The sequence below is a fragment of the Physcomitrium patens genome, chromosome 16 (genome assembly GCF_059467195.1).
Source record: "Physcomitrium patens ecotype Gransden chromosome 16, ASM5946719v1, whole genome shotgun sequence".
NCBI classification, from domain to species: domain Eukaryota; kingdom Viridiplantae; phylum Streptophyta; class Bryopsida; order Funariales; family Funariaceae; genus Physcomitrium; species Physcomitrium patens.
The window spans coordinates 8,137,857-8,209,315 of record NC_143425.1 but is presented as its reverse complement, the minus strand read 5'-3'; the positions used below and the strand labels follow the sequence as shown (position 1 = coordinate 8,209,315).

Sequence of the window (71,459 nt, the reverse complement as noted above, 5' to 3'; positions counted from 1 at the left end):
TGTTGTTCACGAGGCAAGTGATTCAATGGTCCTTGAAGCCAACGGTAGTGGCCCACGCCTTCAACTTCTGACCAAGCATGAACCTCCGTGTCTTCATTGTGAAATTGTCCTGCAAACATTCCTTCTGGCTGACCATTGTAGGCAGGCTCGACCTCAAATACAATCACCAACGATCTGTTGCTCGGAATCCTTCGACGTCGTCGTGGTGCAAGCGGTTCTTCATCTCGCGGTCGTCTTTGTGAGCTAGTTGCTTGAGATGACATGACAAGTGTAGTATCTTGGCTATCCATATTCAAAGGCTAAAACAATAAGAATAAACTTGGGCTACTAACAAAGTTCTACGCTATTTTGGAGGGAATGACAACATCAACTATGGATTTTGGTGGTGCTCTCTCCTCTTTTCTGTTTTCTAGATGAGCAAGCTTCAGTAAGAAGCTATCGTCGAATCGGCTTGGGTTTCTCAGGATATCGTCGATGAAACTCCTATACCTTTTGCGGCGCATTCGCGAGATTTTCGGCCGGCTCCCATGTTCGTTCATTAATATCGTAACTGCTCTAATGCACAAAGTATTCTAATTTACCTCGTCTTTGCCGTGAATCCAGGACCTTTTCCACCTCGTATTCTTTGTGGTTCTCTATTTCTATGCTAGGTGGTGGACATTGTACTCTTCTAGGAAAAGACGATTCTCGATAAGGCTCCAACAAAGAAACATGAAAGACAGGATGTACCTTCATAGTAGCTGGTAACTCTAGACGATACGCTACAGGATTGATCTGCTTCTGGATAACAAATGGTCCCAATCTCCGATAGTCCAATTTTTCACATGGCCGCTTGGTCTTAATATTTCGTCGAAGCAGCCAAACTTTGTCTCCAATCGTGAATTTAGGTGCCTGATTCTGAAATTTGTCCGCGGACGCCTTGTAAGATTCTTGGGCAGTTTGCAATTGAAGCTTCAATGTAGTTTGAAGCTGCGAAAGCTCCTTCACCAATCCTTCAGCTGCCGGATTGTTAATTGTTGATGAACTCCATAAGTCAAGCTTCGGATGGTATCCATAATTGGAAAAGAATGGCGTTTGTTGAGTTGACGCATGAAGGGTGTTGTTATATGCGAACTCGGCTAGCGGTAGATATGCGGCCCAATCATCTTGTTGATAGTTGATGGTGCAACGTAAATATTGCTCTAAAACTTGATTCACCCGTTCTGTTTGGCCGTCTGTTTGAGGATGAAATACCGAAGAAAGCTTGATATCCACCTTCAATATTTCAAAAAGAGATTTCCAAAACTTTGACACAAACTGGGTTCCTCGATCCGATACGATATCATCTGGTAGACCATGATATCGATACACATTATCAAGAAAGAGTCTTGCTGTGTCTTCGCTTGACGATGTCTTCTTGCAAGGAATAAAATGCGACATCTTTGTAAGCCGGTCTACGACAACAAAAATGCTATCAAATGAATTCGATGGTGGTAGATCCGTAATAAAGTCCATGGAAACCGAAGACCATGGTCGGCGCGGAATAGGCAATGGCTGTAGAAGTCCATAAGGCCGGTGTCGAGGGTTTTTGGATCTTGAACAAATGTCACAAGATACAACAAAATCTTTCACATCCTTCCACATTTGAGGCCACCAGAAATTGCGGGAAATAAGTTCCAAGGTCTTATTGAATCCAAAATGTCCCGCAGCTGGAAAGTCATGACGAGATTGAAGAACTCGGAGTCGTGTTGGCCCTTTTGGGATATACAACCGCTCTTCGAAATATACTAGATCTCCTTCCATCTTGAATTTATCATCACTAGCATGTTGCTTGATATCAAGGACTAGAGAATCTTCAATGGTTGCGGCCCGTACCTGGTCGAGGAAGTCAGCATCAATTGGTACAATAGCTGCGTTGAGCCGAAATTTCTCTGGCCTCAACAATGTCGTGCACTGTTGATCAAATGCTGCATCTCCAGCCTTTGGCGCGAGATATGATCTCCTTGATAATGCATTGGACAACCCTTGTTGCTTCCCAAGCCGATAAGTAATAACAAAGTTGAACCTGAATAGCGACATACTCCACCGAGCTTGACGCCGATTCAAAACCCGAGCCGACATAAAATACTCCAAATTCTTGTGATCCGTATATACGGTCACTGGATGTGCAGTTCCTTCGAGAAAGTGGCGCCACTCTTGGAAAGAATCTACTATAGCAAGGAGTTCCTTATCGTGGATCTCATAGTTGATCTCAGCAGCAGAGAATTTTCGAGAATAGAACGCAACTGGATGGAGCTTCTTATCTACGCCCATCTGTGAAAGTACAGCTCCCAAAGCAAAATCCGAAGCATCTGTCTCCAAATAAAAGGCCTTTGTAAGTCCGGATGTACCAAGATTGGAGCTGTAGTAAATACCATCTTCAAATCTTGAAATGCTTTTTCTGCGATAGGTCCCCATTCGAACTTGTCCTTACACGTTAATCGAGTGAGGGGGGCAGCAACTTGAGAATAATTCTTGATGAAGATCCGATAGTAGTTAGCAAATCCAAGAAAACATTGTACGTCCCTAACTGTCTTCGGAACTTCCCAAGACATGATTTCTTCCACTTTCTTTGGATCCATCTTCAAGCCTTCCGTAGTCGCGATGAATCCCAAAAACTCCATCTCAGTTTGGTGAAATAAGCACTTCTCCAATTTGGCATAGAGTCCTCGCTCCCGTAGTTTTTTGAGTACCAGACGAACGTGCTTCTCATGTTCTTCCTCGTTCTTAGAAAATATCAAAATATCATCTAGATAGATGACAACAAAATCGTCTAGATGCTCTCGAAAGATGTCGTTCATCATGTGTTGAAAGACCGCTGGAGCATTAGTAAGACCAAATGGCATGACATTGTATTCAAAATGGCCATACCTTGTTCGGAACGCTGTCTTCCATTCATCTCCTTCCTTGATTTGCACAAGGTTGTAAGCTCCCCTTAGGTCAATCTTTGTAAAGATCCTTGCACACCCAAGTTGTTCTAGAAGACCAAAGATCAAAGGCAGTGGGTAGCGATTCTTTTTTGTCACCTTGTTGAGACCTCGATAGTCCACGCACATCCGTAGTGAGCCATCTTTCTTCTTCACAAATAAGATTGGTGCCCCAGCTGGCGACTTCGAATGACGGATGAAGTTCTTGGCTAGATTCTCATCAATGTACTTCCGCAACTCAGTCAACTCCGTCTGCGACAAATTGTAGATTGGTCCAAAAGGTGGCTGTGCTCCTTCTTGCAATTCAATGGCACAGTCATAGGATCGATGCTCTGGCAGCATATCAGCATTCTTCTTTTTAAAAACATCTTTGAATTCTTGATACTGCTTTGGAATAACCAAAGTCGGAGTTGCATCTTCTCGAGTCGGAGTTGCAAAGATGACAAGAGGTGTATTTTGCTTGGCTTCCTTCATGAAAGCCCTTGCACCTATAAACAAGGATTTGTTTCTAGACATTGTCTTGGCAGATTCCACCTTCAAGGAGTTTGTTGGAAATGTCACTTTCCGCAACTTCCAATCTATCAATGGATTATATCTATCAAGCCAAGATAGTTCCAAAATGATAGGACATGAAGGGGTCTTGATAACATTAAACACAATATTGCTCTCATGGTTTTCAAGACGTACCTTCAATGGTTTAGTTTCATGGATAACATTGCCCGAAGACAATGGTCGTCCGTCTATGACTTCTATATGGACAGGCTTAAGTTTCTTTACAAGAGAAATATTGTGAAGCTTGGCAAACTCTTCATCTATAAAGCAAGCGGATGCACCCGAGTCTAATAAAGCATCGACTTGTAGTTCTTGAATACCCAGATGTAAAGGTACCATAAAACAATCTGAAGGTTGAGCTGAGAGAAAGGGACCTTGATTAATTTTGGATGTTGAGATGTCCAGCCGCACGGTCCCTATTGTGGCTGGGCGTCCTTGTTTTCTTGCATGTTTGTACTCCTGAGTCTTGTTGTTTGAGGCTTCTATTTCTTCCGACAATCTACAGCTTTATGGCCCACTTCTCCGCAATATAATTACAAGTTTTGTTCAAACCGTCGCTTCTTTTCCTCAGCTGTGAGGGGTTTGAAACGTACCGCATCAATTTGCATGGGTTCAGGATCTGTGGAGTGATTCTCTGGACCTTTTGAAAATGTAGCAAATGCTCCATCATTTCTCCAGCCTGATCGTCTTTCTTGTCGTAATTCAAAGAGGCGGTTGTCACAAATAATTGCCTGAGATATAAGTTCTTCTAAAGTATCCGCCTTAGGCATGGTGATCAATAAGTTCTTGACATCATCTCTCAGTCCATATCGAAATCGTGTCATGAACGCCTTATCATTCCAATCAAGATCACATGCAAGCTGTTGAAATTCTGCAGCATAGATTGCAGCAGAACGTGATCCTTGTCGCAGATTTTGTATCTTTCTTTCAGCCACTCTTTCTCGATCGCTATCTCCAAACGCAGCAGTAAGTCTCTCTATGAAAGCCTCTAGGTCGTACAATATTGGAGAATCCTTCTCCAATAGTGGAGCAAGCCAAGAGCGAGCATTTCCTGATAGAAGAGTACCTATGAAAGCAACCTGGGTAAATCCATTCGGATAACGAGAAGGGTATAGGCGTAGATAAAGCCGTACTTGTTGCACAAAACCTCGGAAGTTGGCTCTTGTTCCATCAAACTTGTCTGGCATACTCGCTTTTGGTTCTTTCGTACTAATCCTTGAAGTATTCATAGGGGTCGTATGTGACACATGTCTTGCTTCTCTCAGTCGAATAATCTCTTATTATAGGCTATGAATTTCGCGTTTAGCTTCTTCGGTCACTAGATCAATTTGAGGTTCTTTACTTGGATTGCGAAGAAATGCAATCTCCTTTCGTACACTATTCATAAGAGCTTGAAGATCTGCAAGAGTTGCCACTCTATTGTCTACTTGTGGAGATGCACTGTCTATGACCTGGTCTACTTCCATATTTAGAGAATAGATGGATTAAAATTTTGAGAGAAGAAGAAATTGCTAAGTCTCTTGGAGAAAATTGTAGCACTACCTGTCACTAAAACCTACTCGGAGAAAAGGAAAAAAAAACACTAAACGATTTCAGTTTTAGAGGAGGATAATCCGCAACCTCTAAAAATGCCTCAATGCTTTCGAGAAGAGGGGTAATCCGCACTCTATCAAGAAGGCAAAGCTCTGAAATCGATGTTAACAGTCTTTTCTACTAGCTATGCTAAACAAAAAGAAGGAATTAATATCAGTCCAAGAGAGGGTAATCGGCAACCCTTAGAACGCTCAAGTATCTCCAAGAAAAGGGGTAGTCCACTCTCTGCCTCAAAGAACTAAGCTCTGATATTATGATTGAGAAAATATCAGTTTAGAGGAAGGTAATCCGCAACCCCTAAAGCACTAGAATACCTTCAAGAAGAGGGGTAATCCGCTCTCAAACAAGAAGGATTCAGCTCTGATATTAAGATAAAGGTAGTCTCGACAAACTGTCACGGACACAAAATACAGACTTGAAATCTAACAAGAAGTTCAAGAAGAAGTGGCAGAACTAGATTAAACAGATGAGTACAAGAACAACACCAGAAAGGTGAGCTAGAACTCCAAGAGATGTGTTGTCGAGACTGAAGAACTCTTCAGCCTCGACTCCTATATATACTACTGGCCTATGGTTCTAAGGAAGCGCATCAAGAAGCTTCCCAAGAACTATGAAGCTTCTCGAGCAACTACCCAAGAGCTAGGAAGCTTCTCAAGTAACTTCCTAGAATCTACTAGAATATTCTAAGAATCTTCTAGAGCCTTCTAAGGGAATCTTTAGAGAATCTTCAAAGAATCTTTAGGGAATCTTTGAAGAATATTCTAAGAGAATATTCAAGGAATCTTCTGGAAGTTTCTAGAGACTTCTTTCTAGAAGGTTCTAGAAACTTGTCTCTAGAAAGGTCTAAGGACTATGTCCCTAACAAGGAGTCAGCTGCCTTTGCATTTTGGATTAATCGAGTTTGGGAAGGCATTTCTCAATGCCTTATGATTTAATTCAATTAATATTTTGGAAGTATTAAGCTTTTTAAGCTAAGCTTTGAAAGACATAAGTTTTACTAGATTTGAAAATAATTTGGATTTTTAGCAAATTTTTAAGTAAAGGGGGTTGGTCGCCAAGGTAGTTTGGATCACTCAACTTCAAAGGAGCAATTTTCACGATTGAATTATTAAATTGTAACAAAATTTATTGAAACAAGAGCGTCTTTAAGTTAAACTTGCAAAAAACTAAGAACCATTCAATTTAGAACTAGTTAAAAATTTTGGCAAATTTTGGAGTAGAAGGAATTCATTACTTTTAATCCTTCGACGTTGTGAAGGTACCTTTGCTTTTATCTTTTTTATTTTATTTTTACTTTTATCTTCATAGTGACTTATAATCTCTACATTTTGACTTTTGAATAATAAATTTTAAGTTTTAACTTTTTAACCTTTAATATTCTCACTTTAACTTTTAACTTAAACTTTTCATTTTTAATATATATATGCTTTATCATTTTTATATAGTAAATTTTATTTAATATTTTAATTTAATATTGATAACCATAGTTTGGAAGAGGTTAATTTTAATTGAATTACAAACACATGTATTTTAATTAACTTAATAATATTGCAATTGAGAGTTCCTTCATTCTACCTCTGAAACTCATTGTGTTATACTAACTCCATAGAGTGGTGAATTTTAGGCTCACACTTATTTAATTTTAACTTAGCAAATGTCAACTCTCTTCTCCTTAAGACTTCTATTTGCCCTTGCAAACTAGCTATTTGGTCTAAGAGGTGTTATATTTGAGCTTCCATCTGGGATTGCTCCACTATATCTTCTATATTATAATTTCTCCACTGAACTCCACTATTATAATATCTTTTCACCTCCCAATTAACTTTTTAAGCATAGCTTATAGTAGCCTCATCACAATACCTAATGCGACCATAATAACTGACCTTAGACTATATGATGACTATTGACACACTATCAAAAGTAAATAATCTAATACTTAATCTAATATTAATAAAATAGGACCAAACTATCTCAAAAATCTAAGTTCCTTCCAATCCACAACAACATAAGGCTTCATCATAAAATAAGAAAAAATAGACTAGAAAAAATCTAAATGGAACTAAATAGAATAGAACATGAAAGATAAAACTGAGCAAATAGAAATAAAATAGAACAAATATGAACAGAAAGATGCAGAACCAAACTTTACAAAGAGAAAGGGTCCAAAGTCATACTTGATCAAATGTCTCAAAAGGCCTTCGCTAGTCCTATTTATACCTTATCCTACCACCATAGACTTTCTAAAATGTTCCTAAGTGATAGGCCATATTAAGATAACTACCTTAAATTCTTTTTTTAGAAGATTATTTAGTGAGTCCTACGGTGGATCCTATCTAATCCTTTAACCTAACCTCAATTCTAGAAACTTCCATCATTCTAATTATCTATATAATTATCTTATCTATAGCCTATTATACTTAGGATTTGTTTAAGGTTTATTTAAGGCTTAGAATTTAAGATTTATTTAGTATTTGATTTAAGATTTAAGATTTGTTTAAGACTTAGGATTTATCTAAGATTTGGTTTAGGATTTAAGATTTATTTAGGATTTAGAATTTGTCTAAGGTTTATTTTAGGATTTAAGATTTAGATTTTAATTAGGATTTGATCTAAGATTTAGTTAAGATTCATTAGGATTTTAATTAGAATTAAAACAAGATATGGTTAGAATTTATTTAAGATTTTTTAAAGATTTTTTTATATTTCTTTTGTAATTTCTTTAATATTTCTTTTAGATTTGATTAAAATTTGATTAGCATTATTAAGATTTAATTGGAGTTAATTTAGAATTCTATTAAAGTTGTTAAGATCTTGTTGTTGGAATTTTTTTTCTACCTTTTACAACCAGGTGCTTGATGCATTCTCAAGCAAGACTTCTCATTATGCAATAGTGGTCTTCAGTTATTTAGTAGAATAGAATGCATTCAATTGTATTATATTCATAGAAGTAGCAGTAACAACATTGAGTGGTAAATCTGCTAAATATAAGATTATAATCTTATTCATTGTTGTTATCCATATTAATTTTAGATTTTTAGATGGACTTAAGTAAAGTATTTATATTATTTATAAGTATTTTAATATGAGAGTCTAAGAATTTGGATCTACATAGTTCACTATCATCTACCATTAAGATTTCAAAGATGTATAAGAGAATTGTCTAAAAGAATTCTAAGATATACAATGTGTGGGTCATTAAATTGACTCACTAGTTGTTTTAGAATAAAAAGAGGCATTTAGAGTACTTAGAACCACAATATATGATAAATAGTAAAGAAATCTGTAGACAAATAAAGAATTAGAATGTTAGTTGTAGAATTGGAGTCTTAATAAGACTTGGAGGTAATTATCTAAGTTGATTTAGTATTTTATTTATTTATTATTGAGTATTGAGAGATATTTACTAAAGTCAATATTTATATTGGCCTTCTATCTATACATATTATTTATAAGAAAAAAAAATAAATATTAGTTAGTAGTTAGAAGAACCATAAAAAAGAACCTCATATCTTTTTAGTTAGTTATACAAAAAGTAGGATTTATAGTAGATTTAAATTAATTTTATTATTATAAAAATTATCAAGGTAGGAAATTATAGCCTTTAAGTATTATTAATATTATAAAATTATTATAAGAATTTTTAAAATTTATTTAGAATTTATTTAGGAGTTTTAGAGCAATTATTAAGACTTTGGTAAAACTAAGTTTTACCATTTCGGGAGCCACTATGAAGAAATAGAAAAAGATTTGAAGGCCACATATGGTTCCATGGCTAATTGAGTGTTTTTGAACACCATGGTGAAGTCAAAATTATAAAAATGTTGGATCGATCAGTAGAAAATAGGAGGACTAGCAACTAATGTAGTCTTTGTAAGAAGGGAGGTGCACAAGTCCAATATGGGTTGTAGCACCTTGAAGGTAGTTAGGAGGATAAGACTAAGTCTTCGTGGCATTTTTTAAATACCTTTATATACTACATGTGAGCCTTGGTGAGGTTCGAATCTTTCAACTATAATCAAATTATCCTTGATGTAAAATATTTTTATTTAATTTTTTATTTATTTACTTCTTATTTTTAAACCTTCATAACTTATTTATAATAACTCGGATTTACATGTTTTATACACCATTAAAAAGATAAAAAAAATTATATTTTTAAAAATATATTTTTTTACTTTTATTTTTTACTTTTTATTAGATAAAAACTTAATGAACAAACTATGACTAGTTTTGTAGTGTACAATTGCTTGATTGCACTTGTTTCACTTATTTTTTATATTTTTCTCTTTTTTTCCTTCTTACTACTTCTACTTTACACCACTAATTACAAGCAACTCTTAATTGAGGCCATCTTGTAATTTAGATTGAGAAGTGAATTTTATATTTACACAATACACGAGGTATTCAAAGTATTTGAATCTAGAGTACCATTTTTTAGTGATTGTATATAGTTAAAAGATCTAATTTGTAGTATGGTGTCTAAAAAAAAAAGAATAAATAAAAAATCTTTATTATTGATTTTTTAGTGATTGTATATGGTTAAAGGATCTAATTTGTAGTATGGTGTCTAAAAAAATGAATAAATAAAAAATCTTTGTTATTGATTTTGAAACTATAGCTTGTAAGAGTTTGTTTTATTCTTCCAAAGTAGCTAAACTAAACTTCTAAATAGTTATTTTTTAAATAGTTAGGCAATTAAAAGTAGAATGTAGCTTGACTCTAATCCAATTTTTGAATCTTTTAAACCCCAAGTTATGGACCTTTATTAAGTCTAGTACTATATAGTTGCTCAATTATTCCATCTTGTGTTGATACTTAAATCTAATTTTTTATGGTAATATAATGCCAATAAGTGTAGGTGGTTTAGGTTTTGAAAGTGAAATATATTTGATTTTCTTAAGTAGTCAATATTATATACTTAAAATTTTTGTGTCCACTTTTGAGGTTGCTATAGAGTTTATGTAGCAGTCTAAGAGAAAGTGGATTAAGTTGGATGAAACTCTTTGTAAGAAGGTTGCAACATCCTCTATTTTTGATAGCTTGTGTGTTAAGCCAAAAGAATTGTGTTTGGTATGCATTCTTGAGCTTATTTGTAGCATCTTTCTACTTGCTTTTGAAGTAATTGAAATATATTTTAATTCAAATTATAGCTCTTAAGAAATGAATCAATGTTTGTAGTAACCTGATTTTGGATCCAATATTTTATATTTTTTGTATCTATATTAGATTGAATGGAGGTGGCGCTTAGTATTGTCTTGTTATACTTATAGAAGATGAGTTCAATGCCACTTTTTATATCTATGTTATAAACAAGGATGGATTTATGATATACATCGTAGTTGATGTTGATTTGATTCACTTGTTTTTGTGTGGCTTCTACTCTTGGTTATATAGTAATTTCCAAGCTTGCTGTTTATTTGATTTTTTAATTACGTCTTAAGTTTTGAGTCTCCAAAGAATCTTTAGATGATTGATATCTTAGTATGTAGCTATACAAAGGATATATGTATATATACGTATCTTTTTTAATTTTAGATATTTCTATAGTATGACTAATTGGTCTTACATAAATGTTACTTATAATTAAATTGCCACTATTGGTATGTGCTCTAATTTCACCAATTACTTGAATTTGATTTATACTATTCTAATTTGGACCAAAATTAGTGTATTATACTCTCCAAGAGATATATAATGGAATATTGGTAGTCATACTATAAAACTTTTAAATAAACAATTGATACAAGAAATTCCAAAAAATTTGGATTTGGCACCTTTACACCTTCTCTAATTCTCAAATCTTAGAATTAGTCTGTATATATATCCTTAATCATTGATATATTAATGTAGCTTTGTTTATACATCCACTATATAATTTAATAATGTATAGATTAATGCATATATTTATTGCCTTTGTTTTGAATATATTTCAAGGTATTGATGGTATATAGTTTTGATATTTTAATCTTTTTGTTGCCATAATTTCTTCCATTTTGAGGTTTTATTTTTGGTTTTTTTTATATATTTTTTTTAATATTTAACACGTATATAACTATGTCCACAAATAAGATGTGAAAGACAAATTAACTTCATGACTTGATTTATTTATTGATTATATCAAAATACTACAAAAGAAATTTATTCAGATATAATATTGATGTTTAATTTTACATAAATTTTAAGAAATAAGATTTGTAATTCATATTCTTTTTATCTGAAATTTGAATTAAAAATAGGAACACGGATTTAAAAAAGGAAAAATAGAAAATCAAAGCAGTAGTTGAAATATTAATTATAATAATACAACAACTATTACTTCTATCTAATCAAATAATTAAAAAAATAAAATAAAATATACTTTTTTTATTAAATTTCTATGAATAATACAATAATTATACCATTTCATAGAATATTAAAGAATAAAATGATAAAATTTAGAAAGTTTTTAGATCAAAATTTAATTTTTTTATGTAAGTCCTTTAAATAGTTTAATAATTAAAAATTATATATATATATATATATATACGCAAAATTTTGGATTCAAATACTAGTAAATTTATATGAACATGCATACAATAATATCTTGCTTATAAAAGATAGGTCATAAAAACAACATCATGTAATATTCTTTACATCAAATTGAGTAAGTATAATATATATATATATATATATATATATATATATGTGTGTGTGTGTACATATATGTACAAAAATTAATTTGAGAAATTTAATTGTCTTTTTATATTAAAAAATATCACACAATCCATTTTAATTTATGAATGTATTGTAAGAAAAAAATAAAAATAAATAAAAATATTTTATTATTATTATTATTCTTATTATTATTTTTTACCTTTAAAAAATGATATATATGTAATAAACTAAGACAATTAGATGATATCTAAGATGTATAAAAAATTGGTGAAAAAAGACATATAAATACATATGGTGTTTATATTTAAACGAGTGTAAAGTGACAATATAAATCAATCATCTTAATTGGAGGTTTTAAAAAAATAGTATAATTCAAAAAAGGTAGTATTAATTTAAAAGAATACTGCATTGTGATTCTTTTTAGAGCTTCTAATTTTTTTCAAAAATCATATATATGTATACATATATATATATAGAAATGAAATATGAACAAAAATTTATTTTTTGAGAATTTATGCAACAATAAAATATTCATATATCAACTATTTTAACTTAAATCTTAACTTAAATTATGTTTCATGTGTATTTTGGAGTTATATTGATTATATTAAAATCCTTAAAAAATCTAAAATATTTTGAAAAAAAATGATATTTTTTATATTTTAATTTAATTTAATTTAAGTTTTGTGCTAGCATTCCAAAAACCTATAAAATATCAAAATTTTATAAAAAATGTTATTGTTTTGCATTTTGTTTTGTATTTTGTGCTGTTTTATTTTTTAAATCACTTTTGCAAATCTATTATAATATGCCCAAGAAGTAATAGGTTGGTATGACTAGTTTTACGGCCTTTTGGATATTCACATTTGTATGTTTGTAAGATATTAGAATATTCGTGCTTCAAGAAGAATATCTTAAAGTTCAATTATTAATAAGTTAAGTTTGTAAAGACGTAGCTTTAGCTTATCACTACCAAGTTAAAGATAACTATGAAGTGATTATATTAAACAATAGAATTATAATAGACAATAAATACTAGAATAACAATAAAGTATACTTTGGTTGTAAAATAGAGTTCTAACCTCTTGAGGCTTAAAACACCATAAAATTATTAAAAATTAGATTTAAAGCTAAGAATTTATGGTGTATATAAAATAAAATTATATGAACTAATAAGGAATAAAAAAACCTTTATTATTAATTAAAAATTATAATAGTTTATTATTATTATATATTATGTGTGTATATATATATACATAAAAACATATACAATTGAAGGCATAATTTTGGTCTTATAAACTAATAGTAATATTGATTTTATGTATTTATTTATAGATTTAATATAGAATAAATATGTGATTTTTTATAAATATTCTAAAATAAGTTATAATAAAATATAAATTTGTATATGATGATGTAATTATATTGTCTATATAATTAATGTATATTAAAGAAGATTTTTTATAAAGTGCTTATTTAGAAGTAATAATAAAATATTTTTAATAATTCTACAAAAAATATGATATTTTTGAATACAAAGAATTTATGATTTAAAGTTCAAGGTTTAAAGTGTATGAGTAAGTCTTTTAATGTAGAACATTTTAATTCTAATCTAAGACATTATTCTTCAATTATATTCTTCCAAAATATGATAATTTACTTAATTTAGGATATTAGGAAGTAGTTATTTAGTTTTAAATATGAATTTGCCCCTCTGATATAGCTCTAGCATACTCTAGAATTACAACCATGTTTTAAATCCTTCATTACTATTATATTTTTAAAAATTAATGTCTTATATTACTTTACATAGAACAAAGAAGAAAATATTACATATTAGAAGAAAATGTATGTAAGAATCTTAGCATTTGAAAACCTTGAAATGAGATATTCAAATAAAAATAAATAAAAAAACATATATATATATATATATATATATATATATATATATATATATATATTTTAAATTTTAAATTTATTTAATAAAAATTTTGAAAATAAATTGATATGCCAAAAGAACTTTTGGATTATAAAGGAATAATGAAACAAAGAATCTATTAAATTATATAATTAAATATATATTTAAAAAATATATAAGATAGAAAATAAAAATAAGAATTATAATAATAATAATAAAAATAGTCATATATTGTAATAATAATATTTGTTGATTTTTTAATCTATATGAAATAAAAAAATGACAAAAAAACTAAGTAATTTTTCTTAATTAGTTGTAAAATAATTGTAAGAAACAAAATTATTTAAATTCTAAAATTATAATAATATTTTTTATTTGTTTTATTTTTTAATTTTAAATTTAATGTCAATATGCAATATTTAAGGATTTCTTAGAAATTTGTATGTGATATTCTCATATCTACTGAATGTAGATTCTTGAATTTGTGATTTAGCTCATAAGTAAATTTTTCATAATAAAATTGCAAGATTTGAAGTTTTGAAATGAAAAGAATTGTTTAAATTTTTAGAACTTATTGATAGCTTCATAAGATATCTAAATATTATAAAGTATTTTAATAGAAAAATAAAATATTTATGTAATTATTATTTTTTAAACAGAAATTTAATATGAAATAATATAAAATTATTAGAAAGAAAATTAGATCATAATGATGGATTGAATCACAAATAAATTTGTTAATATAAAAGGAAGAAGAATCTCAAGTACAAATAAGAATAATATAGAATTAATAATTTATAATAAAAGTAATGCAAAGAATAATTTTTATAGATGTGGCAAGTTTACAAAAATATATTGCATTCTTTATTAAAGTATTAATTTTAAAAAAATTAAATTTATTAATTTAAAATAAATTATAATAATAATAAAATAATAATTTTTACAACCAAGATTTATATCTATGAGTTATAATCAAAACCATAAAAAATAAGCTAGATAATTGATATTTTTTTATATATTAAATATCACAACAAAGAATTTAAAATGTTCCGTTCAAACCTCTGAGTCCTTCAAGATCTAGGCTCTATCAAGCAATAACTCTATGTCGCAATACAACCCTGAAGTGTGCTACAATCCATGATGCACCATAACTTTTATGGCACCATTGTCATGTTGTAACACGACTGTATGGTGAAAGATGATAATATGGATCTTATTATAGAAGAGCCAAGTTAAAAGAAAAGGTAGAAAAATATGGATAAAAGATAGGAAGGTAGTAAAACTTTTAGTAGTAATGCTGCCCTTTTAGAAAAAATAGCTTCTACTTATTTTGTAGGGCCAAAAATAAGGCAAAATAAGGTAGATTGAAAAAATAAATGATATAGACATCTTTAAGAGAAAGTTAAGAGTAAATTTTAGTAAAAATTACTTAAAAAAAAACTAGATGTTGATACCCAGAGAAGGCCGGTTATGAACCAGGGTCAAAATCAGACCTTGAGGCACAAAATTGAGTCTCGACGACGACTCCAAGATTCTTTGGTAGATCGGAGAGTGGGGTTTGAGAGAAGATTGAATAGGATTTCTATGGGCATTGATTTTGGGTGATTTGGAGTTGAAATGATTTGATAAGAGCTTTGCAAAGTCAAGGTTTGTTTCGGATGTCTTGGATTTTATGAAATAAAAGAGGATTTATATTTTGGGTGATTTCAAGAGTTTTGTTATAGATCTATAGATGAAATTTTGTAGATTTATGGTTATAGTTTTGTTTAATGTGTGTTGTAAATTTGAGCTCAATCTAACGGTTGAATTTAGGAATATTGAGGTTTAAGTGGATCAAGGTCTCAGAAAGTAGAATTTTAGGTCCAGTGGGGGTTTTTAAGATTTCTTGCAATCTACTAGTTGAATTGGAGTGAAACTTGCATAAGAGAATATGAGACTTGATTTTCTATGTGTATGAGAATTTTGAGATCAATCGAACGATGCAAAGGAGAGATATTGGCTCTGGAAGATTGGCATCAAGATTAGAGAAGGAGGCCTACCAATACCCGAGCACATTTTTGAGGTTATCATCAATTTGGTAACTCCGATCCTTTTCAATTTTTTTGTGCTTATTTTTAACTTATTTTTTTAGAAGTATACAAGATTTGAGTTAAGATCAACGGTTTATTTATTAGTTATTGAGGTTTAAATCTGTTGTAAGAATTACTAGGGTTTGGTTTAGAATTTGATTTAGGCTTTAGGATTTGGTTTAGGGTTTGGAATTTAGGGTTTATTTAGGATTTAGGGTTTGGATTAGGGTTTGATTTAGTATTTAGGATTTGGATTAGGGTTTGATTTAGGATTTAGGATTTGGTTAGGATTTGGTTTAGGATTTGATTGAGGTTTGGTTTAAGGTTTGTTTAGGGTTCGATTTAGGATTTAGGATTTTATTAGGATTTAAGATTCAATTAGTTTTGGCCTAAAGTTTAAATGAAGTTCAATAGGATTTTAACTAGAATTAAATTAAGATTGAATTGAGATGTATTTGAGTGATATTTGTGATCCTTCTAATATTTCTTTAAGAATTTCTATTGTTTGTTTGAAATTTCTTTGAGGTTTTTTTTGAATTTGATTAAGCTTGCTTAGTATTATTATAGTCTAATTAGAGTATTGTTAGTATTCTATTAGAATTAAAAAAATTTTATTGCAATTTCCATTCTTCCTTCTACAGTTAGATGCCTAGAGCATTCTCAAGCAAGACTTCACGTATTATGACACTGTGTCTTGTCTTTTTGATCAAATGTGCTGTCACCTGAAGTCTATGCCTTTATACTATACCAAAACAATGTCTTGGTCATAATTCAAGGAATCGACTGAAAAAATAACTCCTATTTTTTTACACTGACTTCTGATAATGTAAGATAATTCTATACAAAAGATGCTTAGGAGTGTAAGACTTAGATTTCTATACCAAACATTTGAGACTCACATTGATACTATGATATTCTCTAGTCCGTCTTGTACTTGCAATTAGATTTACCTTGGAATGAAGAAGGTGGCCCTTCCAACCTCTCTATTGCTACCACGTCGCAGATTTTTTTTAAGCATCAAGGAGTTAGGTGCTCACACATAATTTAAGCAAGTACAAAAGTTGGTTCCTTTTGATCTTTATATCTTATTTTATTTTAGAGAATCAATGTCTTTATTCATACTTTGATTTTTTTTAAAAAATATTTTTTATTTTTTTATTTTTTTATTTTTCTATATATATGAATTCATTCTTTTTTGAATGTTTGCAATGTTCACATCTTGTACTTGGGTATCTTAAAGGCTCTTTTTTTTTTTTTTTTTTTTTTTTTTTTTTTTTAATCTTGCCTCATATTTTTTTCCTTCACTTAATAATTTAGAATTTTATTTAACTTTTGATGAAATAGAATACTATCCTTTCTTACATATAGTGCAATTACCTTCAATTTTTTCAAGCTCTCTTAACTCATAGATATTGAAAGTCAATACCCAATTATAGATTATGAAAACTTTTACCTTCACTTAGATTTTGTCGCAGTTGTTGAATTCTTTAACTAAGATCCACCTTGCCTTAATATTCTTTTCTACCATATATAAGTAACTTACAATCACTTGATAAAAAAATTCTTTAAAAAAAGCCAATTAATTAGGTTTGATTGGTTAGAAGCTTATATCCACTTCATACAAGCTTCTTAAGGTTTTCTTCTAAAATTCCCCTCAAATTGAAATCCTTTTAAATCTTTTTTTCTATTAAAAACTTCTTTTATTATAATTTTTTGACTTTCATGTCCTCAAAATTTTTCAAATTGTAATTCTTTTACCTTATATTTTGTCTATATTTTGAATTCAAGAATCTACTACATATTCAACTATCCATATTAACTTATTGGTATTATATAGGATTTTGGTGACTCTCCTCTACTTTAAAGTGAAGATGTTCTCATCTTTTGTCATGGAAATATGCATGTAAGCCAAGAATTACATGTATAAATAGGTAGAAGTAAGTAAAAGTAGGTAAAAATAAATTAATTCTATAATATTTGCTATAAAAGCTTTTTAGAAGCTTTATAGACGTTGCTTTGACTTTATAGGTGTCTTTAATTGAATTTTTGGATTAAAAACGTGGTCAACAAGTTGGCCATGTGACACACATGTTGTTAGCTTGAAGATCAAGCTAACTATGTGGCCCACACATAGAAAAACTTGCCTTGTAAGTCAAGGCATGTGTTCTACAAAGTCAATACATATTGAAGGTTCTATAGAATATTGCCACGTAGCCTCTAGTAAGATAGTATATATAGAGATAAGAGTGAAGCCTTCTTCACTCTTGTCAACTTCTTTCTTGCTTCTAGTCTAGTTTCAAGGGTCTCTATTTTTCTTGTCTTTTGGCAATAGCTATTCCAGTTTCTTTCTCAACATACATATTGAATTATTTCTATTTTGTAATCTTTCTTTGAGAAAAGTCTCACTTGTTTATTTATTTTTATCAAATTCTTATCCTTGACATCTTTTGGACCTCTCTCATTTCTCTCTTATTTTGTAAATTTAATCTAATGATTCTTGATCTACTTATTTGTAGCCTACGGCCTTCTATAGTCACTTATTTTTTTATTAAAAGTTTTAACTTATTCTTAAAAATATCTTAAATTTCTTTTATTAAACTATTTGAAATCATATAGATGATAGCCCTTAAAAATACACAAGTATCGAATGTCTTTGTTGTCTATTCATTTCTTGTTAAGTATTGCTTCTACTTGATCCATGATTTGGTTCTAAACCTCTCTTTGGGATAGAACTCTGTGATTGCTCATTTTACTTATTCCAAATTAATCTAATAGAAATAAACTCGTATAGGGAGATTCGAACACGGAGAATGACTAGTTGCTTAAGCGTTCATGTTAGGGTCACACAATCAATTACCTCCTGAATGTATCATCTCTATTTCTAATATCTGAACACACAAAGAAACTATAATCTCTTCCTTCACCTTATCGGTCTCTTCCTTATAGCAATTCAGTCATACCAATAATTGCTATTTCTACCAATATATTCATAATCTCCAACTGTAATACTGCGCCCTCACAACTTTTAGCATACAATTACTCTCATTCCAATCACTGGAATTCTTCACACAAAATCGCCATTCACATTACAGTGTTTCACACAAACACAGACTCATTCTCTCTACTGAACTACAATCAGATTTCAGCATTCAATCTTTCTTCTTCTCAAATAATACCAATCACATTTCCATTCCATAATTCACTTCAAAATATTTAGAAACTTTCAATCCTCTTATTCAAAGAAAATAACAAACAAAAGAAAAGAGGTAGCACCAAGCTTATCCCAGCTCACACTATGACAGTTTGGCCCTCTGCTCACAACTCTCACAGTCTGCCATTTTCTTCCCCTCTTCCATCCTCCTCATACTACCCCGAGATACCAACTCCTATACTACAGATGATAACTACTTTTCTTGACTATTCATCCATTCTACTTGCTGAACCACCTTTTCAACAATTATCTATCCTTGTTTACACTATACACTAGGTATCTACAGTCTGAAAATAACTACTTATTCTACATAGCTCCACTCCTAACTATGTAGCGTCCTCGCAAACACTCAATTGATACCTGTCTAAAAATTATCTAACAAAATTCTACAAAAATTGCGATCTCTCTGGCCTATCTAATTAATCAATTGCTGCAGTATCTGTTATTGGTTCCACCGATTTCGGTTCCAATTACAAATCTTCGTCCTCCTCCAATCCTTCCATCGGCTCTTGCCTCAACTAAGCTGAAAGATCTTCATTGTACTCGCCCAGTTCACGGACTTGAGCTTCCAATTTCAGGATCTGGGCATCTCTCAATTCCAACTAGCGCTGAAAGTAACTCATCTCTTCTGAAACTTCGGGAACTAGCAACGTCAATACTTGTGTTTGACCAATATTGACTAAATCCTCTGCCAATCTTATCACCTCGACATTCAAGGCCTCAATTTCAGCCCTTAACCACTCTGTTTCACATCTGTATTGGTCACTCAATACCAATTTCTCTTGTGCCAATAACTCGACCTTTTTTCGTTCCATTATCAACTGACCCTTTACTTTTTTTAGTTCCAAAATTGAATTACTGTGAGCCCGGAATAGTTCTTGCCTATGGGTCTCCACCATGCATTCTATTTCTTGTGATTGGCTCCTCACTGTTAACTCTTAACTGGAACTACTACTCTTGAAAACACAAAAAATACAAGAAAATGGCACTCAAGCCAACCCAAAACAACACCACAAAATGACTTTAACTAGTGCTCCACTCCTATTCTTTTACCTAGTGGTGATAATGACAACATGTTATCCATACTGTCCGTAAAAGGTAATGAGAAGTAATCTTTCTTGGTGGCCACATTTAACTTTAAAAAATCTTGACATATCCTGATTTTTCCATTCTTCTTCCGTACCCTCACGATTGGCGACACCCATGTACCATGCAGAACAAGATAAATAAAATCCATGTCGAGAAGTTTATCCAATTCTTCTTTCACTAAAAGGAAATATTTTGGATTAAGCCGATGTTGTCTTTGACAAACTGGCATAACACCCTCCTCCAAAATAATCTGGTGCTCACACACGTTGGCTAGAATCCCTTTCAAATCCGCATACGACCACACAAAGGCAGATTTGTGACAGACAAAAAACTGTTTTCAAGCATCTAATTCTGTACTGATAATACCGGCATATATTTTAATTAGCTGTGGCGTTTCATTGGTGCCCAGGTTAATAGATTGACACACAAGATCTTCAACAACCTCTGATTTAATTATCTTCTCCTGATCTAAATTTCTTGTATTATCTGATATATGGGAACCACCCAAATCTGGTTCCAATGTGCTGACTCTATTGACTGTGGAATTGTTCATCCATTCGGCAATAGCATGATCCGAGTTAGTTGCATCCTCCTATTGCAGTAAATATTCGCTGGGACTTCCACATTGATAGACTCCTGTCTTTGCTGTTGAAGTGTTTTGTCCTACCCCAAATTGCGGTGAACCTATAGTATTATCATCTACCTCAATCGATTGACTCTCGTTGTCCGATGTAAATTTTGATTTTGGCAATTGAGATTCTCTATGATATTGTATCGGGTACATCTGTAGAACATTCTGGTCCTGGCCTTTTCCAATTTTCAATGTGCCTCAGCCCCAATCGTTCTTAGCTTTGGCTTGATAAAGCCAAGGTCTGCCCAATAAAATGGGATACGATAACATAGAACTCTATAATCGGAATACAATATAATCGATTTTGTATGTCAATCCCACGATTATAGTAGAAATATTGCGTAAGATTCCCATTGGCTTTACCCGACTATGATCTGTCATTTACAAGACCAATGTCGTAGGTAGCAATTGCTTTAGATCTAAGTCCTCTATTGTATCCACGTTCATTAAATTTACACTGGAGCCACCATCAACTTGTATCCCTGGAATTAAAATGCCATCGATTGATACATCGATTGTTGGTGCTCCCGGATCTGGGTTTAAGCTAACTTCATGAATTTCTTTAGTGCAGGATCTTCGTCGTATTAATGCTCAATTCAATGTAGATCGATATTCCGGTGCTACAGCCAAAAGTTACTTCATTGTAATTGAAGGCTAAATAACATCCAAATCCTTTAAAATATCATAGGATTCCATATTTAGGATAATTTCCAATACTCTTTTGTATTTCATTGGTTTGAGTTTAACTCCGTGAGGTAAGATATTCTTCCGCCCTGGACTCGGAATTGGAACAGCAGCCGAGGCTTCCTTAGAATTCCCGCCCCCAAGAGGATCTTTCAACGGATAGGACATTTCTCGAAACTGCGTAGAGATCGGAACTGCTTGGAACGAAACTAAAGCCTCCGTAATTGGGACCTCATTGGGTTGTGCCACCGATTTAGGTCTCATACTGGGTATCGAGCCCGTAACAGGACCTGGATTGAATGGTCCCGATAAATTGGCATGTGGAACCGAATTGGGTTTCTTAGTCTATTGAGGTCTCAATATTGGGATACGTCCCAATCTTGATATTGGTTCATTTAGCCCCGTGGATGGCGCTACTTGCTCTCTTGTGATTGGTTCATCCATGTCCTGAATTGGATTCTTATCTTTTTGTTGGCCTCTGGTAAGCACTGTGTTCACCACCTCGACACGATGTACTGGTGCGTCTCGTTGAACAAGGCCTTTGTCCTCTGCCAATTGGCTTGTTTGTATTTGCTGGTCCCGATTATTATAATTAAAGGACACATTGCACTGCTGATAAGTATGACCAGACTGCTTACAATTTCCACATATTTGAGCATAGTCATCATTGGCCTTTAGATTAGAACATTCACTCACATAATGTCTGATTTGTCTGCAACGATAGCAACAAAGTGGTCTCCTGCCAACTCCTTCAAGGATAATGGGTGTCTCTACTGGTATATAACGGCTAGGTCTGTTCCATGTCAGATGAGTAAAGGATCCTAGTTGACCCATTGTTACTATAGAGTCTAGCATTGGCTTTGTCATGGGTGGATATTGATGGTATCCTGGTTGGTTCATCGCCAATCCGTGAGTATTGGATACACCTTCTTCGTGAAATTCAGAGTTGAGAAAATTAGAATAATTCCTGTTTTGTTTATTTGCTCGATTTCCATTTCAGCCAAACTTATTTCCCGTTTATACTTGATTGACGTCCCACTGGGTTGGTTGAGTCGTTATCTGGTTACTGAGTTGTTGTTGCTTCTGTAAATTCCAACAGTTGGTCGTAATATGCTTGTCCCCACAAAAGGTACATTATACAGTCATTTGGGGTGGTGAAGGACATTCTGTTACTAAATGACCTTGTCCCTTACAATTGCTGCACCAGGCATTGAGACGCATATTGGTTGGTTTATGCCTTTTTTCTTTATCTTTGGCCAGATTCATAACCAATTCATCCATTTTTTTCGTCAATGTTAATAGCAATGACTCATTGGATCCCTTGATACTAATGTATTTGGCAATTCCTTTGTAGGTATTGGTTTCTGATATGTGGAATAAGGTGCATACGGGTGCGATTATGATGGTGATACAGCTTGCAATGGAACGGCATCCACTATTCCCTGTGGAATTGTACCATAATCATTACTTCCTAGATAACTTCCCAATGCGTCATTTTAATTTGTCATTTGGTAACCTCTTTGAGATGGAATCATCGTGGCTCCAACTGTTAAGTTTTGGTCATAGTGACATTCCTCCCATACTTTTGCTTGCTCAAGAGATGATGCAATGGTGGCTGATTGGGCCTCCTTTACAAACATTTTCAATTCTGGTGGGTGTAGTCCATTAACCAATATGGACAATACAAATGATTTTGGCATTTGGTTATTTGGCCATTTTCGAAGTATATCCGCTACATGACTATAATATGACTGTACCGCTTCTCTTGGTACCATTCTGTTGTTCATTAATTTTTCTCTAAGACGTTCTTCAAAACCAATTGGTCAAAATGGGCTAAAAATGTATTTTTCAATGCCTCCCAATTGATAAATTGTCCCACATGTTGGTGGTTATACCATTCAAACATTGTGTCTTTCAATGTTGCTGGCAGCCATCTTAGCCAAATGTCTTCTGTTCTTTTATTATTGGCTACACACGCCATCAAGAATTGAGACAAATGTTGATGTGGATCCGCACATGGAAAACCCTAAAAAGTAGATAATGGCACGACGCTAGTCATTTGATCGCCCACTGTACCCATTTGTACTACAATCGGAATGGTTGGTCCTCCTGATGCCATTGAATTTCTTGTTCCGCTAAACTCCGTTTTAAAATAATCTCTGTTTTCTCTTATTCTAATTTCTGAGCTCTTAGTGCTCCTCGATTTACTGTTATTTTCTACAATTAGTTTTATTGGTTGAATTACAGGTGAAAACGTCGAATTTCGAAATACAATATAGTTATCTTTATTGGCGACCAATTTGTGCCAATCTGAAGAGCCACTATTGCTCATTTCAGTGGTACCCCTTACTAGAAAAATACCCAATGGAGTACCAAATTCTTCTACGCCTCCTTCTCTTTCAGTTAATGGCCTCAAGATTTCCACTGGAATGTTAACAAAATTTCCCGCAAGTGTTCTTGGCAGTTTTTCTAACAGTACATACGACTACAAAATTAATAGTCTGTCTGATTCTTGATATGTTTGGATGTGTCGACAAGCTTGCAACCATGGTTTAATCCAATTCTGTCGATGCTTCCTTTTAAGATTATGTTCTTGCTCCTCTCTAAGCAAGTTCCTTCCTTGCGCTCTTCCTTGTCTTTCTCTCAACTGATTTATTTTCCTCGATGCAATGCTCTCGTTCTTATTAACCATAATCTTGCTTCAAACACTGCTGAAATCGTCTTCCATTGCTAATTTTCTCACATGTTTGGTAATTAATTCCTAACACTTAAAGCTATTATCACTCCTCGGCAGCGATGCCAAAATGTGATTGCTCATTTTACTTATTCCAAATTAATCTAATGGGAATAAATTCGTATAGGGAGATTCGAACATGGGAAATGATTAGTTGCTTAAGCGTTCACGTTAGGGTCACACAATCAATTACCTCCTGAATGTATCGTCTTTATTTCTAATATCTGAACACACATGAAAACTATAATCTCCTCCTTCACCTTATCAGTCTCTTCTTTACAGCAATTCAGTCATACCAATAACTGCTATTTCCACCAATATATTCACCCTCATAATCTCCAACTGTAATACTGTGCCCTCACAGCTTTCAGTACACAATTACCCTCATTCCAATCACTGGAATTCTTCACACAAAACTGCCATTCACATTACAGTGTTTCATACAAACACAGACTCATTCTCTCTGCTGAATTACAATCAGATTTTAGCATTCAATCTTTCTTCTTCTCAAATAATACCAATTACATTTCCATTCCATAATTCACTTCACAATATTCAGAAACTTTCAATCCTCTTATTCAAAGAAAATAACAAACAAAAGAAAAGAAGTAGCACCAAGCTTATCCCAGCTCACACTATCACAGTCTGGCCCTCGGCTCACAACTCTCACAGTCTGGCATTTTCTTCCCCTCTCCCATCCTCCTTATACTACCCCAAGATACCAATTCCTATACTACAGATGATAACTACTTTTCTTGACTATTCATCCATTCTACTTGCTGAACCACCTTTTCAGCAGTTATCTATCCTTGTTTACACTATACACTAGATATCTACATTCTGAAAATAACTACTTATTCTACAAACTCATACCTTTTTTTTTTGAAAGTGACTTTTAATGTCCAAAAATTTCTTGAAAATACTCACATAGAAAATCAGATGCCACTTCAATTTCTTTGGAATGTCTAATATATAAACATTCTTGTATAACGTCTTTTCAATTTTATAAAGAATTATCTATTTTTAATTCGATTTAGAAGTGAGATGCATTAGATAAGTAAGATTATTTGTTTTCAATGATACTTTCTTTCTTTTTGCATATTGCACATTTTGCCTATGCTTATTGACTTGCTTCTTGTATCTATTTTTGACTATTTTTAATCTAGTCTTAGAAATTTTTATGATAGTCTTTCTTTTGGCCATCCAATTTGCTCCTTTAATAGAATAGAAATCAAAAGTATTTTTTTCATTTTGCTTATTTTTTATTAATTCAATTAATTTGAATACATTATAATTGTGATCCACTTAGAAAGGCATATTATCTAAAGACTTATTATAAATAGTATTGTAATTGAACTTAATTATGAGCAACCACTTGATTCAATCTTGATAGTCACTTATCATATAGTGTCTAACAAACATTGAAAGAATACTATTGATTCTTTCAATTTGGCCATCTCTTTGTGGATGCTAGAACATAGTAAATATTATTTTGAAATCTAATTTTCTCATACTATATAGCCAAAATTGAATTGTAAAGTATATATCTTTGTCAATTATAATCAAAGTTAGCATTCCATATAAAAAAATCCATCCATCAAAGAACAGACTTATTGTTGGTTAAAGAATAATTTCTAATTCTTCTTTTGAATTCTTTGAAAATATTATCATTGATATGAATCTAACCATCTTATTGAATCTATCTACAATGATAAATATGGAGTTAGCTTCACCACACTTTGATAAGCCAATTATGAAATTCATAGAAATATCTCTATAATGTAGAGATGGAATTGGTAATGGTTTTAAGAATCCATCTTTTGTTTGTGTGGAATGCTTATTTTTTTGATACACTCTTATCAATTCTAGTTTCTTTGTCTTTTAGCAATAGCCATTCTAATTTTTTTTTAATATGTATACTTTTTTATTTTTATTTTTTCATACTTCTTTGAAAAAGTCTCACTTATTTATTTATTTTCATTGAATTCTTGTCCTTGACAAATTAATAAGAGTACACTTATAATATCAAAGCTTTATCTTTTCTTGATTAAGAATAGATTATCTTTTTTTCTTAATAATATATAAGCATATTAAAAGTTGTAAATTATCCTCTTTTAAATTGATATTGTTCTTAGTATTTTTTCTATTTTTAATTTCTTTCTTTTATTTATCTTCAGCTATATTAGACAATTCTTTTCTTTTAAGTGTTATTATAACAAAGATTATCAAAATAAAGAATATAATGGTATAAATATAAGAATAATTAAGGGAGTTAATACTTATGATACATTAATTAAATTTACCACCATAAAAAAGAACAAAAATGACAAAAAATAGAGATATAGAGATGATAGGAGTGCTTCAATATTTATATCAAATCATGATTTTTTCCTATAGTAGAACACTATTTAAGTATTAAAAAACCAAAAATTACCTTACTTGAAATTTTTTTCTGATACAAGATTAAAATTTTGAAGATACATCAATCAAGTACAATTGGCAATTAAACTTCAACTCCAAAGCTATTCAATTCTAAGATCACAAGTGAGATTTATTAGAACTCTACTTTTTGGTTCTATGTTATTATGGTTTTTAGCTTTTCTTAAATAATGTGATCTAATATTAGATAATTTGAAAGCTTTTTTAGTAGAATTTTTATCTATGTATAGAAAACATAATTGAATTTGTCTTGCAACAAATAAGATCCGTATTTTACAACAAAAAAATCAATCTATAATATTATATGCTTCACAATTTTCACAACTTGCGATTGATATCAAATACGATGATCCTACACTCATTAGGTAATTTCTTTCTAAATTATAATATGATGTAAAAAAATTGATGCTAAATTTATATGATCCTCAAACATTGAATCAAACAATTGATTTTGCTATAAAGTGTGACAATCAACTATTTGAATTTTGGTGTGAGAATTGCATAAGTAGATTTCAAAATTATTATAATTCAATCACAATATTAACATCTTTTTAATGCATATCTTTAGAAGTAGACTATGCAAATTCATGTAATAAGTTTCAAACCTCTCATTAAATAAGAAAAGACTTATCATTGTCTAGAAGGATTACATTTATATTATGGAGAATCAAAGCACAATATTCAACATTGTTCAAAGAAGCAATGCAATCATAAAATAAGAAGTACAATTTTCAAAGAAGACAATATGTCAAAAAATGAGTTTGTCCACATACAATAAGTAATATGTGGCTAGAATCTTGAACAACACTTTATGAGGTCCTATTCTTTCTTTAGAACCTTCTCCTTGTTTTATAATAGATATTAGTTTAGGATCTATACATCACAAAGAATCTACCTTATTAGATTTAGGAGCCTTAGCTTATTTTTTAAATGAAGAGTTTGTTAAAAAATATAACATACATTTAGTAAAGAAAACAAAACTTATTTTTATAGAAATCATAGATGATCATCCATTGTTCTTTAGAGACATTATTCATGAAATATTTCCTCTAGAAGTAGTAAGTAATGATCATAGTAGCTTTAAGGTATTTAATATCATTAGATCTCCTTTTAATCTAATTATTTTGGATTTATTATAGTTAAAAAAGTACAATCCTTGAATAGATTGGATTTCTTATAAACTTAAATTTTTTGAAAGAATAAATAAGGATATAGTTAATCAAGTAAAAAGTTATAAATATAATACAACTAAACATGTATTTATAGGTACAAGATCTTTCTTCTATGCTACAAAAAAAAAAAAAAAAAAAAAAAAAAAAATCACCTTAAGTCATTTATATCATACTTATTTTTAATGGTGAAAAGACTTTAAATGGCATTCCTAGCCAATATTGAGATTTTTAAGATATATTAGAGAAAAAAATATATATATTATTTTAGATCATTATTCCTATGACTATTCAATTGACCTTCAAGAAAGAGCTCAACTGCCATTTGGACTAATCTATAGTTTATTACTATATGACTTGGCTGAATTCAAAGAGTATATTAAAGAAAATCTAGCTAAGAACTTCATAAGCCATTCCAAATTTCTAGTAGGAACTCTAAGTTTATTTGTAAAGAAAAAAGATTGATCATTGTAGATGTGTGTCAATTATTGAAGATTCAATAAGATCACCATCAAGAACAAGTACCCACTATCTTTAACATTTAGACTTCTTAATCAATTGAATCAAGCTAAAATCTATTTAAAAAAATAGATCTACAAAAGACATATAATTTGGTATGCATTAAAAAAAGAGATTAATAGAAGACTGTATTTTGAACCAAGTATAGATATTTTAAATATAATATCATGTATTTTGAATTTATAAATATACTAGTAGCTTTTGAACATCTAATAAATGATATTTTTTTAAAGTTTTTGGATGGTTTCATTATCTATTATCTAGAAAATATCTTAATCTATTCTAAGAATGTAAAAAAACATAATCTTCAAGTTTATTATATACTACAAAATCTAAGAGATACAAGATTTTAGGCTAAAATAAAAAGTATATATTTTAAACTATTCAAGTTGACTTCTTACGATATATCATTTTAAATGATAGACTTGTGATAGGTTCTAAAAAAGTTCAAATTGTTACAAATTGGAAGATCTTCAAAATCGTAAGAGATGTCTAATGCTTTTTTAAATTTACTAACTACTATAAAATCTTCATCAAGGACTTCTTTCAAATTGCTACTCTACTTAAACATTTGACTTGTAAAGACAAATTTCAATGGTATTAAGAAATAAAAGTAATATTTGAAGCTTAAAGATAGCCATTGTTTTTAGACTAATTTTATATTGCATTAGCTTTTCTAACTCATTTTTTATGAAAATAAATTTATCAAACTTTGCTTTTGATATTGTATTGTCACAAATGAGAAGACATGATAAACTTCACTTAGTAGCTTTTTGTTCTAAAAAAATTTCAGCACCTAAGATCAACTACAAGATCTATAATAAAGAACTTCTTGAAATCATAGATTTACTTCAAAAATAGCACCATTATCTAGAAGGTTTTTTGAGTCCAGTTATCTTATATATGGATTATAAGAATTTTGAATATTTTATGTCAACATGGATTTTGAATTGTTAGAAAGCCCGCTGGAGCATGTCTTTGTTAAGATTTAAATTCAAGATTATTTATTGACTAACAAAACAACAAGATTTATTAAACACACTCTCTAGAAAATCTTACCTTGCATCAAAAGAAAGAGATGTTGCTTTTAATCAACAATAGACAATTCTCTTAAAACTAGAGCATCTTCATTTGTGAGCAATAAAATCAATGCTAATTGTTAATTTAACTTCCATTAAGCAAGTTCAATCAAGCATGTCTTTTGATTCTTTTATTTTTGATATTAAAGAAAATCTTTCAAAGTTTTATGATACTTTCAAAATTAAATTCAAAAAAATTTAGTATATTTTGAAGTTCCAAAAGTATGTATGTTCTAAAAGATAAAACTCAATTTTGTGTTTTTCAAGCTTGTCATGACTTTCTAATAGTAAGATATTTTATATACAATAAAACTTTGGAACTAATATCTAGAGATTTTTGGTGGTCTCAAATATAAAAGGTGTTCAAAGATTTTGTACAAACTTGTGATATTTGTTCAAGATCATAAACTCCTCATCATCAATCTTATGGACTTTTTTTAGCCATATTCATTTTAGAACAAATATGGTCTTTTGTTTCTATGGATTTTATTATGGATCTTCCAATCTAACGTTCTTATGTCTCTATATTTGTGATAGTAGATCATTTCACAAAGATGGCTGATTTTGTACCATATACAAAATCTATTATAGATGAAGAAACAATCAAGCTTTTTCTTGACAACATTTATTACTATCATGGATTGTCTAGAAATATTATATTAGATATGAAAACTCAATTTGCATCAATATTTAGTAGAACTCTTTTTAAGATTCTAAAAATAGACATAAAACTATCTTTGGCTTTTCATCCTCAAATTGATGGACAAATAAACTATGTAAATCAAGTTTTGGAGTAGTATTTGAGGTGTACCATCAACGACCAATAAAATGATTACATAACTCTTTTGCCACTAAAAAAATTTGCTTATAATAATATAGTACATTTTTTTCCATAACAAATACCTTTCTTTATTAATTATGATTACTATTGTCAAGGACAAGAACTCGATGAAAAAATAATTCACACAAGTGAGCCTTCACTCAAAGAAAGGTAACAAAATATAAATAAACAAGTATGTATATTGAAAGAGAAACTGGAATGGCTATTGCCAAAAGACAAGAAAACTAGAGACCCTTGAAACTAGACTAGAAGCAAGAAAGGAATTGATAAGAGTGAAGAAGCCTTCACTCTTGTCTCTATATATACTATCTAACTAGGGGCTACGTGGCGACATTCTATAGGACCTCCAATATGTGTTGACTTTGTAGGGCACATGCCTTGACTTACAAGGCAAGTTTTTCTACGTGTGGGCCATATAGTTAGCTTAATCTTCAAGCTAACAACATGTGTGGCACATGGCCAACTTGTTGACCACGTTTCTAATCCAAAAAGTCAATTAAAGACACCTATGAAGTCAAAGCAGCATCTAAGAAGTTTCTAGGAAGCTTCCATATTAAATATTATAGAATTAACTTACTTTTACCTACTTTTACTTACTTTTACTTATTTCTATATGTAATTATTAGCTTACATGATTATGGCCGTGACATTACCCTCCCTTCTAGGGATGAGTTCCACGAGGAGCGGTCATCATATGTTGAGAAAATCTATGATGCGACGAATTGTATTTGCCACATATTCTGATCTCTGTTTTCTTCGAAGATGATTGATAGGGCCTCTCAACCATCGGTAGTGTCTCATACCAGGGTGGGAAGACCATCCAGTTATTTGATCATTATTGAGGCCTTCGTAACTTCCTTCAAATAGAATATTTGGAACACCATCAGGAGTTGTTCCTTCTTCTAGCACAATCACCAAACATCGGGAGTCCCTTTCCAAATCGTGATATCAAACGCATTGTATCTCACCATCTATTCGAGGAAGAACATGTCGTTCTTGAAGATCTTCATCTCAATTGCGTCGTCTTGAAGGTTGTAACAATCGTAATGTCTCATCCGGCAGGTCACCACATGAAGGCTCTTGAGTTGAATCCATTTGTTGTTGATTCTCCATCTCCTGAGCGCCACTACTACAACGAAGCTACAAACAAGAATTGAAAGTAGAATGTTATCTTGCCTAGATGTTGTTTCTTTTATAAAGAAGGTTTTCATCTTGCTTTTTATGGATGTCGTCGATGAAAAGCCTCCACCACCTTTGCTGCATTTGCAAGATTCTTTATTGGCTCCCATATGCGTTCACTAATACCATATCCGCGCCAATGGACAAGATATTGTAATTTATTTCAGCGTCGCCTTGAATCTAAGACTTCTTCTACTTCAAACTCTTCATTATTGTCTACTTCTATAGAAGGAGGTGGAGCTTGTCGTCTTCTTGGTATGTCCACTGTCTTGTATGGTTCAAGAAGAGACACGTGGAATACTGGATGGATTTTCATTGACTCCAATAGATGTAAACGATATGCAACTGGATTGATTTGTGCAGAAATAGAAAATGGTCCCAGCCTTCGATAGTCCAACTTGTCACAAGGACGAGTGGTCTTGATATTGCGACGAAGTAGCCATACCTTATCACCCAAGACGAATGATGGTTGTTCCTTTCGATAGACATCCGCATTGGCCTTTTGTTGTTCTTGAGCCTTTTTTAACTGCGCCTTCATCGTTGCATGTAGCTTTGATAAATGAATTGCCAAATCTTTCGTAGCAGGATTATCAACTTTTAAAAAGTCAAAAGTATCAAGTCATGGATGATAACCATAATTAGCAAAGAAAGGTGTTTGTTTTATAGAAGAGTGTACCGTGTTATTGTAAGCAAACTCTACCAATGGCAAAAGAATTGTCCAATCATCTTGTTGGTAATTAATGGTACATCTTAAATATTGCTCCAAAACTTGATTAACTCGCTCCATTTGTCCATCAATTTGAGGATGGAATGCCGAAGATAGTTTTATATCCACTTTAAGAATCTTGAAAAGAGTCTGCCAAAATCTTGATACAAATTGAGTTCTCCTATCTGATATAATATCCTTGGGTAATCCATGATAGCGATAGATATTGTCAAGAAAGAGCTTAGTTGTTTCTTCACCTGTGGTAGATTTTGTACATGGTACAAAATGTGCCATCTTGGTAAAACGATCTACTATCACGAATATAGAGTCATAAGAACCTAAGATTGGAAGATTCGTGATGAAGTCCATAGAAACAGAAGACCATGGTTGTTCTGGAATGGATAATGGCTAAGAAGTCCAAAAGGTCGATGATGAGGAGTTTTCGATCTTGAACAAACATCACATGATTGTACAAAATCTTTAACTGCCTTCCACATTTGAGGCCACCAAAAATCCCTATATATCAGCTCCAAAGTCTTATTATATCCAATCATGTCTATATCAATTATTTATCTCATTTATTTTGATTTGAGGCATTTATGGCCCGTTCTTCTAGCTTTATAGGGGGACAAAATTTCTTTAAGAAGTTCCATTCATACTCCTCTTAGATAGCAAAAGATGTATCTGCCAAGAAGTCAATATACCTATACAAACAAAGATTGACAAAATCCAAACTAAAAAAACTAAAAAAGAAAAATAATCAAATAAACTAATTGACTATGGACTAAATTTCAACTCAAATGGTGAACAAAATTATATTCTTACACTTTATGATAGGCATTTTTGCAGATTAAAGAACTCATTGAGTAGGTTGAAACAAGTTTATAAGGTCATGATCACTAAAAAGTAAGTAATCCAGCTATTTCCAGATTGAAGTTCGAAGGTACTTTGCATGTTGGTTAGCATTCTCATTACACCTGTGGTTCCATAAAATTCCAGATTTGAATAATATTATACCGTAGCAGTTTTAATCAAACCATCCATACAGCACCATCATTACACTCCTTAGAAGCCATAAATCTCAAGTACATGGTGAGGATCATGCTCACCAGCACAATACCCCGAATCCAGCTCTATTTCTAAGCTGGTCTGTTCGTCAGAGAGATGTGCAGAGCATCTTGTACCAAGAACAACCCTCTACTTTACTCAATGATGTGTGCTTTAAACAGGCTTCTAGTCTGAGCACAACTTCAAGCTCCTGCTCTACACGTCTCTCTTGTACTACATCAGTGCACCTCCTTTCATACGACAGCCCTGTTCTACAATGAATATCCGACACATTCTGACCAGCTTCTTGCAGGTGGAAGACGACTCTTGCAAAAGAAATCCTTTAAAACACGAGCTCTCTCAATTTGCATTCTACGCCCTATTTTGTCCGGCACCAGGGCTGGACTACAATCTCTCATAGAATACATCTTTTCAGACCCTGGGCAACACTCTCTCGACTTCAGCAAATAATTATGATAGTCCATGTTTGTAGCGTATGATATCTTATGTGGGTTGATCATCACTTAAATAGGTCATGCAAGTCTTATTTTTCAGCGCTCCTTTGCCGAAGCTCCACAGGGGCCCCTAACCCCCACTTTCTGGCTTTTCCCGTCATTCAATCCTTCATTCGAAGTAGCCATTTGCGGGCGAATCCGTTTTGGAACCACATCAATTCTTTCGACGATAGAGAAGTTCCTGTAGACGCAGCAAGTACAAGTCAAATGCCATCCGCGTTTCGTACAGTGATGCAATTCTACAACCACATAAGTTCACGACCTCAAATTGTTGAACCAGAGTTGAGATATCGGTGATAATCGATGCGTGTGACCTCGTCACCATCAAATATTCACCTTCAACCATGCTCCTCTTACAAGTTGCCCTCACTTGACGGCAGATTGAAGTTTCAAGCGTCGCCAACAGGTGCTTGCAGCGCCGATGTGCTGTCATCCGTTCTTGGAGTTCAGGAACAATTGAGAGGGAAAGAAAGCACCGACTAACTTACCAAGTTGCCATGGTAATCCCAGAAATCGCAAAGCACGCTCTCGAGTGTGTGCCCCGAAGACAGAAGCATGACCTCTTTGCCACTATCCCCTCTTGAAGCCCACGCCTTCCCTTTCGAAAGCTTGCTCAACCGCGGAGGGGGTTTGGGAACTGAAACCTGCTCAGTCTTGCTTTCCACAAGAATTTCCAGATCTGCTTCTGGCGGAGGAGACAAGCGAGTTGCAAGGAACTGGGTTGCCAACACACCACAACCAGAATCAGCGCCCGTCCACTTTTCTCGCAATTTAACCACACCACGTCTATGTGTTCATGGTTTGAACAGTGAGCCAAACCAGATCAGCGGTCATTCGTATCTAAGCTACTCACTTGGAAACAAGACGCGACGCTGTCAAATGAACCGAATAAAAAACATGATTTGGGAAGACCCAGAATGCATAAGCACGACGAGTTATCAATTCATCGGTCTCTTTCAAGCTTGTATCTAAAACACGAGCTGAGCCCGCTGCGTTACATTCGTATCAGGCCCACATTACGACGCTAAGAAAAGGTGCAACACCTGCCCTAACAGGTTGACGTGAGTTTAGCTCTCTCGGCGCCACACCATTGAAGAGGACTATGCTAGATACTTTTGACTCGACCTCCCACTTTCAAATGAAAACCGAATTCTCTTCGACGCATGGAAGAGATGCAGCCAAAAAACAGAAATAAAAATGAACTCAGTGTAAAACAATAACCCCCGATTTCTCCTGAATCAGAAGCGCGCCATGATGGTTACCTTGCACAGGTGATGGACGGTCATATTGGGAGGACAGCAAAGGTGTGGTCGTTTGAGGCTTGGCAGGGTGTCCTCGTCATCCGATCCATCATTCAAAGGCTGCAAGTTCAAGTGTACAACAAACTGCAACACAGGGTTTCTAAAACATGTCAGGATGCTGCGGTTGTGACATACATTTGATACGTACACGTGAATGCCAAATGCAACTGCACAGCTCTTAAACGCAACTACTCCTTCAGTGGAGCTGCAAGCACAAGGAATCCACGCCACACCTTCGCTGCAAATCCTCCATCGCTCTAACAAATCCGCATTCGACAACTTCAAGATCACGACGCCAGGCCGCAATCAAGGACCACGCGACATACTACCGGAGACTGGCACAACAGACACCCCAACGCATTGTTTCCCCACGTCACCACAATCCTGAAACTCTTGCACTTTGACATACTACACCAGACTGTATCACACACGTCGTCTGGCAACCCGTTTCTCGAGCACGGGATACGTCAGCTAAATCACGTGATCCTTGTTCGTTCAAGTCCTCCGACTCTTCTTTCCTCCGTGTGCAGCATTTCGCAGATGCATCCTCGTAGTACAACCTAAATTAAAATTCCAGGAGTCTTGTCTCACCTCGTCTTCCTTCTCTGTGCGAGCGGCAGCCGATAACGCGTCTGCAAGGTCCTGAGTCCGCGGCAATGACTTTATGCTCCTACTACCATTGGCCACAGGAACACCGCTGACACTTCCATACCGTGAACTTCGAGTACCTTTGGCCCAGCTCTTCAAAGTTCCTTCACCGTTGGTCGGAGAAGCGTCTCCATCACTCTCCCTCGCCAGTGAATCGGCTGGCGATTCGTCGCCAGAGAAAGAGGCGGGCGCCTCATGCTGATCACGCGTAGCTGCTGTATACAAAAGCCAACAACTTTAGGGGCCTTTCACTCTGACATCATCACTTCAGACTCGCAATTGTACTTGACCACAAACATACTGTCCAGCCTTACTTGGTGTACTACTGTTCCCGTTACAACTCAGCTCTCGCAGCCAAAGTTCGCAGCATCCGCAACTCCGGTCATGCTGAAGTTCTATTTCGAAGACGTAAGCTGAAGATCGGATAACAGCTAGAAAGATATGTGAAAGGACCCCTAAACTTTCCCGCGGCTTCCATGGAAACAGTAACGTCCGGATATTCAAGACATGCACTTTTCCAAACGCAACAAGTCTAGGTGCTCGGCATGACCTAGAACTTGCTTGCAGCGAAACCAAGTGCTCTATGAATGCAAACAAAACAAAAACAAAAACAAAAGCGTGTTGCAGATGTAACCCACCGCTCAGTGACTCGTTCTCACTATTCTCTTCACCACTAGAATAAGTCTGCACCTTGGCCCTTCGTCTCTTCGGGTTTGGCTCTGGTTCACTCTGAGTTTCGTCGCCAGAGGTAGCAGTATCAGCTTTGTCCTCGTCATAAAAGTCATCATCGTCTTCATAACGTGCTGAGCCCTCACTGTACCTGCTAAACCATTCCCCGAAAGAGAATCAGACTACGGTATTCTAGAAGTCAGGTGCATCCGAAAAAGATGCTGCAGTAAACAAGCTCGAATCATGTAATTCACTACCAACTTCCTACGAGTCCTCAAAAATCCGCGGCCACACTTCACAAGGGCTTCCTGACCTAGATCTGCGACCTCCTCGCCTTCCACGACCCCGACCTCTTTGCCTGCTCTGCACACTGCGAAAGTTGCCGTGAGCTTTCCTCACGATTGCTGCAGCCGTTGCTTTAGACGCGGTGCGCCGCCTTGCAATGGCTTCAGACTGCCGCTTGAATGTATCAGCAATATTCGCCTGAATCTGTGTCCACCCAAAAGTGACATTGTCATCAAAAACCGGATAACTGCGATGCTTTTACATGACGGGCATTTCGTTGTGAGTTCCAAACAACTGGGCCATCAGAGGCCCGAACGATTAAAGTGCAACAGACGTTGGCATCCAGACTTAGCACAATAACAAACATTTGCTGCGCTGTGACCCTCAAGGTACGGATGGCAGAAAGCAAAGGGAACCTCCTCGAACACGCAACAATCGTGTTCCCGCAAAGCAAACAATCGAAACTTAGCCCCAAACTATCAGGTGCTTTCAACTATGCCAACATATTCCCTCTCCTCAAGTCATAAGCTCCGAGTGCAAAATCAACTACCACGGAACAACGATCTCAGCTGTTCTACCAACACGTACATGAACTGCAGTGCACAACACAAGCTCAACAACTGCCCCTTTCCCTTGGAAGCGTAATAGAAACACTGACCTGTCTATTCATAAGAGCCTCATCTTCAAAAAACGCGAGTTCCTGTGGCAGAAACATGACAGATGTTCAGAGCCTTGCTTCGTGCCACATCAACCGATAGAAACACTCTGTAAAGAAGCCCGTGATGCATGAGAAACACGACAAAATTCATACGATCACAAACCAGGGTCGAATTGCTCCCCATACGAGGCGCAACAGAGCGTGGGCTGCGGCTTGTAAAGGAACCGTAATGCAACGCAAAGAGACTGATCAAAACCACACGGTTACGCCATAAGATCTCACAATTTGGCCACATGCAAACCGCTCTAATACCACTGAAGTCCATAGCACACTGACTAAAGGTTTATACAACCACGCACCTCCTCCTCGTACTCGTCCAGGTCAGGATAGATTGCAGCAACGAGAGCATCGAAATTGGGATCGTCCCTCAAGGATCGCCGGCTTGCACAATGTGTGCGGCAGGCAGGACATTCATTGTTCCTACGAGTATTTACGTTACAACAACTTCATTACCAAGTGCAATGCTACCTTCGATGTGTGTCTCCCAACGAACAACAATAGCTGTTAATTTGCAAAGTTTGTCAACACGGTACTGTAAAACAATAAGGCTGATCTATACTATGACACAATTTCCATCAAATCCTCAAACTCGAATATGTGCTCCACAAACGATCCATTCGAGTGCACTCAATCATCGTAGTTCCTCAGCCAGTGATGCATGTCGGGCACAAGTCCCAGGATTCAGAAACAGTGCCTACGCGTGAAGTACGAAATTACCCTAGCCGCATGGATTTGTCAATGCACTCCCTGCAGAATCGGTGGAGGCACTCCATAACTGTTCGTGTTTTCCGTATAATTCCTACGAACAGAGACAACCCAAATTCAACAAAGAAAAAAAAGGTTTCTCATATCACATACTCTCCATTGCACACACCGAACAGCCACCTATAACACATGCCAGAGGCACCAGCTCTTTCCGAGATAGGTTAGGACTTCACGTACCCAGGCAAATTGGACACTGCATCTCCTTGCGAATGTCTGACCGACAAACCCTGATGTAGCTGAGACAACAAACACACAGTCAGCGCCACCTTGCGAAACATTGGTTCATCACCTTCGCATCGCAACAGAACCGCGTGGTGCACCTGATTGGACGACATCACGTCGCCACGAAAACGAGGTACTGTAACTCGTGCTACAAAGACTGCCGATTGAGAAGACGCATGTCTTCACATCACACGATATCCCTTGCACCGGAATCTGGTATCATTTTACAGACTCTCCACCAAGCAGACGCTTCCCAAGGCAATTCCAATGCCGCAGTATGTGCCAACCGTGAGTTGTACTGCTGTGCTCCAATTGCAATTTCTCCTATTTGACGACCTCTTTTTGAACACTTCTCACCTTTTAACTAGATCCGTGTAACCTCTGAGGACATGAAACGATACTACCGCATTCTCAAAACAAGCCGCTGCAAGCAGTGAACTCTTGAGGATCCTCATGGGAATTACCATGACACACCATACCAGGTACGCTAAACAACAGTCGGCCGTTCAGAATACTCCCGACTGCTTCGAAAGTTGCAACGTCTTTGCCAGTACATCGAAGGGCGAATTTTACAGGGAGTCGCCTAGTTATGAATCGGTTTGCACATACATTGCAACATTCCAATCCAGTGATTCTCAAGTCTAGACCTTGTGCCACTGGCCTGTTCAGCATAAGCACCCCAATACAATTCGTTGCTCTGACCAGAATAAACTACTAAGGCCCTTGGCTGTTCTGCTCTGGAACCTGCGTTATCACTGGAAGAAGTTCGGAGTGATGTTCACAGAAACGAGTAAAGGGAGATTCTTCACAAAGTTTGGGACATTCGGTACCAGCCTACGAGCCAATCACGCTCACGTCGTCCTCCGCTTTTGCTACACGCTGCCCGTTTTGTGTCGGACGCGTCGCGATGTGAGCGAGTCCATCAGTTCGTTTATCAATTCTCGACTACTGAAGCATACATAGTCTTGTGCATGAGATAAAACTATGCGAGATACTTTGACCGGGAGACGCAAACAACAAAGAAACTCTGCCACGACACAAGGAGCCAATAAATTCAGCCAAGGAAGTGGACACGTTCCAGCATTGAGAAGTATGAGTGGCGAATTGCACCACCAGTGGAGAATAACTTTGCAGCATGGAGGTAAGGGCAGTTCCAGCAACTCACTCTTTGCCATCGCCATTGGACGGAGACAAGGGGCCACCTGACATGTCAAACACACGATAGCCACACCATATTAGCACCGCAATTAATCGGTTTAATCACTTGTAAATGCAAAGCTACGTGCAAAACACCAAATGCATACACACAAACGCGATCGCTGGTGTTGAGCAGCAGTCCACGTTAAAGAGTGGCGCCGCTGACAAAAGCGCTCTCGTCCGCACCAAAGCTTGAGTTTGCTATTCAACGAACAAAACTCACTGAATTACATCACGTCATCAATCCTACAACGGACAGCAACAGCGTCGCGCACAAAGCAGTCCTAAAACCACTGAACCCCCTGGTGTTCGATCCCACGGCCTCCGACACAATTGTATTCTAGCACGCACAAAATAGCAACATCCGAGGCACGTCGCCGCATCCGTCCCCTACATGACGAGCAAGAAATCAAGTTCATGGAGGGCAATTGGAGCTGGCACCCCGAAGCCAACGGCACGCCATCCCTGAATTACACGCAAAACACCACGCCGCGCACAACCATGGAATGAGGAAGCATGCCAGACACGAGAGCAATCAATCATCTTACCGTCTGCATTCGCTGCGCTGGGCGGCTCAGGGTCCGCTCGCCCTTGAGCTGGCATTGCAACCTCCACTTTGGCAAACTTTGTCACTCCCTCCACACCGTCTCTGGACCGACGCGCACGCGAATGAATGAAGGTGCCGCGTATCGGCCCGCGCGCCTGCCCGCACCTGCGCTACTCGGAAAGAAGCATGGAAGTGTAGAGGAAATCGGTATAATCCTGCAAGGCGCGCGGGCGATTCCACGCGGGGACCGGGATGATGATGCTGATGCTGATGCTGCTGATGATGATAAGCAAGCAAGCAAGTAAGCCTGTAAGTATTCTCTCTCTCGCCCTCTCGTTCTCTTCCCTTCCTCCCCTCGCTTGCCCTTCCGCCCTGCCGTTGCTCGCTGGCTTTGTGCTGGCTATGGTGGCTTCAGAGCAGAGCAGGCCGTGTGTTGCGGTCCCCTGCTTTCTTTCTACCTGCCCTTGTCCCCTTGGGTTGGTTTTTCCAGACGCAGCACTGCGCTCGCCCCAGGCGGGGATTTTCCGAGCCTTTCTTTCTTTCCTTAAATGGGGGGGAGGGGGGGGGGGATGTCGAGCAGAGTTTAGTGGCGTTGCTGTTATTCGACTGATGGTCTTGTGGAATGGTCCAAGTCGTGATCCTTACTGTTGTGTTGTTTTGTGAACAGGAGCTTTTCCTTGAGGTCGCGCTTTCATGACATCGTTGCTGCATCGTTTTTGTTAGTGAATCTACCATTTCTGCTTGGTTTAGCTGAAATCAGTTTATGTGATAGAATACATATATATATATATATATATAGATATATTTATTGATATATATAATTTTTTTGTTTGTTTTTTTATTTTGCTTATATTTTTTCTTTGGAAGAATATTGTATTGGTGCTTGCAAGTGATTTTTTAATTTGTCAATGGATGTTTTTCTTAATTTGAACTTTTTATTTTGAAATTGGATCATTAACTTTTAATGAGATAAAATCTCTCTTTCCTATCATTTTTTTTTTTTGCCTCATGTGCTTTTCTTATGGTTTAGAAATGGCTTTTAAAGTGTCTTCCTAAGGTATTTGTTAATTTTGCAGTACTGTAGTGCTCTTTTTGATTTTATAAACCTATGTTCACTATATTTGATTTTGCTAGCAAGTTTTAAAGAATAAATCTTAGTGATTAACTTTGACAATGAATCAAATTACATTCAAATACATACTTTGAAACAGATTTTCGTTTTATTTTACTGATAATTAGTTTTTGGAAATTGTCCAATTATTTTAGTGTAAACTTAGGGTAAACAATAATTTAAGAATGCATTTTTTGTTGTTCTCTTCAAAGGTGATATATTATAATGCTTTGATGAATTGTTATTGACATGGCAAAGAAAGATGTAATCTACACTGTTCGCTGTAATATCATAGGCCATGTCTTTTAAGTGTATTATGCTCATTTCTTTAATTTTTGTCCCAAATATGTTCATACGGTTGAAAATGTATATTGATTCACATCTTTCTTTAAGAAGTTCTTGCAACACCAAAGTAGCAAGATACCTTTTTTAAAAAAAATTATAAATTAATGTGATATGATGGAACATGCTTTAAAAAAAGTTAAATTAGTTTAATTTTTGAAATGTAAAATACAAAAAAATTATACCATTGTAAATTTTGAAAATTAATCAAAAAAATTCCAAATTTTTATGCAAAGAATTTAAAACAAGTATAGCATTGCCAAGCACTTCAAGAATATCAACAAGATCTATGGAAACATAGAACAACTAATCCATGAAAATAAAATAAAAAAATCAATTTTCAAATGGGAGGTTAAGATTGCTTGCCTCTGGTACATGCATTGATCACACATTTGGGACCATCTCAACAATAACATTTGACTTTTCATGACTACATAGGTTTACATAAATGTAAGAGACATGGATTTTTTTTTTCTTGTTATGTTTTTTTAAAAAAAAAAAAAACAAAACAAAACAAATGGCAACACTCACCACCTATTCATATGAACTATCCCTAAATATTTCCTGTTTACGAAAACATAAAAGGCGTTCCAAGCGGACCCGTTTGAATGCCACAAATGCTTTGGAAAGGCCCGGAGGTGCTCGTTGCGCTGCTTTTGAGCAGCATGTCATGCGATGGTCTCCGCACCGCACCGCAGCGTCGATGCTGCTGTGAACATTCTTCAATTTCGGAAACCTTCGGTGCCGCGAACAAGAAGCAGAATCAGCAGAAGCAGCGGCAGCAGCGCCGAGCTTCAATCCAGCGAAGTCATAGTGAGTTGTTGCCGGAAGCGTCGTTACGAATAGCATGCGCAATTATTTCTTTCAAGACGTGGTCTTCTGCCTCTGTTGGCAGAGGTTCCGGCCCCGAATGAAGCACCAACGTTCCTTTCTGGCAATTCTTATCACTCTTCGCGTTAGCTGTGTCTGCCGCGGTTATCATGCTCAAATTCTCTAAAACATATGAAGTATGGCCTATTTTGAGAATCTCTGGCTGTCTCACCTGGTGTGACTTCGAACTGCAGAGATTGGTACAGAAGAAGCTAGGACTAGCGGATGAGTTTTACATTTCAAGTTGCGAGACGAGGAGGATTTTATTTATTTATTTATTTATTTATTTTTGGTTTGTTGCCTCGAGCAGGATGCATTGCAGGTCGTTGAGGTATATCAGATCAGGAGGTGTTGCGTTTCTTACCTCCAAGCTCAAGGCTTCGAATAGGACGTTTTGGCGACACGCGATACTTGCATGCAATACTGTTATTCTCTTCGACTCTAGAGCGCTCATGATGTCCACTAGGAGCCCCGGCCGATTGGTACACGCTATGTGTACTTCTATTTTTCCCTCTTCTCGTTTCACTTCCACCTGTTACATAATCGACCACAAGCGTAGGTTAATCCATGATTGCTACTGCCGACTGTAGAGAAGGCTTTACTGTGCGCTCGTGACCATTCGCCATTCAAGTGTTTTGTGATCTCTACAAGAGCTATCGAAATAGTGTTTAGATATTTAAATCCTGGACTGTGCTCACTGTGCAAATCTCATACATTGTCCACTGAAGCTGCTTATGAAAACTTTCATCCAAACCAAGTGACTCCGAAAATTAGACTTGATGAACTCGTTTGCTTAAATTGGTCAAAGAATGCGTAGCATGAGTGATTCGTCGGTTAGGGAGGTGCAGTTGCGAACGCACCATTGGATGCTGGTACAATAAACAGATGGAGTTTGAGCTTGTTGATTGGGCATCTTGTGCCTCCTGAAATAGTAAACCGTTAGGGTTCGCAGAAGTTGTGCTCAGTGGAACAAGTTCAGTGGTGAGTTCGTCCACACTCTTTTGAAGTTTCATTATGTACTGATATGCGTCCATCAAAACAGATGCCTTCTCTTCCTGTGGAATTATCAGAAGTCTGAACTCAGAACCATTCACCACCGAGCTCAACACAGAGGATCTCATGGTTTTCACATTCATGTTTAGGTGGATGATGAGTATGACAATACTAATTCGACATTTTCATACCCATTTTCTGGATCGGAACTCTTCGTAATGGTGAAATCTAAGATGGTATGAAACCGTTGCCATTTGCTGAATTATTCAGTTGCAATTCTCAAGGAAAGTTTCTGAAGCCAAACATACCCCTAGAACACTGCCTGGTAGGATTGACCGTAAGGATGCGAGTTGCTCGTCGAGCTTGGCGTTCTTGAGCCGGCGCTCTGCGAGCACATCGTCCACGAAAACGCCATACGTTCGCTTCCCCAATCCCCGTGGAACGGGCGTGGCAAATGCCATTGGGACTTCCTCGTTTTCAGAATCTGATGAATCCACCTCTGAGAAGTACTGTTCGCCTGTTTCTTGCATGTAGTGGTCTGCACCTTCACCAAAGCTTCGGGAGGAGCTTCCATTTCCAAGAGCCATCGTCAAAATAACTGCACCGTCAATGGCTTCCAACCCCAGCCCCACCTCCGTCTTCCACTACCCTAAAATGGATGAAGGTCTGGCCGCAGGAAACGGTGAATCCCGGCTTGAGACCTTTCTCAATCTGCTCGAACGAAATCAAATTCCCTGCAAGACTAAGGATCGAGGGTGAAAAAAACTTCAGTGTACCCAGGCCCGAATTGGCTGTTGGATTGAGGAAGGAAATACCGACCAGGTCTTTCTCTGATGATCTTGTACATACACCAGTTCTAATGTCCCGTGCTGTATTTGAGTCGTACAGCTCAATGATCGGAACTGGATATCTGAGCAATTGGTGTTACTGAAAACGCAATCACGCGTCCTAAACATATGCCGTGCTCCTCACTTTCTCAAAGTTGTAGATAGCTAGAGGAAGTAACTGGGTGAGAATTTTCTTCAAAAGATGAAGGCCATGAATTTGAGAAAGTGTGACCTCTCAACACTCAACAGATGATTCTTTATCCCATAGCGACTTGCTCATATGTGCATTTTATAAGTGAAAAAGTTATTTTCGTCTACCACGGCCTGCAGGAGTGGAAACCTTAGAGTAATATCGGGCTGTCAGAGTTGGACAGGAGCATTTTCGAGTGACAAATGCTAATTAATGGACACTTGTGAGCTTTTTAAACAGTAAAACCCTTCATCGTTTAGCAGCCAAATCTTTCGATGGCTTGAGATAGCATGGGATCGCTCAGGACTCAGTTACAGATCAAAACCACATTCTGAAAGAAACGTGAGATGTCTGGACTGTAATATGAATTGTGTTCCTACCTCACCTTCAAGTGTGTCAAGACCAAGCCATTTTCTTTGAACAGTTCCCGTCAACTCTCCCAAGGCTAAATGCAAGCCTAGCACTTAAGAATCAGTTGGCACTCGGGGTTGGTACACAAGCTCCGAAGACAAGTCTCCTCGTGCCGCTAGGCCCTCCGTTCCAAAATATAAGTAAATAAATAAGTAAAAGGTGGGGGGTGGGGGCAAGGAATGGCCGCTGCTTGCAAAGTTGCCTTCAAAAGCAAAGAAACCGCACTTAAGTAGATAATAAGATTCTTGGTATGCTAGCGTAACTCCACTGATGTATTTATCAGGAACGAGGGAATGAACCCATCAGTTCGGTGCAAAGCAAATCTACAGCCACTCAACTCTGAAGAGCGTGTTTTGTACTCAGAGAGACCGGCGGCATCGCTGCCATCAAAGGTTTCGCAATGTCAAGACTAGTTTCAAGGGTAAAGAAATTTTTGTGATCAGCTAAGACACTCAAGACAAAGACCATCCGCGGGAGCTGCGGATGTGTCAGGAGAGGAGAAGACGTCTTTCCTTATTGCTCAGACAAACTGATTATGCAGAATATGGTGTCGTAAATCAGAATCTTGGTCACTCGCGACGGCAATCACGCACCCACAAACGAATTTGTAGTAATCTTCCGACTCCTAGTTTCGTCCGTGGTCACTCAAGAAAGGGTGTCTAAGCTCCCTTAATTTGCACACTATAACTCCTCCGAAAGATTTAGGATCGTCGCCTTTCCAGGCTTGCGGTTAAGTGCAACGACCTATGTGTGACGCCGCGGTTTCTGTGATGCACGCAAATGTTCGCACGAAAGGATCAATCAGCTGACATTCATGGCGACCAATCAACTAACTCACTGACGAACCAGCCAAACTACCAACCGTCGCTGTCCACGGCCTCCCTATGGTATTCTTCACGTAACGGAGAGAACATAATTCCCTACGGCACACGTAATTAAACGGAACTCGGGTCATTATCGGTGTACCACTAGTGGTGACAGCACCAATAATTCCTCACACGGGCTACACCCCGTACATACAACTCCGGTCTCTATGCCGCGACTTCATCCAGACAAGATGCTCCAAGCGTGGAACATGACCACGCTGAGAGGTACAACACAGATTTATGCTCCATAACAGCCCACCGAGGCCACACCAGCATGTCTGAAACCCTACACTCTGAATCTCAAGCCAATTTCAGTTGCGTCAAAGTTTGATTCTGCCGCAACAGCAAACATGATCACCAGGGCCAGTGCCTGGATTACACGGAGGGATGGCCAGCTAACGATCAGCAGACAGGACCGGAAGAGACGATGGGGATGTTTGCGCGATTGCCACTAGGATGTTGTTGTTGTAATCGCCACGGGGGGTGGTCGGTTCTTTCACGATCCATAGATCCCATGGGCCGCGTGCAGGGTTTTACCATATGAGCATGATTGGTCGGCGAAAGCAGCAGCAGGCGATGCTCCCCATTTCGTTTCCTGCCATCGTACGAGCTGCTAGACTCGGTGCAGCTGTTGGCGATGTTTGGTGGAGATGAAGAGGCGTTTAGCCATCGTGTGTGCGATGTCCACCCTCGTGTTCATGCCCTCCCAAGAGGTAAGATAAAGATCCACCCCACCCAACTTCCTTCTTCCATCCTCCTCACATGATTCCCGACCTCTTTTTCCTCTTTCGTGGTGGCCCCGTCGTAGCAGCAGCAGCAGCTGCTGCAGCCTTGTACTATACCTTTTTAGCGGATCGAAAGTCAAGCTGCCACCCCTACGCAGGGAGATTAACTCTACTCCTACGCCAACAGGAAGAAGAAGAGGAAAAAGAAAAAAGAAAAAAGAAAAAACACGCACGCACACACACATAAAACTACAAAGAAAAGAAGGGAATGAAAAAAACCATTTTCTGAAGAACGTGCAAATTGGGGTTTGTTAAACAGGACTCAGGGCCCATGTTACACAACAGCGAGGAATGATGTATTAGCTCATCATTTGCTGCTTGCAAGGGAGACAGCATTCGCCATGTTCTGCTCGTGAAGCCTCCGTGGAACAATTACCCCACTCTTGTACGTTGTCAAACACCGACCACCGTCGTGGTGAAAAAAACCTGGAAAGACAAATCTCCTGGGTAAAATCCATTCCACACCTCACGTCTTAAACAAATATAATACAATATAATACAATATAAACAAAACAGTGAGCTAGGGATGACAACGAGTGGGGCAAGCCATTCCAAAACACCCAGGCTCATTCTCGTCTCCTACTTAAGTGAGTCCTAGGAAAGCTCACAGGGAGTGTTGGGAAGTCCGGAACCACAGAAGTTGTGTGCGGGCACATGGAGACAGAACGGGCTTTTGATGGGTGCGGAAGGGGCCTGCTGCTTCCCCAGCGTTGAATGCATGAATCCATGCTGTGTCAGTCAGTTGCACTGCACTGCACTACACTGCAATGCAATGCAAGGAGGAGGAGGAGGAGGAGGAGCTAGAATAGATGCCACGGACTCATGACCACTCCTCATTTTCCTCCTCCTCCTCCTGGGGCAGCATTGATACCAAACCTCCGTCTCTTTGTCTTTGTCTCTTTCTCTTTCTCCCCTTTTTCTCATTCCGTGCCTTTGCGTCCATGAGTGTTTTGTTGGTTCCTTCCTCTTTCACCCACTGATCGTGCACACTGGGACTGCCAAGCGAGTGGGAAACACACTACCTTTTCCCACCACCACCACGACCACCACCATTCCTCATGTGGAAACATGGCCACTGCACCCAATTCACATATTCTACATTCATTCAACTAATTCTTTACACATTCGTTCGTTTGTGGGTGTAATCAAACTCATTTTTTTTTCCTTTGTTTTGGAACTTGTTTGTGGTTTCTAGTGGTTGAGTCTTGCATCTCCTTTTTTGAGGAATTACTCCACTAGATTTTTAAGGAGTTGCAAGTCACAATGCATTTGTTGTGACTTCCAAAGTGGAGTTTTAGATTTGTTTTGTTCCTGTTCATTAAATGAGATTGTGGATTTACAGAATGAAAGGAAATGAATTTGTAAGTTGTGTGAGATGGGTGTTGTGAAAAATGGATTTAAATGATAGTTGAGATTTAATAAGTACGAGAATTTATTTTATATTTTTAAATCATTAGTATGTAAAAGGTTTATTTCACAAAGTGAGTATCACAAATCCTGTTATGAAAACAAGACCAGAATAAACACATTTTTATAGCAATTATGAATTGTAGTGTGTTTTTGGCACACTTCCACTTAGCTATTTTATTTTTCTTAGAACACATTACATTCAATCTATGAAAAGAATTCTTTAATATATGGCTGGAAACACGGTGGACCCCTTGTGAGATCCACTCTCTCTGAGCCCAATAGTAACCTTTTATGTGCTCTTCATGCTATCAAAGCACATAGATTCTGAAAAAGTAAGGATTTTGACTACATAGAGGAAGAATCTTATTGAGTTGAAATTTTAACCATAAAATTCACAAATTAAATTTTAGAGATGTGCCATAATATTTATTTTGTAACCAACATTTCTGTGGTAGAAACAATGGTTTTTGAAAAGGACTGGATATCCAGACAAGAAAAGTACCAAATACAATAAGATAAAAATAACTTCGATGATAATGTGACCAACAATAATTAACATCATTAAATCACACATTAATACATTACTTCTGTATCTCATTTCTTCACTACTTTTTCACAGTCCACTATCTTACAGTTTCAGAAATCAAATGGACACCTAGTCAGGACACAATCCTGTGCAATCGGCAAATAATTCATGAGGAACAGTGTTTGAGCCCTTCCTGAACACTGTTATTTTGAATAGTTATATATTCAAAAATCGAAGAGATATTGCTCACCACAACAGAAAAATAAATAAGTCAATCAATCAATCAATCAATAAGGAAAATAGGAAGAATTAAAAAGAAAATAAAAGAATGTAAGAAAACAGAAAGAAAAAAATAACATGATAAGAACTGTAAAGCACGTAAAATTGCAAACCGGTGTTATTAAAAATAAATATATATGCTGACTGTCTGATAGTTCTGGCACCGAGCGGGTTCGACGGAGTAGCCCTAGGACCGTGTGGCCCAATGGATAAGGCGCCTGCCTACGGAGCAGGAGACTCTGGGTTCGAACCCCAGCATGGTCGCAGCCCACCAGAGAAATTTAATCTTGGGGGTGTGATGCTGCTGTCATTGTTTCGCGTGCATTCCAGAATTGCTTGTCTTCATGCAGATTGTTTGCGCTAATCGAAATCGAAAATCACAGATTTTACTGTGACACGGTGGTAAACATGAAGCAACTTTTTTCTTAATTGTAATTTGCTGCACAAGTTTAATAGAATCTGAAGAAAAGATCCATGTTCATCTTCAGTACGAGACTCGAAGCAATTAGTCTCCAAGCCCTTACAACCAGAAGGTTTTCCTGCTAAAAATATTTAAATGACAACGCACTATGATCTGTAATTTTGCACTTCCATCTTGCCATTCCAAGTTGATTCTTCAGCAGGCTCTTCCTCCTCCTGGCGGAACTCTTCCGCAACACTTAATATCCTTACTTTGTCGTCGACAATTTCTAAAACCTGCATCAACAAAGTTTCAGTGGCAGGTTTGTCGGAAGATAAGTTTGCCCAAAATATCAGTTTCCAAACGAAACACCTGAAGGTATAAATCGCTTCCTCTAAGTTTCACTCTCAGCGACGTGAATTGATCCGTGCTTCTTTAAAATAGTTATATACATAGGAACATGCTGCATACATGTACCTGGACAAAGCAAATAAGCTATCATGTTACCTCAGGAAGAGCATGCAGAACTCCACTAGACATGCCAACATCTATTCGCCAAATACGCCCATCGCATTTGCTACACAGAAAAAATAAGAACATAGCACCAGCAACTCAGTTGGTTATCAATCTACGTTCCTACAGTTAGATAGAGGAACCAAGAAAAAGGTCACCACCTGAACTTGGTGAACCGAGGATTACGTGCGTAAAATATGTTACCGACTACAACATGTGCTGGAGTTCCTTCAAAATAGAAGCGAACTATAATTACAAAAATGAGACTTGAACACACCTGTTGGCACCGATTGTTTGTGGAGTGTGGCCGACAATAAGGCCTCTTGAATTTGTTGCAGACAGTGCTGCTGTTAATATTCCACATGCCTGGGTTGCATAAAACCATTGACAAACGTGAATACCATGTAAAAATTGCCCAGATGGTGGCTAACATTGAGACTTACCCCTGTGTTGGACAAAAACGATGTTTGAACCACTTGCTAGTATAATTTGAATTCGTCCTCTCTTGAAATCCGTCCGTTGTTTTGAAAGGGGAAGTGACGAATACAAAGGAGCTCCAAGAGGCGACTGGTTCACTAGATTTCGAAAGGTTCTAGTACAACTTGCAATTAGGAGTTTGAGCAAGTTGGTGTGACCACTAATTTGGGAAAGTAGCATCCAAATAAAATCCAGCCATCTCACCAGCCCAATGCTACAATTTTAGCGTAATGCAAGTGCGTCTGAATTTATAGAATTCACAAAAGCATCAGCACTGCTGAGAACTGGATACTGGGTTAGGTGAAGTACCTGAATCCTCTCTTGGGGTCTATCAAAGTTCTCCTTAGAGTACAACCTGCTCCACACTATGCTGTCGAAACCTTTGACAGCAATAAAAGGCATTTGAGCGGGCTGGCCCCATCTATTATTTATATTCTTCATCCACAAGCTTACTTCCCGGTTCATCCTCTCCAACCCATATTCCACTGCATGAACCCATAAGGAAAAAAAAGATTTTACGAATGCTCGCATAAAAGAGTACTGTCACGCAGCTCTAATGCCCATCTAGTGAAGTAAAATCAGTATTTGCAAATTGTAGACCCAGTTAACTCAGTGACTTCAGTGCATCTAGTATACAAGTCACAGCAGCAGACTTGATCAGTGGGGGGTCTCAAAGACGGAAAAACACAAATCGCAAGCCAATCAAGGTTCAGCAACAACAATAGAAGGCATTGAAAAATTATAATCTGTTACCGAAAATCTGAACCCCACATCTAAACAAAAGTATATACACATGTAAATATAACTACGTCGGTGTCACTCACCATGATGAGGCAGAACACCTCCATGTGCAAATAACCAATCATTCACTTTCAAAACAACACCATGGTCAGCCAATTGCCTCGCCAACGGCCCTCCTGGAGACAAAAGCTTCGTCCTTGCCGCAACTCCCTTTTGCATCTGAATATGATATATAGCCAAAGAAACACAAACACTTCACTCATCATATCATAATGGATTACTGGTAACAGAAACCCAACATACTATTTTCGAAGAAGCCCCAAGTAAATGTTATTAATGAAATAAAACAAAATAAGTGCCTACGTTGAAACGGTGAACTTTCCATGTCCCAGAGAAAGCTGCTAGAATCATGCAAGTCTCAAAATTTAACGACATTATCATGTGAGAGCCAACATCGCAAAGTAATTTTATGCACCTTAATGGGATTAAACATGGGTAGCCAGCCAGTAAAATCGACTGCTTGATGTTTTTTCAATTCTTGAGATGCTTCGTGCCAAAGCTCAAAAGCTGCATCCCAATTCCCACCATGATCTGATTCACAGTACTCCGCAAATGCTTCTGCTTCTTGGAATCCGCCAGGAGCAACATATCGGAAATCACCAGCTACATTCATCGTCTCATGGTTACCAAGTATCTGCAAGAAAGGACAAGCTAAGAACAATTCAAAAGTTGGAAAAAGGATACGAGACTCAAACTCGAGAAGACCCTGGTAATAAATAACACTGATATAATTTGTGTGCAACTATGACAAGATAATATGGCTTTACAGAGCATTCAGTGAAACAAGCAATTAAATTAAACCTGAAAAACAGCCCCACCCTTGCTGCGGGCTTGCTTGCCCAGCCATGCTAAAAGAGACAAGATGGTTATCTCATCCTCGCCTCTGTCAAGTACATCGCCAATTTGCACCAAGACCTGAAGTCGCCCAAGTCCATAGGTTCACTTCCTAAGATCATTCACAATCCTTAACAGCATTGCGCATTTCAACATGATTTAACTCAGATCAAATCACAGCAGCGCACGCTTAATTTGAAAAACAAGAACGTAGTAGAAATCCAGCTACCGTGGTGCCTCCGGTCCATCGGTGTTTTCCGTCCTTGCTCATAACTCCAGCAAGTTGTAGAGCCCACTGCGCCCTTTCAAAATCTCCATGCAGATCACCAACTGCATCCAACCCTCATGCTTTATCACTCTCAACTTCCGCCACGAATTCAATACCCAACTACTCGGTGTTCTTCACCATCCACCTCACAAATGCAGCACGGCAAGTTTCATTTCAATATTTATCTAAATCTACCAAAACCCCAGGATATCCGCAAAACCAAGGATTCTTCCACATAAACCATCACCAATTCACAAAATTCGGAATTGCAACTTACTTGCTATGATTCTTCGATCAGGGGCGTACACAACAGTAGGTGGGTACTGACCACCCTCAAATTGAATCGCCGCCACGGATTCGTCCCCAAGGCTTTTCTTCACCAGCTCGTTATCACTCTGCGCCCCAATCCCATCGTTGAGCTCGAACGCACCACACCTCACCCCTACCCTATCCACTAAGCGACCGATTCGCCCACCACCGCTGCCCACACTACTCACTTGAAAGTACTCGCACCCACATTTCAAAAAGTCTTGAGCTCCACTCGCGGCGCCATTGCGAGCACCACAAATAATCCCATGTCCCAACCACGACAAATGCACTTTCCCCTGCGACCGCAATCCCTCCGCGTGCAAGCCACTCAAGTCTCGCCCAGCAGAGCACGGGGTCGACAAACGCAAGGAATTGAGCGGCGAAACGACTGCCAAGGATGCCATATCTGCAAGGAGGATTACCACCACCACCAGCTGCACAACTGCCCAGCAAAAACCTCCACCAGGGCCTGTTCTTCCAGCATGACGAACACCCACAACAACTGCAACTCTATCTGCGAAATGGAACCCGTATGAGGCGCGATGGCAAGAAGAAAAGGGCTTGCACGCAGCGGGCAGGGAGGAGGGGCTTGACTGCGAGGTAGCCACGCCGGGATCATCCATGGCCACTGCCTGCCATGGCTCTGCCAAGCTAAAGCGAAAGCGTGGCCGTTGCTTGCCTCTGTCACCCGGCTCCTACTGCGCCTCCTCGTCTGCTTGCGTCCTCCCCCACAACGGCGACGGCGGCGTATGTACGAAGTCTGGTGCGAATACCGTACGCGCTGGGCAGATACTAACATACGCTGGTGTGAGTATACGTTCCTGGCGAGTTCCAAATCCTAAATCATATATTTTTCGGGCGGTCGAATAGCTTGAACCCAAGAAGTTGGATAATTTTTATTTATAATTATATTTATAATAATAAATTTTCTTTAAATATCTTTAAATAAATATCAAAAATATTGAAATAAATATTATAAATATTTTTCATCAAATATTTTTTATTCAATCACAAATAAGGTGCATTTAATCAACTTCATGTTAAAATGTCGCATTGTTTTTGTAAATTTCCTAAAGTATAATTGCAACTTTTTGAAAGATTATTTTAATTATACATCAAATTCAGGCCAAAGTCATTTAAAGTTTAGGATCATGATTGAGAATTAATGAGGTCTTCATTAAGGTTTTAGGTTAAGGTTGGGTTGTTAAAATATATAATAATAATAATTATTATTGGTTTTGAAATTATTTGAGATTAAAGGTTTAGTCTTAGAATTACAGATTTTAATATGTAAGGTAGTAAATTGTATGTTTTATGGAAAAATGTAGATAAAAGAGTGTTCAATGAATCCTCTTGAAACACAAAATAAATCTAATGTGTGATCTTTTGGAAGTGGTAAGAGAGAGAAATTGAAATATTTATTACTAATTTATTATGGCATATCCTTTGAAATTAATTCAAGAATAGATACTGATGGTTTTGAGGTATGTATGTGGTATTTTTATATCAAGTTCTCCAAACATTATAGAAAAATGTGATAATTATGTTAAAGATGTTAACAATATATCAAACATACAAGGTATTTGTAGAGATACTTGAGAAGGATTTGAAGTCTATATTGAGCATTTAAGGTTTTATTCAATCAAAAAGACATATTGAATAGAAACCAATGTTCAAATTTATGTAAGAAAATTGAACATATTACAAAGGTTTTTAACCACCTAATAACTTGTAACAATAATAGATTAGAGTTTTGGCTTATCTTAATTAAATTATATTTTATATTAAATAAATCATATTTGCTCATAGAAAATTGTGGAAAACAAAATTATTAAGAAGAGGCTATCTTCTAATTAAATTTTAAAAATAGGTCTTTAGAAAACTACATTAGGATTTAAAATGTTGTTGTAATGTAGGAAGTAATATGCTTTTAAATCATTATTCTAATAAATTTAAAGACAGTTTTTACTTTTGATATTGCAACACATAATGAAATGGAAGGCAATATGAGCTTTTTACATAACAGATTAATCTATGCAAATAGAGAAGAGGATTTTAAATGTTTTGGATTAGCAAAGCATCTATTATAAAGGTTGAAAGACTTACATTGTATAGAAGTTGGAGACTTGGATGCTTTAAAACCATTATCAAACATGATAAGTTTTGAAAATACATAATCTATAAAAGAAGTATAGACAATTATAGATCTTTTAGATAAGTATATAAATAAAAAAAGATTGGAACTTTTTTATACAATAAAAAAATGTTAGACAAAATGTATTTTATTTTTACAAAGAAGTGAGAATCCTAACCAATTTATGCCATCTCAACTTGATAACATATTATTTTACAAAAAAAAGAAATGCCAATAAAAAGTGGTGAATTTTTTAAGATAATATATATAAGAAAATGGAATTGATGCAAATAAATGTAAGTGACATATGACAAAAAAAAAGAGCAAGTATCTGATATTATTTTTTGTTGATATTATGAATCAAATTACAAAAGAGATGTGTTACTTCCATGACATGTGCATTATACATTGTGATCTAAAGCATGACGATATTTTGGCTAATGTTATGAACATGAAAATCATAGATAAGATTGTATGACATGCAATTTCAAAAGTGATTTATTTTAGAACATCTACAATTAAAATTGAAATAAATCTAGAAATAAATAAATAAATAATCATAGTATTGTTGTATATTTGGCTCTAGATGTATAAAAAATCAAACTTTAAACAATGACCATGTGTCTTTTTGAAGTAGTTGTTTATTATTTTTCCAATGATATATTCTATGATAATTTCAAAAAAATATCTATTTTATGGTATTTTTATAATAAAAGAGATGTTAAAAAGAATTTAAAAAGCTAAAAGATCAAGCTTATCTTCAAGTTATAATGAATTGAGTGACCTTATTAAAGAATTTTGGAGCCTAAATCATTTGGAACAACTAAAGTTTTGCAAATTTTTTGTGAAATATTGAACTTATTAATGTACAAGATTTTTATTGGAAATAATATGGTACATGCATAATATTTTGGAGCATCAAAAAAATCATCAAAATATTATTTCTAACAAACACTAATTTAATATCATTGGAAAGACTTTTAGTAAAAACTATAAAAAAGTATGTATTGAATTGATTGGATTGTTTGCAATTTATCTTTGCACAATTTTCTATTCTATAATGGTGGTTAGAAGCTTTATTACAAATACTAATTGACGAAATTAGGTTAAAATAATAATAATATAAAAACATACACCATTTTAATTTTTTTATTGATTTATAATTAAATTTTTAATTACAAATTGACTTATCTAAAAAAAGAAATATTTGATTCAATATAATATTTATCACAAATTACACATATTTGATTAATTTAGATATAAGTCATATTGATTCTTTGTATTATTTCTAAATAAATTAACTAAACATATCTTTGATTACTTTTACTATGTCAAGGTACTTAAGCTTAATATTATAGTCAAATAAGTTAGACAATAGTACATCTTTGACTACTTTTAATATGTTGTAATGGTCTACCTAGATATTATTATTAAATGAGTTGAGTAATGTCATATCTTTGACTACTTTACAAATGTGGAAGTACTCATGCTTAATAGCATGACTATATGAATTAGACAATCTTATATTTGTGTTTGTTTTATTATTTAGGAGTGGTATAAGCTTAATATCATTACCAAATGAATTAGGCAACCTCACAACTTTTGCTATCTTTGATAAAAATAAGGTGCTTATATTTGATATTATTTCTAAATAAATTAATAATTATTGAATCTTTACCTATCTTTAATATAAGTAAGTACTCATGCTTGATATTATAACCAAAGAAGTTGGGCAAACATCTTTGACTACTTTTTAATTTTTGAGGTATTCAAGCTTAATATCATTGTAAAATAAATTGAGAAATTTTATATTTTTAACTAAATTTATTAAAAATAATTAAAAAATAATAATAAATTATCAATATCAATAATATTGAGTAATATCTTTGTTTTTAATGGCTCTAATTAATAATGTTATAGTAAGATTTAGTTTATATTCTTTTATTTATTTTTATATATATATTTTTTGAAATTTTAAAATTATTTTAGAACTTACTAAGAATAATAGCTTGACATGTTTGTTGATTATTCTCCATTAGTTTATTATTATATTAGTAAGAAGACTTAACTAAGTTATACTTCATTTCAAAAGTTATATTATTGGTGGTACATAATAGCTTCATAGTATTATTTAATTTATAGCAATGCCATATTTTCATTATATTTCATTATAATAAAAATAAATTAAAAATTAAAATTACATATATATATATATATATATAGCTTTAATATTCAACTAGTATTGGAATACCACCAATTTGAAACTTAAAGATTGTTTTGTATAAAGTAAATATCCAAGAATTTAAAAGAGTATACAAATAGCTAAAACTTTGTAGAGGTGTAGAAATAAGATAGTTTATATTTGGAATTAATTTTTTTTTATTTTAATTGGATAATAATATGGATAAATCTTTTAAAAAATGATATGTCATTATAAATTATAGATAAAAAAATAATAATTTTATTTTTAAAATTAACTAAGAAGTTTTATAGTTAATCCAATTCAATAGAAGAATAAAATATAAAAAATAATAATTATTAATTTTAGGAATAAGAATATATTTTAGAATCATTATAATTTTTATTTTATTTTATTTAAGTGTATATATTATTTATTTATTTATTTATTTGTATATGAATTTAATTAGCAATATATATTCCACCATGACAACCTTTAATGCTACTACATTGTGTATATGTATATATGTATTGGTTGTTTTGCAAGCTTTAACTTGCAAGCATATAGAATAGTCTATACACTTCTAAAGGGTTCTAAGCACAATGTGGTCTTTCTTTTTTCAAGTAGTGGTGATTTGTTGATAGTACCTTTATTCTTTTGTTTGTTAGTAATGCCTTGGCTACTACATTTGATGTAGACCCAGTGTTGGCTTTGTTTTTGCCTAAAACTAGCTCCCACATTTCTTCCATTTTAAATTTTATTTATATTTTTTGTTTGTAGAAAGTATACCATAAGCCATTAAACCTTGGCCATTCATTGGTAGTGAGGTTGTTGGTAGCCATGTTGACAATATTATTTGTCTAATTTTTTCTAAGTATAAATATTCTATCCTTCACCTTACTTTATTTAAAAAAAAAATGTAATTTTTAGACCTTTTTTTTAGAAATGATACAATATTAATAGAACTAATACTACTTAGTTCTTTGTGAATCTACATAATGTTTATAAATAACTAAGTAATAAAAGAATAGATTTTAATGAAAGAGGCTCTATTAGTGCCCAAGTTTCTATACACAACATCTTTAGTACAACCCTCCTAAATTTATTCAAAATTAAACAAAAATGTAAGTCATGTAGAGATTATAAAATCTAAATAATTCATTGAGATACTTGTGAAGCTTGGTGAAATATATGGTGACAAAGAGGTTGTGACCCAACAAGGATTGTGGCTACATAGTGGGGTAAATTGTAGTAAACATTATATCTCTTGTAAAGATTACATTTCTTTTTTTAAACTTGTTAAAGACCAATTTTGCACTAGAAGTTTGTATTCATGCTTTTAGCTAACATGAGACATAAAGTCTATATTCAAACATGTAAGTCCTGGAGCAGAGAACTTCATCCCTTTCTTTACAACCCACAGTCTGGCAACTACTTCTCATGAACCAGCGTCTTTGCAGTTGTACAGCGCTTAGAAGTACGAAAATCTAGAGAAAATTTGATCATGGTATGGCTGGACATAATTCTCATTGTTACATTACAGAACATGGGTTGTCAAAAACCTGCAACATCTTTGCACAGCTGACATAACTTCATTGTTGTTTCGGAAGACCTGCTTGACTCAATCACGTTCAGGAAGCAAGTGTTTTGCATGCGTGAACATGCACAAGTGCTATTCTTTGCACAAGAGTTTTAGAATTTAACTTTTTATTCCAAACGAAGTAGTCGTTGGGGTTTATTCTAGCGCAATATAGCTCGGGATATTTCTCTATTGACTCGATGTGCATGACTATCTGGTTCACGCATGGAATTCATAGTGATACTGTTTTTGAAATTCCACGCCTCGTTGAAAGGCTGTGTATAACATGATCTGTTCGTTACAAAGTAGCAAATTCAGCTCAGGAAATGATTGACAGAGAATCATGCGTATTCAGCAGTCGGTGTAGTATGCGAGGAGCACTGTGGGGGTGTCTGGTGAATCCTGAAGCGTTCCAGAGTGTTGAATACCTTCTCTTTCTTCGCAGCCAAGAATTCCGCTACGGTGAACGGTTTGTAGTTCCAGCTCTGGTTGTTTCTTTGAACGAGTTTAGGGAGGGGGGAAATCTCGGTTTCCAGGGACGGAGCATAGAAATATGCCATAGATAGTCTCGATTGTGTACTATTCACTACAGCTCGGTGTGGAATACTCTTGTACAGGTCATTAGACAGCGCCTGTCATAACAGTCATAGATTGATCAGTGAACTTACTGCTGGAACCGATTTAAATCTACATTCTCAACCCGGATCTTCTGGTCATTGTCAACAACTTCTTCGAAATCTTTCTACCTCACCTGAAGCATGTCGCCGATATTGATAGCCAGAGCGCCACGACGAGGCTTCGCCGCAATCCAGCTGCCATCCTTCTGCAGTTGCACTCCCCCAATACTAACTTGGTGCAGCACAGTAATTAAGTTGAAGTCTGTGTGAGTATCCATTCCCATAGTTTTGAGCGGCTGAGGACAAGGTGGATAATGGTTCCATCGCAGGATCCCGCTGGACTTGTCGACAAATCGCTCAAAGTGAGACGCATTCACCTCCAAGCCCTCAACAATCACCAACATTAGCTTCGTGGCCAGTTTCTCCAGCTTCTCGTTGACTCCCGGTACGATCTTCTGCCATTTCAAAGTCCTCTTGTCAGGTGACGCAAAATTCATTTACACGGAAACATGTTGAGTCACTCACATTCTTTGAAATGAGCACTAACCCGAAGTCAATATCGTCGTCCTCAGGCCACAGAACTTGCTCAAATTCCTCCACGTGTGAGTCTTTTTCAAGAGTGAATCCTTCAGACCATGGCATAATCCTTCAGACCCGTGGCAGCATGTTCATACCCAATGTGACCTCCGGGTTTCTTTTGAACCTTCAGTTTCTCTTCTTTCGGGAGATCGAAGAACCTTTGCGCTTGAATTTGCACTCGATCAAGGAGCTCAAGTGGAATTCCGTGGTTGATAGCATGGAAGAAGCCCCAGTCTAGACATGCGGCTCTGACTTGAGCCACCACTTGTTTCTTCCCAGCTTCATCACCGGTTTGCAGGCATGTAAAGTCGATGGTCGGGATTTCGACATCAGAGAATTCGTCATACGGTAGAAAAGGACGTTTATGCACAGGCCAGACGAATTCAAACGGAAACATCGTTTCTTCATGGACAGTTACATTGGAGCCAGCTGCAGTGGAGGACGTCCCTCTCAACGTGTTTGGAGGGTGGTGGTGGCCCGTTTGATGCATCAGAGCAAGGACAAGGTGTGGAACAATGATACCCCGATGGTGGGGAGGTGAGCCGTGGGCTTCAGTTACTTCACTGCAATGGCGAGAAAGGTGATGAGGGGCTTGCCAAAGAAGACCTGTAAGAGCAAGGTGTAACCACTTGATCAGGAACAATTGAGGTCCTCGGAGATGAACATGAAACCCCCCTGAAGTGAAAACCGTAGTGGGTGGCGTCAACAATGGTTCTGCAGTTTTCGCAAGTCCCTTCGAACAAAAGCTTACTGAGTAGAAACGCCCGTCGATCTAGTCCTGCAAGCTTGGTCTCTCCGCTGAAAGCTCAGCTTCACCTGAGAATGTTCCGAATTGTGCGTGTAACGTTGCTATAGCCTCTTTCTCAGTTCGAATGATGGGATGCTACCACAAGTGCTGTGGATCTGGGTTCTGCCATGAATACTTATAGTGCATGCAGAAGCCGCTCCAGCTAATCAACTGCAAAAAAGTATGTCAGTTCCGTGGCTTCTTCCACTCAACGTTCGGGGGGTCGGTCTTACAGGGAATTCCAGGTAAAACCTGACTGCTGGCATGCAAAATCTCCCACCCTGAAATTGCTCACTTATTAAGCTTCAACTTAGTCGTGTGTACATTAAAGGATCTGAACAAATGTCTCATATATGAAACAGGCATCCACAGCACCCAAACTGTAGTCGTGATCGACTTGAGCGCTGTACACCACGACATTCACTGATACTAGCTTGAAGAATCCAATTACTAGTTATCGCCGCACTAATTGACCGTGGACTCGTTTTCCTGCACATTTATTAGTCGGCCCCGGTGTCACCATAGCCAGCTTCATTACCGTCAAAACATACCCTCTTGAATTCTCTTGAAAAAACTGTGCATACCATCCATTGAATAATGCAACAGTTTTCCAAAATTGCTGCATTATAACGGACGAGGCCGATACATTGACCATAAAATACAGGGTGCCTCCTGATTTTTGGTCGCTACAACTCATGTAGCTCAAGAGCTGCGATTAGTCATTCGAGCCAGCGTAGGAATAACACTACTGGCTCAGTTTGGAGGAAGTTTAAGAGTTGTAGTCTCTTTAGAAAGAAGAATGAGAAAGCTTTACATGGACAAAACATTTGTCTCCATCGTTGTAGTGAAGATGTTTTTTCATGTTTCATGTCTTGACATGATCATCTACTGTATTTCTATATCATCTCACAAAAATTCCATCAAGTGATCAGTACCTCTATTACTGCCTTGTATTGCCAGAGTGAATCCTACCACAATTGGCACAACTACTAGAAGCCAAGTCACGAATTAGAAATCGTCGATTGATCTATTCCTTGCCAGACACGTCTCAGACAAAAAAACCAACGGTGACCACCCTTCTATCGAGCTTCTTATTCTTATTTATTGTTCTTTCTCATTTTCTGAAACGATTCTTCCTTCTTTAGCCAAGCTGCGCATTCTCTTAAGAAATGCTTTACTTGCACAAACTGGCGCCGCAATTCAAAAGCCTCGGTGTGTGGGTCAAGTGCTTCGTAAGGCAATTCACCCACATGTGTCTTGCCGAAGAATTTTCGGTGCCTCCTGACCCCATGAGTTTTTCCCTTCGGATGCACTGGCTTCCCATTGTGACCGCGCATGATGCGGTATGACGACGATGATGACAGCTTCGACGTCACGCTGTTATCACCATCGTGTACCCAGTGGACTCCAGCTGCAGGTACAAGCACAATTTGGACCCTGCAGGCTTCGAATTCTGATCGATATCTTTAAGCATGATGCTATGAATTGTTTTGGAAATGATTTTTTGGGTCACACCGGAAATAGTATTTTAATAATTACAATGATTTAACGGATTTATATTTTACCATTATATTGTTTTTTGTTCAGGATGTTCATTTTTCTTCAGACTTCAATTTTAGATTTTTAAGAAATTAGTTTCCTTTTACAAATTTCCGTTGTAGTTTTATAAATACTACTGGTAGGCATTTTCAATTAATATGTTTTTCACCTTTATCGTGCATACTACTTGACCGCATGCATCTTTTTGTGGATGTTTCGGAACTCGGTGTGTACATTGCATAATTGCTGAAGTAATGGGGTGTTGCATGCTTTTGTTTACCGATCTCTCACATTTCTGCTTGCAGATCAACACAATAGCCGACGAAGTTGAAAGTCTTAACTGCAACCATTCCAAAGAAGTTTTCAGAGTGTGAAGTCCATGAGTGAGCTGTATCCTTTTTATTTTCACGACGTCACATGAGTAGTTTGCACAGGCATCAGTAGATGTTTTGTTCAGAGCTTTGAATCATCTTCACAACACCCAATTCAACGAATCTGTGCGCTTGAGATGCCGACGCCATCGCAGACTCGTCTCAAAATTCTGTAGCAATGCGATCAAAATGTTCGCACTTGTGCTGTCGCTGTGACGCGGAGGGTTGTTGCTTTAAGTTCACTTGATATTCAGGTACAGACAGACTATTGATTCTTAAACATTCTCATTAATCTACATACCAAAAGTTCTATTTTATGTAGAGATGGAGTCTATGTGAGCAGATTGAGGTCATTCAAAAGATGCCAAGTTGGTCCTCAAGGTGCAAGATGCTGAATCAATGAATGATGATACTATTGCAGCTTGAATCATCTGCTTGCTGATGACTGATCCTAATAGCCTACACCAGTTTTAAAAAGCAATTTGAAGCTACTTTCTAGAAGGGCATTCAAACAGTCTGACAAATTTTAATTGCACCTGCACATAATAGCCATCTCCATGACCAGGGTGACAAACTGTCCTTAACAACTGGTATTTCTTCCAATCTTTGCAATCCTTGACTAACATTTTACAACACCTCTGTCATCCTTCTAACCCACAGCGTGCTACCAAAGTAAGCAGGTCACAAGAGACTGTTATCTTCCTTCTCATGCACATCACCATATTGGACACTCCATGAACATCAGCTGGAAGAGTCTCTACCTAGCAGGCTCCAATGATATACATCTGTAAAGTTGTGTGCTCAGATGTCCTGCTAGATAGAAATTCGATCAGATGGTGATATCATGTGCTCTGGATTTTGTTGACTGCAGAGCTGGGCATCCATATCTGATGGGAAACTGCAGCATGTGGATGTGACCATGGCTGTTCAAACATTGAGAAAAACATCTGAGGCTGGCTCTTACTCTACCATCTCAGCTTTACCTTGAAAGCTGGACAAAGACTGCCACTTCAAGTTTGTACAAAGTACCTGCATCACATTTTTCATGTCAGAATAATTGCAAGGCAATCTAAACTGAACTCTTTCAATCTTCAATAAGTAGAGAACAAGCCAATCACTGGTCTGTACCATGCTGTACCATTATGACCTTCTGGGGTGAGTCTGGAGTTTGGTTGTTAGGATGAGACATTAAGGTAGTCAACCCATTTCCAATAATTTAAGCATTTTAGCATATCTGTAGGATGTGTATGAAAATTTTTAAAAACTCCCCATGTAGGGAAATAGAAATCAAGAGGATTCCAATTGTTTTTGCATCATTTTGCTCAAAAACAGAATTACTATTAATGTTTTAACTCAAAATTTTGTTCAACACAAATTTGTCATGTAGGTTAAAATGAAAATTAAAATAAAAAATGCTTGATTTCTCATCAAACTTTCTTAGTTGGCAAAAAATTCTTAATTTCTTACCCATTAGCACCATAGAATTGAGGTAAAATGTGAATTAAGTAAAGTGAAACCATAAGATGTCAAAACTAATCATGCCAAGTTGATTGGAAATACACCACCCTATAGGTCAGAAATGGGGGGGGGGGGGTGTGTTGAGAATGGGTTGGCTACTGTAGTTGACAGAAGTTTTGCTATGGAGGACTATTGAAACCACAACATAGAAGTCAAACTGCATAGCTTAATAAGTTTGATTTTCAATAAAACTGAACCAGATGTATGCATGCCACTTTTCTACTTTAATAGGGAATATGCCCCTAATTCCACCATGGCAGCCTTCAATGCTGCAACATTGAAAGAGCTGCAACTCTATCTGCTTGAGTTATTCAACAATTGAGGTGATTTTTGAGCATGAATTAAAAAGTCTTTCATTAAATCATTGATTGATTTGTTGTTTCAGGGTTTTAAAAAAAGAATTTATTTTTAAAAAAATCATAAATAGCATTATTTCTTCCAACCAAGTGGTTTAATTCCAGCTTGTTTATATACAGCATTTAACACATTAGGTCTCTGCAATTTTTGAAGGTAATAGTGCTTTGAAATTTCTTTATTTCTTTATTTCTTTATTTCTTAATATTTGAGTATAATGTTAAACAAATGTATCAATAATTTAGACCAACTTGATCAATTTTCACAAGTTTGTTGTGTGTATTATTTAATTATTTATTTTAAGTTTCAAAAAATGCAATCTTTGAGCTTTGGTACGTTTTTTGTTATAATTTTTTGGTTCAAATAAATCTTACTTGAAAAATATCAGAATGTTAGTCTTAGGATTTTGGACATTGAAGTCATTCCATCATCTATTAAAATACAACATTATTGATTTGTGACCGTTTGTTTGTTTTAATTAAAGTTGTAAGCCAATTATAAAAGGTTCACAATATGAGCTTTAACCTTAGCTTTATCATCTTACATTTTGTATTTTTTGAGCTTTATTTTGTACTTTTCATGGGTCAATTTCTGGATATAAATCTATAAATTTTGTCACTAAAACGTGTATACGGTACAAGAAAATTTAAAAAATAAAAAAGAATCATAGTATTTACATTACAGTCAGTATACAACTACAAGAGAAATACACATAAACAGACATGAGAACACTCAAACAGTTATGAACTATAAGTTTTTTGGAATTGTTTTGAATTGTTTTCTTTTTTAAAAGAAAAAGAAGTAGAAGTTTACATCCTGCCATAGAGATTCTGTTATCTCAAATTTCATATGTGATTGATAGTTGCTGTGTAATAATAACACAAATGATTGACATAATTTCTCTGAAATAACAAATTTAGATAGATTTTAACATGTTCATTATTAAGTTGAAATTGCTGGAATTCTGTAACAAGTTACTCAGGTAAATCGGTTGATTTTCACCTCTTAAAGACAGGCTTCATGCCGTAAACTAATATTAAAAACTCAATAACAGTAATTGTTTTCTTTGGACAAAATTCGACCTCTATTACAGGATTTAGGATCAAAGTAGCATATTTAGTGAATAATGCTTAAATAATGTATATTTTTAGTACATCTATATAAAGCTTTAAACCAATGAATAAATATGCAATCAAAAACTTTCCAATTTGACCAAAAAAGATATTTTATATGAGTTTGAAAGTTTATGGGTGACTTGTTGATATTCAAACCACACTTTAGAAATTGCTACACAAAGTTAAAAGAAAAAGAAAAGGAACTAAAACAAAATGACACAAAATCTCACATAATAATAATAACAACATTATAATCACCAAAACAATCTTAACTCATGGAAGTTTTTGAAAGTGCTCTTAATATGTGTAAACCTTTGCAGTAAAAAAAACTAAAAAAATCGAAAAAATGACTAATCTCTTACTATCCTGGTTCGTGAACAAATTTTATTATGATTATTATTATTATTCAACACCTCATACCACATCATTCCCTTAAAATATCCATAACTAAGAATCTTGGAAATCTACTTACAACCCACACAGAAAATCGGAATAAAAATGAGGTTTAGAAAGCAATGGATAATGATAACAATCATAATCAACTTATATCCAAACACAAATATTGAACCTCATGCTATAGAAATTTTATCTAAAGAAAGTTATGAACAATGAAGCTTCGGTGCCCATTCTTCTAGAATGAACACGAGGCTTTAAGAAGCTCACGACACGTCGATGACACGTGTAAATCTTCGCGCCAAAAGCATAGAAGCGCACAAACCCCGACGACAGCCAACGTGGCAGCAGCGAAGACACAGCTCAGCCCGTGTGAACACCTCCGCGCCCACAAAAAGCGCTTATTCTTTCCAAACTGTCTTCACGTGCAGTGTGAATGTAACGTCGGATGGATTCTATTCCCACCGCAGGACTTGTGTTCGTGGTTTGAACAGGGTCCCATCTCGGAACGGCAAATTTGAATGGGCTTTCGCCGTGTCGGTGTGGGTATTCGGGTCGGTGGCCAATTCGATGGTGAACGCGTGCGGGATTGTGGGCACATGCGATTCTGAAAAGTAGTAACCGCGACCAGGGTGCGGAGTAAAAGCACCCTACGAGATGTAATATATACGGGTTCTGACATATTCAAGTCTTTTGTGTCTTCAATTGGAAAAAGAAAAAAATCAAAAAAACAACAACACTTGCAGAGACGTCGACTGATTGTGCTGTGAAGGCAGCTGAGGGATTGGAGAGCGAGCGAGAGAGAGAGAGGGAGAAAGTGTGTGTGTTGGAAGGATTTGTAGGAGAGGAAGGATGGGATTGCCGAAGCCTTTGGGGTCGTATGGGGTGTCGTTTGCGGAGTTTGAGCTTCGACGGAGAAGTGAGAAGACGCGGATAGGTGAGTCCAGGGGTACTGCCAGGTCAGGAGCTGTGGCAGAGACGCTACCAAGCGCGGAAGGGGCCGTTGATGCGAGTTTTTTATCCCACGGCGTCGAAGAAGACGTGGTCGATTTTGGAGGTGAAGTATCGGAGTTGGTTGCCGAATGTGGATTATTTGAGCGGGTTTCTCTCCAAAGCATTGCCTCTTACTACTGGTTTTCGCCGATTTGTTGTCTTGGTGATATCATGTACGTGTTTTGGAGGAGATATTTTGCTTTGTTTTCATTTCTGTTTTCTTCTTCCTCTTCTTTTTTTTTTTTTTTTTTTTTTTTTCCTTTCTGTCGATTCCACACTTTTCTGTTGCTCTGATTTGATGGTTGCAATTTCAGTAGCACTTTTAAGAAAAACTATGAAACCTCTGTCTTTTATGCCACAATTTTACAAAATTTAGAAATCAAAATGGAAAATCTAAAATGCAAAAAAAAGGGGGGGGGAGAAAAGAAAAAACCCGGTGTCTATCAATTTAACAAGTTTGATGAAAGAGAGATTTATCTTTGGGGGTTTGGGCACCAAAACTTTGTGAGCAAACTTGTAGAAGCTTGTAGACCTATTCTCATTTTCAAGTTTAACATTCCATTTTGGTCCTCATTTAGCTGCAGTCATTGATTTAGAAATCTACTCCTGATATTTATTTGCAGCTATTGCGATTGACTTCTGATTTCGTTGCATGTCCTGTGTATGATAACTGACTCTTGTTTATACCTGTCAGATTTACTTTATCCTTTCTTCTATCCATTCTTACAAACGCAAGCATCAGTAAAGCAACCTTTACTGGTTCCAGAATGTAGCTTGATCAAAGAAGGGCGCCTACCAGTGGTCATTTTCTCTCATGGCATGTGGGCCTGTCGAACGACATATACAGCAACTTGTATTGATATTGCCTCCCATGGTTACAGTTAGGTTCCGAACATTATAATCGTTCTTAAACTCTTCTATACGTGTTTCTTTTTACCATTCCATTACCAGGTTTTACACGACATGCTAAAAACTTCGTTTGCTGTTTGGAAAAAATTACGCGATATGTTCTTTGCTTTATTAAAAGGCTAGGCTTTTTGCAAACTTCAGTTGTAGAGAGAGTTACCTGTAATTTTTGACTTGTCCGTTAGTAGCATTTTGGCTGAACAAATAGTATTTGAGATGGCAGTTGTTGTAGCTGTGGAGCATTTGGATGGGTCAGCAGTTATAGCTCAATATCACGATCATCAGGGCAAAAGGAGATGGGTAGAGCATGCCTTTTCTGATGTTGATTTCAACGAAGTGCCTATGAGCGACCGTTCGAGACAACTTAGACAGGTGAATTTTAGCACTTGCTATGGCTTTCTGGGTTAGCGAATAAACCACATTTTTAATGGCTTTGATTACAATCAATGTGGAAACCTTTAAACGTTGGAATCGATGAATTGTTGTGGACTAAGACTTGTGTATTTCCCGTTCTTGTTTGAATCTTCCAGAGGGTCGAGGAGATCCAGAAAACCGTGGAGGTGCTTCAAGCTTTGGATCAAGGATTGCTGTCTCAGAAATCTAATGCGATCAAGGGACGAACCAGCCTTGATGTGAAATTTCTGCAAGGACGAATGAACTTCGACTATTTGGCGATTCATGGACATTCTTTTGGGGCAGCCACAGCTATTTCTGTGTGTTGTGTGGACGAAAGGTTTAAATGTTGCATAGCGGAAGATGTATGGTGGGCTCCTGTGGAAAAGGTATGCTTTTAATCTTCACAACATTAGCCTAAGCTTTCGAGCGTGTTGGAGCTGAATTATGGGACTGTCTTTGGCGTTTGGATCACAACATTTACATTGCAGTTTTGGTGTGTTCTTTCATTTTGTGATTGCCAATGTGCTCTTTTTCGCACTTTTACGCTCTGCTTACTGTATTTTGGAGTCTTATCCATGACAATCATCAATGTTTGGCGGTGAGGATCAGACTGCCTTGATTTTGATGCTAACTCTCTGTATGTATTGTTCATCCTGGAAGTTTGGCTACAAGCGAAAGCTCTAGGAGTACAGTTATTGTGATTTAAATTATTTCTTACATCGGAATGTGAAAGAAATGGTTGATGATTTGTCTTTTATGTTTTATGCTGGGAGCTATTTTATGATGAAAAACGCATTTGTACGCAGGCTGATTATGAGAGAGCGGCTTCTAACGTGCCAGTATTGCTTTTGAATACGGAACACTTTAACGGGAAGGAATTGCAAAACAGCCGTAATAAGTTTCTGCGTGCTCGAGCTCAATTACATGGAGAATCAGCAACCACGGAGCTTTTAACCATGAAAGTGAGTTGCTCATTAATCTCACTAACGGAGTGATGACGATGAAAGTATGCCCAGTTGATAAGCTTCGGAGCTGCAATCAAGGCTTCATCGACTACCAGTTTGTTTATTAACTTGATGATATTTTGTGCAGGGCACGTCTCATGAGGATCAATCTGACTTTCCATTATTATTCGCGAAGGCCTTGAAGAGAGCTGGGTATATATATCCAACCTCTGTGGTTACAAGTGTCTGAATCGGTTTGAGCGTCAAGTGGATCTTTCAATAGCATGCACTAATTAGCATCCTCACGATATTACAGCATGAGAGTCCTGACTGAAACTCAAGGAACCTGTGTCAAATATGTAAACAGATTCCAAGAATCTAAACTTTATCATCGTTATCAAATGGGTTCGCTGCAGGAAGGCTAGTAAGCTGGATGTGCGTAATGCGAAGGACATCAACAGCAGAGCCTGCCTTGATTTCTACCTCAGGAATCTGTTACCCCCTGGTGTGTTGCGAATTCCATCATTTATGGTATTATGTCACAATGGTTTTAGTGCATTTTTTGGTAGCTTTGTTCGTCTCTTCAGTTTACCCACAAATGTTTTTTTGTTTAATTTGGTATCATTTTTGGTTTTTGTATACAGGTACAGGTGCTCCTTACTTAGTGGATGTCGTGAAGGAAGATGGTGAACATCTTGAAGTTGGCAAAATTCCTCATTCAAAATTATCCACAGTTGTATAATCCTATTTTCACGTTTTTATATACACTTGCAACACAATTCATTCATTATTTTCAATATGGAGTATTATGACGAGGTGCTCTGTATAATCTTGACTCAGAGATCTTGAATGAATGTCACGATTCTAAAATGCAAGATCCAATATCTTTAGAAGGCCTTTTTCCTTTTATTTTTGCAAGTAATTGTACTAAGTATTTGTTTCATACCAATTATACTACTTTATTATTTTAGAACTTGCATCCATTAGTGAGTAATTTATGAAATCATTAACAATGTTCTAAAGATCTATTGTAACCAACAACAATTATATATTTTACTTCCTTGAAGTAAAAATTGTCTTAATGAAAATTCTTCGTAATCTTCAAAGAAAGAATTGTTTTTAGAAACTTTGATCAACCAAATAGGTCTTTGACCAAAATTAAAAAATTATACTTAATTTCGTTTAATCAAATTGGGTTCTGATATCTTTGATAAAATAAACATAATAAATAAATAAAACTCTATTATAATTTAAAATAATAATTTTAATCTCTTAAAATGATGTAAGTTAATACTAAATAACTTAAAATATAATTTATGCAGGTACGTATGCATAAAAAAAGGTCCATAATCTATTAAAGACATGCAAGAAGTATAAAATAAAAATTAAATCACAAATATACATGCAAAAATATATGTAGAATAAAATAATATGTTACATGTTATATTCATTTTTTTAAATTAATAACAAATATTGAAGTGTATTTTGATTGGTGTATACAAGAATTATATATATACGTATATGTATAAGGGAATGTTAAATGTACCCACTTTTGATGAAAAATATAGTCATCATGATGAATGTGATTGATTTTATTAGATAGAGATCCTATAGTAGAAAAATAAATATAGAGGTTTTTTTTTATTATTATTATTATTTTCTTCTTCTTGATGGTAAGGATGGGTGGATAAATTTAGTAAAAATTTGGGTCTATTTAATATTCTCTTATATATAAATATATATATATATATATATATATACATACATACATGCATTGAAATACAAATATAATTATTTTAAATACCTACCTAAATTAGATTATATTAAAAATAACCTTATAAAATTGTCAATTGCCAATTTTATTAATCATTGTCGAAATCTAAACATCCACTTATCTTTTAGCCTTGAATAAACAATCCTATAAAAACCTTTGTATCTTTACTAAGCTAGAGTCTACATTATTAGCCATTTGTTTAATATGATTAAAAAAATAAAAAATAAAAAATTCAAAAGCTTTAATATGTTTAGGGTCTAGAAAAAAATAATTAAAAATATATTTATAGATATATGAATTTCATAATTTTATTATTTTTATGGAACTTGAAATAATAAAATTACTTTGTAATCTTGCAAAGAATTTGTGATTCAAATTTTTTAAATTAGATTTCAAAAATGCATGTGTATATATATATATATATATATATATATAAATACAAATGTTTTATTAAAAAAATAGATTACTCTAAAAAATTATATATATATATATATATATATATATATAGATATAAAGAGATAATTTAAATTATATTTTCTTTATGTTTTTAGCTTTAAAATAAGACACTTATAAATGCATTTAGATAAACAATTTATTTCCAATATTTGATGTGTTTTTTGTGTATATTATTTTTTAATGTATACTACCCAAATTAAAAAATTGTAATGATATTGACTTAAATTAAAAAGATCTTATAAAATTTTAAGTAGGTAGATCTCATGCAACTTAGTTACTAAACAAGAAACAATCTGCTTATTAAATAAACTACACTAGAATAGTGATTTAGAACCCATTAAGAGGATAAATAAATAAATAAATAATCTAAAGAGATTTCAAATAAAGTAAATTATAATAAAAAAACATGTTTTTTTTTTTTTTTTTTTTTTTTTTTTGTCTTTTCAGTCTGGTGACTTTAAAATAAGTAAATGTTTTTTATACTTGTTTTTAACAACATCCCTAAACATAATAGAAACAAGTACTTATAATTTTAATTTATACAGTTGAAAACAATTACATATTGTGTGTAACCAAAATTGGTAAAAAATAACATGAAGTTATTTGTATCTTGTTCTAAATTGGTCTTATTTTTGAAAAATGTATTTATAGATTAAATAATAATTTGTAAATATAATATTGGTTTTC

The 71,459-nt window shown here is 35.6% G+C and overlaps 4 protein-coding genes, 2 long non-coding RNA genes and 1 other non-coding gene across 25 annotated transcripts; 3 read left to right on the top strand and 4 right to left on the bottom strand.

Annotated features, from left to right (window-relative positions):
- Positions 1-33,055: 33,055 nt before the first annotated feature.
- LOC112293804 (uncharacterized) lies at positions 33,056-40,434 on the bottom strand. Of its 12 annotated transcripts, none has more exons than XM_090256895.1 (13): positions 39,928-40,332; positions 39,348-39,384; positions 38,138-38,196; positions 37,913-37,994; positions 37,495-37,615; positions 37,299-37,380; positions 37,136-37,177; positions 36,506-36,681; positions 36,162-36,346; positions 35,467-35,738; positions 34,837-34,959; positions 34,063-34,290; positions 33,056-33,755 (listed from the first exon to the last, which is right to left on the bottom strand). In XM_090256895.1, the coding sequence occupies exons 5-13, from the start codon at positions 37,542-37,544 to the stop codon at positions 33,729-33,731; spliced, it is 1,185 nt and encodes a 394-aa protein (XP_090113021.1). In that variant the 5' UTR covers positions 37,545-37,615; positions 37,913-37,994; positions 38,138-38,196; positions 39,348-39,384; positions 39,928-40,332; the 3' UTR covers positions 33,056-33,728. The 12 variants fall into 12 exon arrangements, 8 of the variants coding, with proteins under 8 accessions (XP_090113021.1, XP_090113020.1, XP_024399424.1 ...); XM_090256894.1 differs by lacking the exon at positions 37,299-37,380 and adding an exon at positions 39,603-39,769 and having other exon boundaries at positions 36,162-36,343; positions 39,928-40,328; XR_016507041.1 differs by lacking the exon at positions 37,299-37,380 and having other exon boundaries at positions 33,911-34,290; positions 36,162-36,343; positions 39,928-40,339.
- Positions 40,435-41,695: 1,261 nt separating this feature from the next.
- LOC112293805 (transcription factor ICE1) lies at positions 41,696-46,243 on the bottom strand. Of its 6 annotated transcripts, none has more exons than XM_090256898.1 (5): positions 44,645-46,243; positions 43,551-43,976; positions 43,110-43,304; positions 42,614-42,781; positions 41,696-42,310 (listed from the first exon to the last, which is right to left on the bottom strand). In XM_090256898.1, the coding sequence occupies exons 2-5, from the start codon at positions 43,827-43,829 to the stop codon at positions 42,188-42,190; spliced, it is 765 nt and encodes a 254-aa protein (XP_090113024.1). In that variant the 5' UTR covers positions 43,830-43,976; positions 44,645-46,243; the 3' UTR covers positions 41,696-42,187. The 6 variants fall into 6 exon arrangements, with proteins under 6 accessions (XP_090113024.1, XP_090113025.1, XP_090113023.1 ...); XM_090256899.1 differs by having other exon boundaries at positions 44,640-46,018; XM_090256897.1 differs by having other exon boundaries at positions 41,696-42,319; positions 44,640-45,959.
- LOC149987631 (uncharacterized) lies at positions 42,248-43,274 on the top strand. Its single transcript, XR_016507046.1, has 2 exons — positions 42,248-42,386; positions 42,560-43,274. It is a non-coding gene; the product is annotated as an uncharacterized LOC149987631 (long non-coding RNA).
- Positions 46,244-46,277: 34 nt separating the features above from the next.
- LOC149987630 (uncharacterized) lies at positions 46,278-47,168 on the bottom strand. 2 transcript variants are annotated; one of them, XR_016507044.1, is made up of 3 exons: positions 46,930-47,168; positions 46,541-46,747; positions 46,278-46,411 (listed from the first exon to the last, which is right to left on the bottom strand). It is a non-coding gene; the product is annotated as an uncharacterized LOC149987630 (long non-coding RNA). The 2 variants fall into 2 exon arrangements; XR_016507045.1 differs by lacking the exon at positions 46,278-46,411 and having other exon boundaries at positions 46,504-46,747.
- Positions 47,169-48,727: 1,559 nt separating this feature from the next.
- On the top strand, positions 48,728-48,800 carry TRNAR-ACG (transfer RNA arginine (anticodon ACG)). The gene has a single exon. It is a non-coding gene; the product is annotated as a tRNA-Arg (tRNA).
- Positions 48,801-48,939: 139 nt separating this feature from the next.
- Positions 48,940-52,815, bottom strand: LOC112293092 (shewanella-like protein phosphatase 1). The gene is made up of 9 exons (XM_024542169.3): positions 52,107-52,815; positions 51,791-51,891; positions 51,529-51,642; positions 51,143-51,361; positions 50,751-50,886; positions 50,236-50,411; positions 49,727-49,815; positions 49,444-49,513; positions 48,940-49,232 (listed from the first exon to the last, which is right to left on the bottom strand). Exons 1-9 carry the CDS (start codon positions 52,759-52,761, stop codon positions 49,104-49,106), a joined length of 1,689 nt encoding a protein of 562 aa, XP_024397937.2. The 5' UTR covers positions 52,762-52,815; the 3' UTR covers positions 48,940-49,103.
- Positions 52,816-65,880: 13,065 nt separating this feature from the next.
- Positions 65,881-69,332, top strand: LOC112293777 (uncharacterized). 2 transcript variants are annotated; one of them, XM_024543599.3, is made up of 8 exons: positions 65,881-66,469; positions 66,991-67,176; positions 67,426-67,574; positions 67,733-67,984; positions 68,405-68,560; positions 68,691-68,755; positions 68,959-69,047; positions 69,187-69,332. In XM_024543599.3, the coding sequence occupies exons 1-8, from the start codon at positions 66,310-66,312 to the stop codon at positions 69,282-69,284; spliced, it is 1,155 nt and encodes a 384-aa protein (XP_024399367.1). In that variant the 5' UTR covers positions 65,881-66,309; the 3' UTR covers positions 69,285-69,332. The 2 variants fall into 2 exon arrangements, with proteins under 2 accessions (XP_024399367.1, XP_024399366.1); XM_024543598.3 differs by having other exon boundaries at positions 66,019-66,360.
- The last annotated feature ends 2,127 nt before the right edge of the window (positions 69,333-71,459 follow it).

Excerpts from the sequence above, each read along its gene's own strand:
- LOC112293804 (XM_024543656.3), bottom strand. The coding sequence starts at position 39,982 with ATGCCAGCTCAAGGGCGAGCGGACCCTGAGCCGCCCAGCGCAGCGAAT. Across the intron at positions 34,291-34,836 it reads CCGTCCATCACCTGTGCAAG|TTCCTTGCAACTCGCTTGTC; the intron begins GTAACCATCATG and ends TTGGCAACCCAG. Across the intron at positions 33,756-34,062 it reads GGGATTACCATGGCAACTTG|GAACTTCTCTATCGTCGAAA; the intron begins GTAAGTTAGTCG and ends CTGCGTCTACAG.
- LOC112293805 (XM_090256897.1), bottom strand. The coding sequence starts at position 43,829 with ATGGCTCTTGGAAATGGAAGCTCCTCCCGAAGCTTTGGTGAAGGTGCA. Across the intron at positions 42,782-43,109 it reads TATTGTACCAGCATCCAATG|GTGGAAGTGAAACGAGAAGA; the intron begins GTGCGTTCGCAA and ends ATTATGTAACAG. Across the intron at positions 42,320-42,613 it reads TCGAAGCCTTGAGCTTGGAG|AATTGCCAGAAAGGAACGTT; the intron begins GTAAGAAACGCA and ends AAGAGTGATAAG.
- LOC112293092 (XM_024542169.3), bottom strand. The coding sequence starts at position 52,761 with ATGGATGATCCCGGCGTGGCTACCTCGCAGTCAAGCCCCTCCTCCCTG. Across the intron at positions 51,643-51,790 it reads GATGGACCGGAGGCACCACG|GTCTTGGTGCAAATTGGCGA; the intron begins GTAGCTGGATTT and ends GGGCGACTTCAG. Across the intron at positions 49,514-49,726 it reads CAAACAATCGGTGCCAACAG|CAAATGCGATGGGCGTATTT; the intron begins GTGTGTTCAAGT and ends TTTTCTGTGTAG.
- LOC112293777 (XM_024543598.3), top strand. The coding sequence starts at position 66,156 with ATGGGATTGCCGAAGCCTTTGGGGTCGTATGGGGTGTCGTTTGCGGAG. Across the intron at positions 67,575-67,732 it reads GTTCGAGACAACTTAGACAG|AGGGTCGAGGAGATCCAGAA; the intron begins GTGAATTTTAGC and ends TGAATCTTCCAG. Across the intron at positions 68,561-68,690 it reads CGGAGCTTTTAACCATGAAA|GGCACGTCTCATGAGGATCA; the intron begins GTGAGTTGCTCA and ends TATTTTGTGCAG.